The sequence below is a fragment of the Ranitomeya imitator genome, chromosome 2 (genome assembly GCF_032444005.1).
Source record: "Ranitomeya imitator isolate aRanImi1 chromosome 2, aRanImi1.pri, whole genome shotgun sequence".
In the NCBI taxonomy this organism is placed as follows: domain Eukaryota; kingdom Metazoa; phylum Chordata; class Amphibia; order Anura; family Dendrobatidae; genus Ranitomeya; species Ranitomeya imitator.
This window is the reverse complement of record NC_091283.1, coordinates 60,870,255-60,942,343: the sequence shown is the minus strand read 5'-3', so window position 1 is coordinate 60,942,343 and position 72,089 is coordinate 60,870,255. Positions and strand designations below refer to the sequence as shown.

Here is a 72,089-nt window from a genome sequence, read left to right as displayed (position 1 = left end):
TGCAGGCTTCTGGGTGATGGGGCTGATCGCAGAGGTCTGTGCCATCCAGGACTGACCATAGATGAGGCTCCATCCCGTGTAGTCTGCGGTCACATGGCCAGCGGTGATATGCAGGCTTCTGGGTGATGGGGCTGATCGCAGAGGTCTGTACCATCCAGGACTGACCATAGATGAGGCTCCATCCTGTGTAGTCTGCGGTCACATGGCCAGCGGTGATATGCAGGCTTCTGGGTGATGGGGCTGATCGCAGAGGTCTGTGCCATCCAGGACTGACCATAGATGATACTCCATCCTGTGTAGTCTGCGGTCACATGGCCAGCGGTGATATGCAGGCTTCTGGGTGATGGGGCAGAACACAGAGGTCTGTGCCATCCAGGACTGACCATAGATCAGGCTCCATCCTGTGTAGTCTGCGGTCACATGGCCAGCGGTGATATGCAGGCTTCTGGGTGATGGGGCTGATCGCAGAGGTCTGTGCCATCCAGGACTGACCATAGATCAGGCTCCATCCTGTGTAGTCTGCGGTCACATGGCCAGCGGTGATATGCAGGCTTCTGGGTGATGGGGCTGATCGCAGAGGTCTGTGCCATCCAGGACTGACCATAGATGAGGCTCCATCCTGTGTAGTCTGCGGTCACATGGCCAGCGGTGATATGCAGGCTTCTGGGTGATGGGGCTGATCGCAGAGGTCTGTGCCATCCAGGACTGACCATAGATGAGGCTCCATCCTGTGTAGTCTGTGGTCACATGGCCAGCGGTGATATGCAGGCTTCTGGGTGATGGGGCTGATCGCAGAGGTCTGTGCCATCCAGGACTGACCATAGATGAGGCTCCATCCCGTGTAGTCTGCGGTCACATGGCCAGCGGTGATATGCAGGCTTCTGGGTGATGGGGCTGATCGCAGAGGTCTGTGCCATCCAGGACTGACCATAGATGATACTCCATCCCGTGTAGTCTGCGGTCACATGGCCAGCGGTGATATGCAGGCTTCTGGGTGATGGGGCTGATCGCAGAGGTCTGAGCCATCCAGGACTGACCATAGATGATACTCCATCCTGTGTAGTCTGCGGTCACATGGCCAGCGGTGATATGCAGGCTTCTGGGTGATGGGGCTGATCGCAGAGGTCTGTGCCATCCAGGACTGACCATAGATGAGGCTCCATCCTGTGTAGTCTGTGGTCACATGGCCAGCGGTGATATGCAGGCTTCTGGGTGATGGGGCTGATCGCAGAGGTCTGTGCCATCCAGGACTGACCATAGATGAGGCTCCATCCCGTGTAGTCTGCGGTCACATGGCCAGCGGTGATATGCAGGCTTCTGGGTGATGGGGCTGATCGCAGAGGTCTGAGCCATCCAGGACTGACCATAGATGATACTCCATCCTGTGTAGTCTGCGGTCACATGGCCAGCGGTGATATGCAGGCTTCTGGGTGATGGGGCTGATCGCAGAGGTCTGAGCCATCCAGGACTGACCATAGATGATACTCCATCCTGTGTAGTCTGCGGTCACATGGCCAGCGGTGATATGCAGGCTTCTGGGTGATGGGGCTGATCGCAGAGGTCTGAGCCATCCAGGACTGACCATAGATGATACTCCATCCTGTGTAGTCTGCGGTCACATGGCCAGCAGTGATATGCAGGCTTCTGGGTGATGGGGCTGATCGCAGAGGTCTGTGCCATCCAGGACTGACCATAGATGAGGCTCCATCCCGTGTAGTCTGCGGTCACATGGCCAGCGGTGATATGCAGGCTTCTGGGTGATGGGGCTGATCGCAGAGGTCTGAGCCATCCAGGACTGACCATAGATGAGGCTCCATCCCGTGTAGTCTGCGGTCACATGGCCAGCGGTGATGGCTTCTGGGTGATGGGGCTGATCGCAGAGGTCTGTGCCATCCAGGACTGACCATAGATGAGGCTCCATCCCGTGTAGTCTGCGGTCACATGGCCAGCGGTGATATGCAGGCTTCTGGGTGATGGGGCTGATCGCAGAGGTCTGTGCCATCCAGGACTGACCATAGATGAGGCTCCATCCCGTGTAGTCTGCGGTCACATGGCCAGCGGTGATATGCAGGCTTCTGGGTGATGGGGCTGATCGCAGAGGTCTGTGCCATCCAGGACTGACCATAGATGAGGCTCCATCCCGTGTAGTGCTGGTTTTTATGGTCAGGGGCGTGTCTTTGGGCTGCTTTGCATTTTTACCGTGAGCCACGCCCCCTTGGGGGGGAAAAAAACCCATAAAAATTTAACACTGAAAACTGAAAAAAGCCATATAGCAGATTAAAAAGAAAAAGTGAATCCTCTGGGAAGCAGCAATATTAAAATAGGAGAAAGGTGGACAGTTTTGACCTAGTGATGGCTCCTCGATAGATAACCTGTCACTTGCCATAAAGGTCATATTTTTACCTATTTATTTATTTCTTCGTTCCCGAGATTTGCTCACTCTATCAAGTCTTTTCATCCAACTGGGCGTGGTCGTCATGAAATGAACACACCCACAGAAGTGTTTCACCACACCCAGCCGCTTTGTATATTTACCTCCTTGGAAAAAATCATAAAAAGGCCACAGCTCCGGAATGGTGTGGAAGATTGGAGAAAAAAAATAAAATCTGACCACCCCGGGAAGCAGTGGGAATAAAATCGGGGCAAACACTGCGCACCTGTCGGGTGGTGATAGCTCCTCATTATGGCTGCTTGATCCCCCTGAGGGGGAGATATATATATTTATTTTATTTTTTTTATTTAATTTTTTATTTATTTTTTTTCAGTGTAAGCTGGAGCTGGTGGTCGGGTCTCCCGCGTCATGTATGGACCTGCAGTTATTCAGCACCGATAATGCATTTATCCAGGACCTGGATCAGGATGATGCGCTGCTGGGCTCCTACCCCGTGGATAACGGCTGCAGGATACACGTCAGTAACCTTTCTACCCCCAGGGGGGTGTGATTGGGATGGATCTGTATTGTGAAGGGTCTGTGAGAATATTCCGATGAAACGTAACACAATAAATATCTACCCCCAGGTGATCGATAAGAGCGGTACCAGGGCCGGCGAGTACGAGGACTTGTCCAAAGTGGAAAAATATGAGCTCTCCCAGGAAGCCTATGAAAAAAGATCAGGTGTGTATTCACACTACGCTGAGCTCTGATCGTGGCTCTTGGTTCTTTAGATTCATCTGTCAACTTTTTTTTTTTTTTTTTTGCATTCAAATTAGTTATCTACCGTATATACTCGAGTATAAGCCGACCCAAGTATAAGCCGACACCCCTAATGTTGCCACAAAAAACTGGGAAAACTTATTGACTCGAGTATAAGCCTAGGGTGGGAAATGCAGCAGCTACCGGTAAATGCCAAAAGTAAAAATAGATACCAATAAAAGTAAAATTAATTGAGACATCAGTAGGTTAAGTGTTTTTGAATATCCATATTGAATCAGGAGCCCGATATAATGCTCCATAAAGTTTATGATGGCCCCATAAGATGCTCCATACAAAATATACCCCATATAATGCTGCACAAAGGTTAATAATGGCCCCATAAGATGCTCCATAGAAACATTTGCCCCATACAATGCTGCATAAAGGTTGATGGCCCCATGAGATGCTCCACACATTGTGGCCCCATGAGATGCTCCACACATTGTGGCCCCATGAGATGCTCCACACATTGTGGCCCCATGAGATGCTCCACACATTGTGGCCCCATGAGATGCTCCACACATTGTGGCCCCATGCCATGCTCCACACATTGTGGCCCCATGAGATGCTCCACACATTGTGGCCCCATGAGATGCTCCACACATTGTGGCCCCATGCCATGCTCCACACATTGTGGCCCCATGCCATGCTCCACACATTGTGGCCCCATGAGATGCTCCACACATTGTGGCCCCATGAGATGCACCACACATTGTGGCCCCATGAGATGCTCCACACATTGTGGCCCCATGAGATGCTCCACACATTGTGGCCCCATGAGATGCTCCACACATTGTGGCCCCATGAGATGCTCCACACATTGTGGCCCCATGAGATGCTCCACACATTGTGGCCCCATGAGATGCTCCACACATTGTGGCCCCATGAGATGCTCCACACATTGTGGCCCCATGCCATGCTCCACACATTGTGGCCCCATGCCATGCTCCACACATTGTGGCCCCATGCCATGCTCCACACATTGTGGCCCCATGCCATGCTCCACACATTGTGGCCCCATGCCATGCGCCACACATTGTGGCCCCATGCCATGCGCCACACATTGTGGCCCCATGCCATGCGCCACACATTGTGGCCCCATGCCATGCGCCACACATTGTGGCCCCATGCCATGCGCCACACATTGTGGCCCCATGCCATGCGCCACACATTGTGGCCCCATGCCATGCGCCACACATTGTGGCCCCATGCCATGCGCCACACATTGTGGCCCCATGCCATGCGCCACACATTGTGGCCCCATGCCATGCGCCACACATTGTGGCCCCATGCCATGCGCCACACATTGTGGCCCCATGCCATGCGCCACACATTGTGGCCCCATGCCATGCGCCACACATTGTGGCCCCATGCCATGCGCCACACATTGTGGCCCCATGCCATGCGCCACACATTGTGGCCCCATGCCATGCGCCACACATTGTGGCCCCATGCCATGCGCCACACATTGTGGCCCCATGCCATGCGCCACACATTGTGGCCCCATGCCCCATAAGATGCTCCTCATATATGCCCCATAAGATGCTCCATACATTTGCCCCATTTGCTATTGCTGCGATTAAAATAAAAAAAAATCACATACTCGCCTCTCTTCGCTCAGGCCCCCGGCATTTGCGATAGTCACCTGCCACGTTCCATTGCTGCGCGCTGCTCTGTCTTCCATCCTCGGCACTGACTGTTCAGGCAGAGGGCGGCGCGCACACTAATCGCGCCCTCTGACCTGAACAGTCACAGCCAGAGGATGGAAGACATAGCAGCGCACAGCGATGGAACGTGGAAGGTGACTATCTTGCAATGCTCCCCCTCCCCTGATACACTCACCTGCTCCCGGCGCGGTCCCTGGCAGCGTCTCACTGTCAGATGGTCTCCGGGAGCCGGCGGCATCTTCCTGTGTTCAGCGGTCACGTACCGCTCATTAAAGTAATGAATATGCATGCATATTCATTACTTTAATGAGCGGTACCACGTGACCGCTGAACACAGGAAGAGCTGCCTGGAGACCATGGGACATGCAGGGACAGCGTCAGGAGCAGGTAAGCATATCACAGCCGCCGCTCCCCCTCACCCGCCAACCCCACACCGACACTGACTCGAGTATAAGCCGAGAGGGTCACTTTCAGCCCAAAAAAGTGGGCTGAAAATCTCGGCTTATACTCAAGTATATACGGTATTTGGATGTGAGCTTGATCTTTAGCAAATGGGCGGAGCTCACAGGGTAATTAAGCAGAGATGTCTAGACACGCCCCCAAGGATCCTGTGAGCTACGCCTGTTTGTAAAGATAAAAACTATCACTTATTTTATTTTTTTTAAGAAAAAAAAACCCTGGTATTCAGTGTAGTAGCGGGAATAAAATAAGAGGAAGAACTGTTCGCTTTTGACCGGGTTGCGGCTCTTCTTTAATGCTTCATCCTCTTCCTGCAGACTCGGTGCGTTCCTTCCTGAAGAAGAATAAATTGGGGAAATTCAATGAAGAAGAAGCGGCTGAAAAGTCTGCAGAACAGCAACGCAAACTGGAGGAAGATAAGCTGGCAGCAGAGGCGGTCACCCCGGGGTCCCGATGTGAGGTGCGGGTGGTCGGACAGCCCACGAAACGAGGCACCGTTATGTATGTGGGTGAGTCACATTACAGACTTGTCGTTTTCACCACGCCATTGTCTTTCACTCGTATAGATGGCCGTTTGTCCCGGTGGTTTACTACTGTCCATTTTGGAATGCAGTGCCTTATTAATCCAGCTGACAGACGCCCACATACGGTTGGATCATAAAGGGGTGGTCCGGGTTTCAGAATCCATTCTCATATGACTTGATAGAAAATTCTAAGTTTTTATAGGAGGGGGGTCTCCTATTCAGCATGGGTGGGGGGTGGTCACAAAGAGCATCTCGCTTTGGAGAACTTGTCCTCTTCTGTGCTACTCGGACAACCTATTGATTTGATTAGTCTCCGTATGATGCTTAATATCCCATATGATGACACTGCTGGGAAAACGAGTCACAAGCTAGATTCTCTCCGACTTGGGTAGAAAGTACATCAGACACAACCGGTCCCACCCAAATCTGACTCTTCAGCCTATTGTGCGTAACTACAGTCATGGCCAAAAGTATTGACATCCCTGCAATTCCGTCAGATAATACTCATTTTCTTCCTGAAAATGATTGCAATCACAAATTATTTGGTATTATCTTCATTTAATTTGTTTAAATGAAAAAAACACAAAAAGAATTGTCCTAAAGCCAAATTGGATATAATTCCACACCAAACATAAAAAAGGGGGTGGACAAAAGTATTGGCACTGTTCGAAAAATCATGTGATGCTTCTCTAATTTGTGTAATTATCAGCACCTGTAACTTACCTGTGGCTCCTAACAGGTGTTGGCAATAACTAAATCACACTTGCAGCCAGTTGACATGGATTAAAGTTGACTCAACCTCTGTCCTGTGTCCTTGTGTGAACCACATTGAGCATGGAGAAAAGAAAGAAGACCAAAGAACTGTCTGAGGACTTGAGAAACCAAATTGTGAGGAAGCATGAGCAATCTCAAGGCTACAAGTCCATCTCCAGAGACCTGAATGTTCCTGTGTCTACCGTGCGCAGTGTCATCAAGAAGTTTAAAGCCCACGGCACTGTGGCTAACCTCCCTAGATGTGGACGGAAAAGAAAAATTGACAACAGATTTCAACGCAAGATTGTGCGGATGTTGGATAAAGAACCTCGACTAACATCCAAACAAGTTCAAGCTGCCCTGCAGACCGAGGGTACAACAGTGTCAACCCGTACTATCCGTCGCCGTCTGAATGAAAAGGGACTGTATGGTAGGAGACCCAGGAAGACCCCACTTCTTACCCCGAGACATAAAAAAGCCAGGCTGGAGTTTGCCAAAACTTACCTGAAAAAGCCTAAAACGTTTTGGAAGAATGTTCTCTGGTCAGATGAGACAAAAGTAGAGCTTTTTGGGCAAAGGCATCAACATAGAGTTTACAGGAGAAAAAAAGAGGCATTCAAAGAAAAGAACACGGTCCCTACAGTCAAACATGGCGGAGGTTCCGTGATGTTTTGGGGTTGCTTTGCTGCCTCTGGCACTGGACTGCTTGACCGTGTGCAAGGCATTATGAAGTCTGAAGACTACCAACAAATTTTGCAGCATAATGTAGGGCCCAGTGTGAGAAAGCTGGGTCTCCCTCAGAGGTCATGGGTCTTCCAGCAGGACAATGACCCAAAATTAACACTTCAAAAAGCACTAGAAAATGGTTTGAGAGAAAGCACTGGAGACTTCTAAGGTGGCCAGCAATGAGTCCAGACCTGAATCCCATAGAACACCTGTGGAGAGATCTAAAAATGGCAGTTTGGAGAAGGCACCCTTCAAATATCAGGGACCTGGAGCAGTTTGCCAATGAAGAATGGTCTAAAATTCCAGCAGAGCATTGTAAGAAACTCATTGATGGTTACCGGAAGCGGTTGGTCGCAGTTATTTTGGCTAAAGGTTGTGCAACCAAGTATTAGGGCTTGTTTTCACTTGCGAGGAACACGTCCGTGTCTCGCATGTGGAAACGAAGCTCTGGCGTCGACACTTGGGAGCGGAACGTGTGGCCGCATAGCAACACATGGAGCTGCACGCTCCGCTCTGGAGTGCCGGCACCAGAGCTTCGTTTCCACATGCGAGACACGGACATGTTCCTCGCAAGTGAAAACAAGCCCTTAGGCTGAGGGTGCCAATACTTTTGTCTGGCCCATTTTTGGAGTTTTGTGTGAAATGATCAATGTTTTGCTTTTTGCTTCATTCTCTTTTGTGTTTTTTCATTTAAGACAAATTAAATGAAGATAATAATACCAAAGAATTTGTGATTGCAATCATTTTCAGGAAGAAACTGAGTATTATCTGACAGAATTGCAGGGGTGTCAATACTTTTGGCCATGACTGTATGTTTGCTTCCAAGTTTCCCCATACGTGGCAGCTACATGCCGCAGATCCAAGTAAGACACTTTCCGATGAGTTTGTCATTGGGCCCAAATGGGGATTGTCAAAGATAAAGACCCATTTAAAGGATGGAAAATGGAACATATGGACAGGGGTTGTGGTGTTCTGTTTTTTTTTCTTATGAGATGACTCATTTAGGCAGTCGTTGTGATTGGAAAACTTTGTAGATCTTCTGCTTCCAACATTTATATTTGTCTTTTAGGTTTAACAGACTTTAAGCCCGGAGTGTGGGTTGGTGTAAAGTATGACGAGCCTCTAGGAAAACATGATGGAAGGTGAGTGACACCTATTCCTAACAACCAAGACCGGGCTGAATGGCCAGTGTTCTGTTATCCAGTGCTAATTATACCGGGATTTACTTAGAGCAGCTCGAGTGAAGTTTAGGATTTTATTTTTTGTTAAAGGGGGACCCAAGACCTGAAACCTTCCTTATTTTACTTAGGGGGCGAGTAATGGCCCAAGTTGATTGACTGCTTTTAAATGGACTTTTTATACGGGCAGATCTGAATTCTATCTACACAGAACGATTGTTAACACAATGTGCGCTTAGAACATCATAATTATCGACAGCACATACCCTTCCCCATTTACACTAGAAAATGTGCTGTCGAGAATGATTGACATCAGCAATAACTGATCCAATAATCTGAATAATGAGCTTTTACCCATCCTATAATCGGGAATAAGCGTTGCAACAAATTCTTGTTCCCGATTATCGGCTGCTCTAAATGGGCCTGAGGATAGTGACAGCCTGATCCAGGGCATACACCTGCTCTCCCTGGTTTCTTTTTTGTAAGATGCTCATACACCATAGATCGCTGTCGGCAATGAACTCGCTCTGAGTCTGTCCCATTCTTCATAATCTTGGCTTGGTCGAGCCTTCATTCTATTCTGGAGGGGACCTTTCTGCTGCCATCCACTAGGTGGCGTCCTATCTCCTGGGAAAACAACAGGTTTGGGGGCTGAAATTCAACACACACAATCCTTCCCCCCCCCCCCCCATCACCTGTGGGGGAGGAATCGGGGGGCCGCCATCCGCATAGACCAGCCGGTTATGTGTGTTTTTGCATTGCAATATCTTTTGTTCTAACTATCTCCAGATAAAGTCCTTTAATCTGAGCTTTTTGTGGCCGTAAAATATAAGTTTTCCTAACTTTTACCTATAATCATTGCCAGATTAAGAGGAATACACCTAGCAATCTGCTGTTTCTTGGTTCTATGGTAAATTTCCAAGGTTATGATGGAATCCCTACCACCTTTTTAAAGGGCTTGGCTACCTGTCTGGAGCTGTGTACGGTTCTTGCATCTAGCCGGAGATGACATGTCAGGCTCCATCTGTGTGATCTGTCAAAGAGCATTTAAATGGAATCTGCCACCAGCTTTTTCCATCATATCTGAGTGTTGCATATGTAGAGACGGAGACCCTGATTCCAGCAATGTGTCGCTTACCCTGCTTGCTGCAATTTTGATGAAATCAACATTTTCTCTGCTGCAGATCTCCCACTTCTCTGACTGTTGAGCTCTGTATAACCCCCTCCACTGACTGGCAGCTTTCTGTGTACACTGTGCATAGGCAGAAAGCTGCCAATCAGTGGTGAGGGTGTAGTTATTCAGAGCTCATGAATATGGAGGACTACATGGCATCAGGTTTACTAGTCCTCTAGTGATAACCTCCTGCTAATAAAACTGATTTTTAGAAAAACTAGAACAAGCAGCCCAGTAAGTGACATCACTGGAATCAGGGTCGCTGCCCCTATTACATTATGCTGCTCTCGGATTAGGTAGCAAAAACCTGGTGATAGATTCCCTTTTAATGACCTATAGATGTATGAAATGGAATATCGGATAATCTGACACCTCGGTATTTCTGCCAGAATATCAGATAAGTTCACTACATCTGACGTTTGTTGATATTGGCTTTTTTTTAAATATTTTATATTAATATATATTTTCATTACTATTTTGTCCAGTGTCGAGGGCAAGCGTTACTTCACCTGTTCTCCAAAGTACGGTGCGTTCGTCAAACCCCAATTTGTGGTCGTCGGTGACTTCCCAGAAGAAGATTACGGTCTGGATGACGAGATGTGACAGCCCAGCAGCACTATAACTTCTCGGTGCCTCCTCGACGTACAAACTCCAAGCTTCATCACCATTTAGTGTAATAACCTCGTGACTCTCATAGATTTTTTTTTTTTTTTTTTTTCTCCTTAGAATTTAGCCGATGCTTCAACTTTCTACTGTGTTTTTTTTTTTTTTTTTTTGTTCAAAAAGTTGGCGCTATGGTTCCGGACCCCCCTAACAATGCTGATGTATTGATCTACGTGGCAAGAAGGGGAATCAATATGTAAAAAAAAAAAACTGTTTAACATATAGGATGCCTGTACCTGGCATAGGAAGGGACATATCTCTGGGGGACCACCAGTCCTCGTAGACCCTCTGCCAAACAGGACGTTTTGTAGCATGAAATTCAAGATGCCATGGGCTTGTTGCTGCCTATCCTCCAGAGCCGGAGCTTTGCTGGAGAAGAATTTTTATGGAATCTCCGATCCTTAATATAAAGTAGCCCAGGAAATTGATGACTCCCGATCTGACCCCAAAAGCTCGGACACTTCCAGACTTCTCTGTATATAACGCTACTTCCACCTCCAATATTGTTCGGACCGTCGTGTCGTCTCCATGACCAAGTGTATAGAATGTGTTTTTCAATAATTTATTATGTTTTTTTTTTTTCTTTTGTCATTGCAAGATCCCGGGGATTTCTCACTTCTCCTCCTCTCCACCATCTTTTACTGATCGCTTTTCTTTCTAACCTCATTTTAAGCCTCATAAAATTTTTCTTTTCCCTTCTTTTTTTCCGCTTTCTTCTTTGATATTTGTACGTACCAGCAGTGTTTTGTTTTATCATTGCCCTTCATACAGTTTGTGTAAATCCCGAGGCCGTTAAATAAAGCAAGCTGATTTTTTTTTCTTTTTCGCATTGAAGGATGTGATGGGAAAAATATGGAGAAACCAGATGGTGATATATACTGAATATTACTAATGAGGGCTGGAGATCTTATTGTTTTTACAGCAATTTAGATGGGAGGTAAAAAGTTAAAGGGTTGTGCTCAAAATCCTCCGGGGTGGGGTTAAAATACTAATCACTGGCGGTCTCACTGCTGGGACCCCAGCAATCCTGAACTCAGTGTTCTGGAAACCCTAGAATAGGGCTAGCTATGCCACCCCATCTGGTGCACATGGCTGACCTGAGTATCATCGTTGTCTATGGCATTGTATCGGACATTGACAGTCTATTTGGCCTGTGGACACCCAGGATCCATAATTCAGACCAGAGGTCTGTGATTAATGCATCCCTCGCCAATCAAAAAAAAAAATTAAACCTGTGGGCAAACACTTGCTGTTTTTTTTATTTTTTGCTTGCAGTGGCCCTCTGTATAGGAAAAAATAGTCCACTGCCATATAGTTTAAGGGGTTTTCTGCTCACAAGCCATGCTGACCCCCAAAATGCATCAGCTGCTTTGTCGGCCTCCAATATCATTCCTGAGGCCACGGATTGGTACAAGGGCACATGGCTGGTGGTCAGGACGTCATGGCTTCTGGTGGGGTCCATCAAGGCGGCAGGAGTGAGTATGGCTTCCCATTGTGAGCTAGCTGCCTCGTAGGCTTTTTGGGGGGGCAAAGGATAGGAGACGCAGTCCTCAGGCCGGGGTTCGTGAACATCTAAACACAACCTGAGGCTCCTTCACGCGTCCATATAATACCGATGCCATCACTATTTTGGTAGAGCGCGCCATCCATTTTTCAGGTACGGATTAAGAAAAATCAATTCCAAAGCCTCTCGTGTATTGTATTGCTCATGGATGACACACGGATGTGTTCTGTAGATGTTTTACACAGACCTATAAACGGACTTGTATTGGCCACTGTCATCGGTTCTGTTGGGAAAAAAAAGGACACGTCTCCGTGTGGTTCAGATGGACCATAGGTTTTAATAAGGGAAAGGAAAGAAATCCAAAGTAGTAAAACGATCCCCAAAAGTTTTATTTAAAAAAAAAAACATTTATTCCTTTGTATAAAATCTCCATCGAGGTCCAGAAAGAAAGAAGGTGGACACGGGAGGAATCGCAGATTAAAAAAAATACCGACACGTTTTGGCAAAATGCTTTACTTATAGTCAGATTATTATTTTAATCTCAATTTAACAAACTCGTCTTATTGAAGACTATACACTATAACAACGTCACAGAACAAACATTGCTCATTAATGCTGTCTGGCAAAGTTCTTGACATACAGCGGGTCTGAGATCTTAACCAAACCCATGAGACCCCCATGTCAGGCACTGATTATCACATGCTTCATCATGAGAAAATGCTCCTCATCGTCTCGGGACTAATGTGAGTGAAGGGGGAACCATTAAGGTTTCCATACCTTGTCACATTTTTCCGGACAGTGTCTAGCTTTATATAGAAAGAAGCCGAGCGCACCGTAATGGACGACCTTAGGTGTTCGGAGCACAGGAAACGTCAAGGCGAGGTGCAACCAGAGGAGTCCAGCTCAACAAACTCGTGAACAAACTTTTTTTCTTTATTCACCAAAAGTTTATCTCATTTTTCTGATGTCAAATATTGACTGCGTACTGACCGTGTGAACGTGGCCTAAGTGGGTGAGTTTTTCTTATCTGCAAACAAAACCTGTGGAAAATCATGTTTTTGTTGCCCTAACCACCCACAATCAGCCTAAGCTGTATCTCGATGCATGGAATTTCTAATATGCGCAGGATCTACCTGTATTCTCATGGTGTGTAATTTGCCATGCACTCTGTTTCAGTGGACAGTTCCTTTTCATTAGCATTCTACCAGCACTATACAGGTCCTTCTCAAAAAATTAGCATATAGTGTTAAATTTCATTATTTACCATAATGTAATGATTACAATTAAACTTTCATATATTATAGATTCATTATCCACCAACTGAAATTTGTCAGGTCTTTTATTGTTTTAATACTGATGATTTTGGCATACAACTCCTGATAACCCAAAAAACCTGTCTCAATAAATTAGCATATCAAGAAAAGGTTCTCTAAACGACCTATTACCCTAATCTTCTGAATCAACTAATTAACTCTAAACACATGCAAAAGATACCTGAGGCTTTTATAAACTCCCTGCCTGGTTCATTACTCAAAACCCCCATCATGGGTAAGACTAGCGACCTGACAGATGTCAAGAAGGCCATCATTGACACCCTCAAGCAAGAGGGTAAGACCCAGAAAGAAATTTCTCAACAAATAGGCTGTTCCCAGAGTGCTGTATCAAGGCACCTCAATGGTAAGTCTGTTGGAAGGAAACAATGTGGCAGAAAACGCTGTACAACGAGAAGAGGAGACCGGACCCTGAGGAAGATTGTGGAGAAGGACCGATTCCAGACCTTGGGGAACCTGAGGAAGCAGTGGACTGAGTCTGGTGTGGAAACATCCAGAGCCACCGTGCACAGGCGTGTGCAGGAAATGGGCTACAGGTGCCGCATTCCCCAGGTAAAGCCACTTTTGAACCATAAACAGCGGCAGAGGCGCCTGACCTGGGCTACAGAGAAGCAGCACTGGACTGTTGCTAAGTGGTCCCAAGTACTTTTTTCTGATGAAAGCAAATTTTGCATGTCATTCGGAAATCAAGGTGCCAGAGTCTGGAGGAAGACTGGGGAGAAGGAAATGCCAAAATGCCTGAAGTCCAGTGTCAAGTACCCACAGTCAGTGATGGTGTGGGGTGCCATGTCAGCTGCTGGTGTTGGTCCACTGTGTTTCATCAAGGGCAGGGTCAATGCAGCTAGCTATCAGGAGATTTTGGAGCACTTCATGCTTCCATCGGCTGAAATGCTTTATGGAGATGAAGATTTCATTTTTCAGCACGACCTGGCACCTGCTCACAGTGCCAAAACCACTGGTAAATGGTTTACTGACCATGGTATTACTGTGCTCAATTGGCCTGCCAACTCTCCTGACCTGAACCCCATAGAGAATCTGTGGGATATTGTGAAGAGAAAGTTGAGAGACGCAAGACCCAACACTCTGGATGAGCTTAAGGCCGCTATTGAAGCATCCTGGGCCTCCATAACATCTCAGCAGTGTCACAGGCTGATTGCCTCCATGCCACGCCGCATTGAAGCAGTCATTTCTGCCAAAGGATTCCCGACCACGTATTGAGTGCATAACTGAACATTATTATTTGATGGTTTTTTTGTTTGTTATTAAAAAACACTTTTATTTGATTGGATGGGTGAAATATGCTAATTTATTGAGACAGGTTTTTTGGGTTATCAGGAGTTGTATGCCAAAATCATCAGTATTAAAACAATAAAAGACCTGACAAATTCCAGTTGGTGGATAATGAATCTATAATATATGAAAGTTTAATTGTAATCATTACATTATGGTAAATAATGAAATTTAACACTATATGCTAATTTTTTGAGAAGGACCTGTAGATACCGGAACTTCCTTTGTGTTATGTCTGTATAAAATTTGACAGATAGAAGGGTAGGAGCAGAGAGGCGAATACCGACCGCCACTTCCTGTAATCTATCCCTGAGTCTTTCTTCTAGAGATTGGATTTAATTTACAATAAGCTCTGGACTTACAGAAGGGATGCACCTACCGGCGGGAGCTTAGAATTGATTTTTTGGAAGTATGACAACATTATTTTTAAATACTAATCACACATTTCTTAAAGGGAACCTGTCACCCTGTTTTTTCAGTATGAGATAAAAATACTGTTAAATAGGGCCTGAGCTGTGCGTTACTATAGTGTATTTTGTGTACCCCGATTCCACACCTATGCTGCCGAAATAACTTACCAAAGTCGCCGTTTTCGCCTGTCAATCAGGCTGGTCTGGTCAGATGGGCGTGGTGACATCGCTGTTTCTTCCCCCAGATCTTGCATATCTTTCCGTTGGTGGCGTAGTGGTTTGCGCATGCCCAACTTCTGAATCCACTGCGCAGGCGAAGAAAAAAACGCGCGATCGGCGCTATTTTCCTGGTGATCGGTGGGGGCGGCCATCTTCCTGAGGCCGCGCGTGCGCATATGGAGTCCTCTGCTGCCCGGGGCTTCAGGAAAATGGCTGCGGGATGCCGCGCGTGCGCAGGCGAAGAAAAAACGCGGCGGCCATTTTCCTGAAGCCGAGTTCGCATCTCGGCTTCAGGAAAATGGCTGCCGCGATCTCCATCTGCGCACGCGCGGCATCCCGCAGCCATTTTCCTGAAGTCCCGGGCAACAGAGGACTCCATATGCGCACGCGCGGCCTCAGGAAGATGGCCGCCCCCACCGATCACCAGGGAAATAGAGCCGATCACGCGTTTTTTCTTCGCCTGCGCAGTGGATTCAGAAGTTGGGCATGCGCAAACCACTACGCCACCAACGGAAATATATGCAAGATCTGGGGGAAGAAACAGCGATGTCGCCACGCCCATCTGACCAGACCAGCCTGATTGACAGGTGAAAACGGTGACTTTGGTAAGTTATTTCGGCTGCATAGGTGGGGAATCGGGGTACACAAAATACACTATAGTAACGCACAGTTCAGGCCCTATTTAACAGTATTTTTATCTGGTACTGAAAAAACAGGGTGACAGGTTCCCTTTAACGTTTTAACCACCTATTGCTGATAAATCGCCCCCCCCCCCTCCCCCCCGAAAAGGGCGCAGTTCAGGGGACATGAGCGCACAATAGCATGCATAGCCTTCTTAACCTAAGATTTCTATAGGATCCATACCCCGCTCTGCGTGCCCTCCTGAGCGGTGCACCTATCGGTGGCATGTCTGAGCGTTAGGTGGGGGTCTCAAAACCTGGACCCCCACAGATCTATGTCTCTGCATGCGTAAATATTTGCTAAATCCATTGCAGGAGGAGATAAATTTAGTGTTTAGATCCAGGTGGAACACAACTGATAATTTCTTAGAAACTTCCCTCGAGATCACATTTACCAGGAGCAGTTACACCCATCATTCACAGGACTACTATTTTGGGGCAGCGTGTATGGACTCCGCACACAGAGCAGCGCATGTCCCCAGCTGCCGTGTTTGCGCTGGTCGAGTTACAGTTCGGTCATGTTGATTTGGGCAGAGCTTTATCAAAGTCATTCATTTTCCGCGTAGGACATAATGGTTGGAGCAGCCTCAGTTCGTGACTGTTTGCATTTACTACGCAGCGATGGCTGCTTCCAACGTGACCGCGCCGCTCCCCCCATAGTTAAACCCACCCCAGATAACAGATCAAGGCTCACAAATCACTAATGATTTTTCAGTGAGCACTTAAGGTGTAGCTGTCATTGTAGATAACTTTTCAGAATAAGTCGGAGTGTGTGTGTTCATGGCCATCTATGACTTGAATCCTGCATTTTTCACCAGTTTTCCCCTCTGCAGCCTCTCTCATTTTCAATTCTCTGAGCTGGAGACGATCTGCTATGATATTTCCCATGCACAGTACCCACAAAGATGGATTTCGCAGGTCTCCCTAGGCAGAAGCAGTAGCAGCAGAGAAAACATGGTACTGAGCTGTGTGGCTGTGAATCCAGCACTGAATACATTTGCTGAAATCTGCAGCGTAATTTACTGGCATCATCCTGATCTTTCACTGTGCTGAGTGCCCCTCACTCTTTTTCCCCCTTTTTTCCCCCTTTTCCTCTTGATTTGATCTTTGATCCTTGTTTAATTTTGGGGAATGGGACACTTTTGAGATTTTTAATTAATGTTAACAATTGTATCACTGCCATTATAATTTTAACTTTAAAAAAAAAAAAAAAAGTTAACCCTATAAAAATGCTCAACTTAACATCAGGATTACACAGCCATCTTGACATGGATTTTAAAAGTAAGTATGCCAGTCTCATCAGGTCTAATAGATCTATTTAATAACGTATGCTGTTTGCATTGTGAAATCTGATAGCAGATCCACTTTAAAAAAAAAAAATGTAAAGCATGCTGCAGGTTTTTAAAAGTTAAAAATGTGACAAATTCTTTGCTCCGGATGTCATTTCTTCATTCTATTGATTGCATTTTGTTGCCGGTGGAATAAAAAGCAGCTTTACGTTTCCACATGGGAATGTATATTGTAGTATTAGTCAGTTGCCCCTTTTATCATGTAATTTGTAAGTGTAAAGTCCAGGCCAGGCCCATGTTGACTTACTCCAGTGTAAGCCATATCTATTATTCCATAATACCATTCCAAACAGGCGTGGAATCAGCTTTTCATACTCAGAAACACCGGGAGACGCGTATATGAAGGCAGTGAGTCTGGTAAGTGCAGCGCTCTCTTCCTGAGAGATTGTCCTATATGTATACAGGTAGTCTGGAAAAAACAAAATCCAGCTCACCATACCGACATTCCCAAGAGCTCGGAAAGAGGAAAGAGAAGGAGATCCAGCTCAACGAAATAGTGAAAAATCTATAGTTTATTTCACTTAAAATATAGTGAAAGGACAAAACATCAGCATACAAAAAAATATTATAAAACCAAGGTCAACGCGTTTCCGGTGACTAAGCACCCTTAATCATGATACCTGGTACAAGACATGTCTATACTTTTATACTAGTATCCGGTTATCGCTCCGGTGCTGCAATTGGTGGAATTGTCTAATCAAGCAAAAATAGACACACATGATAATGGAAGCAAGACAAGCTTGATAGAAGCACAAAAACAAATGTTTAAGTTAAACAAAAAAGCAGAGAAAACAGAAATAGCATAAGATACAAAAACTATATACAAAATGAAAAATGAAATAACATTACCATAATCATTGAATAAATCCAAAAATATAATGGTAAAATAATATGTACAGTGTCATATGTTGTGAACCCACATAACAATATAAAGCTTGAGTTGCTAGATATTATTTGTAAACCCTCGGAATACTAATAAAATGCCCTAGTACCTTTATACATAGCGGGTTCACAAACAACTATGAAAACAGCCAAAATAGGTTGGAGCAAGTAGGTAAAAGCACAGCTGCAGACGCCGTGACAATGTAACAGCAGTCGGCAAACAGGGGGAAACAAAAGGGCAGATTGATAACTATTAGGCCGGCTTCACACTTGCGAGTTTTACGGACGTAAGAGCGCAGAAACTACGTCCGTAAAACTCGCAAAAAATACGGCACAATTATTCTCTATGCCTCTGCTCCTATCTGCCGTATTTTACTGATCAGTATTATACAGCTTTCTACGGCCGTACAAAATCGCAGCATGCTGCGTTTGTCACCGTACTGCGCAAGAAATACGCCAATGAAAGTCTATGGAAGCGTGAAAAATACGGATTACACACGGACAAGCAGTGTGACTTGCGAGAAATACGCAGCGCTGTTAGAGAGAAAAGCCGGCAATTCAGTGCGGTGTACAGAAATATCACACTGACAGCTTACAGTAGAATAGGTAGAATAAATGTGTACACATAGAATAGGTATATATATATATATATATATATGTCAGTGAGACACATATATGTATATATATTAATATTTTTTCCAGCGCTATACAGCTTGAAAGCCGGTAATTCAATTACCGGCTTTTTCTTTCTCCTTCCTAAAACCCGACATGATTTGAGACATGGTTTACATACAGTAAACCATGTCTTCTCTCCATTTTTTTTGCAGATTCCACACTACTAATGTCAGTAGAGTGTATCTGCAAAATTTGGCCGTTCTAGCTCTTAAAATAAAGGGTTAAATGGCGGAAAAAATTGGCGTGGGCTCCCGCGCAATTTTCTCCGCCAGAGTAGTAAAGCCAGTGACTGAGGGCAGATATTAATAGCCTGGAGAGGGTCCACGGTTATTGACCCCCCCCTGGCTAAAAATATCTGCCCCCAGCCACCCCAGAAAAGGCACATCTGGAAGATGCGCCTATTCTGGCACTTGGCCACTCTCTTCCCATTCCCGTGTAGCGGTGGGATATGGGGTAATGAAGGGTTAATGCCACCTTGCTATTGTAAGGTGACATTAAGCCTAATTAATAATGGAGAGGCGTCAATTTTGACACCTATCCATTATTAATCCAATTGTAGTAAAGGGTTAAATAAAAGACAAACACAATATTTAAAATTATTTTAATGAAATAAAAACAATGGTTGTTGGAGTATTTTATTCTACGCCCAATCCAGTCACTGAAGACCCTCGTTCTGTGAAAGAAAAAACATAACAAACCAACAATATACTTACCCTCCGCAGATCTGTAACGTCCAACGATGTAAATCCTTCTGAAGGGGTTAAAACAGTTTGCAGCAAGGAGCTTTGCTAATGCAATGCTACTCCTCGCTGCAAAACCCCGGGGAATGAGTCTAAATATAGATCAATGAGCTATATTTAGCTTCATTTGCGGTGAGGCGCCCTCTGCTGGCTGTTCATAGATCCCTGGCTTTCTAGGTAATTTCCCACGATCTATGAACATCCAGCAGAGGGCGCCTCACCGCAAATGAAGCTAAATATAGCTCATTGATCTATATTTAGACTCATTCCCCGGGGTTTTGCAGCGAGGAGCAGCCTGCATTAGCAAAGCTCCTTGCTGCAAACTGTTTTAACCCCTTCAGAAGGATTTACATCGTTGGACGTTACAGATCTGCGGAGGGTAAGTATATTGTTGGTTTATTATGTTTTTTCTTTCACAGAACGAGGGTCTTCAGTGACTGGATTGGGCGTAGAATAAAATACTCCAACAACCATTGTTTTTATTTCATTAAAATAATTTTAAATATTGTGTTTGTCTTTTATTTAACCCTTTACTACAATTGGATTAATAATGGATAGGTGTCAAAATTGACGCCTCTCCATTATTAATTAGGCTTAATGTCACCTTACAATAGCAAGGTGGCATTAACCCTTCATTACCCCATATCCCACCGCTACACGGGAATGGGAAGAGAGTGGCCAAGTGCCAGAATAGGCGCATCTTCCAGATGTGCCTTTTCTGGGGTGGCTGGGGGCAGATATTTTTAGCCAGGGGGGGGTCAATAACCATGGACCCTCTCCAGGCTATTAATATCTGCCCTCAGTCACTGGCTTTACTACTCTGGCGGAGAAAATTGCGCGGGAGCCCACGCCAATTTTTTCCGCCATTTAACCCTTTATTTTAAGAGCTAGAACGGCCAAATTTTGCAGATACACTCTACTGACATTAGTAGTGTGGAATCTGCAAAAAAAATGGAGAGAAGACATGGTTTACTGTATGTAAACCATGTCTCAAATCATGTCGGGTTTTAGGAAGGAGAAAGAAAAAGCCGGTAATTGAATTACCGGCTTTCAAGCTGTATAGCGCTGGAATAAATATTAATATATATACATATATGTGTCTACTGACATTATATATATATATATATATATATATATATATATACAGTATATATATATATATATATATATATATATATATATTTTTTTTTTTTTTTCTTTTTGGGACACATGGATCATTTCTATAGCGGTATGTCGGTTTTGCAAGCCTGCGAGAAAACCACGCAGTACGGATGCCATACGGAGGATGCCATGCGCAAAAAACGCTGACACACCCTGCCTACGGAGGAGCTACGGACCACTATTTTCGGGACATTTCAGCGTATTACGGCCGTAATATACGGACCGTATTTTCATACGCTGAGTGTGAAGCCGGCCTTAGCCTCACAAAAGAGTCGATAATTATGCGGGAAATATAAACTACAAATTTAGTAACTAGATGTCAAAAAAGCGACTTCATTGTTTGCAAACCCTCGGAATACTAATAAAATTCCCTGATACCTTTGAAAGTAGCAAGCTCACAGACAACCATGGATGGAAAAACAAAACAATCAATGGCAGAGATCTCCCAAACAGGGAGTTGAAACAGCTGAAATAGGTAGGAGCAAATAGGTAAAAACACAGCTGAAGACGCCGTAACAATGTAACAGCGGCCGGCAAACAAGTGCAAACATGTGAGGCGAATAGCTATCTATTTTCCCTTCCGTTCCCTCCTGTTTGCCGGCCGCTGTTACATTGTTACGGCGTCTTCAGCTGTGTTTTTACCTATTTGCTCCTACCTATTTCAGCTGTTTCAACTCCCTGTTTGGGAGATCTCTGCCATTGATTGTTTTGTTTTTCCATCCATGGTTGTCTGTGAGCTTGCTACTTTCAAAGGTATCAGGGAATTTTATTAGTATTCCGAGGGTTTGCAAACAATGAAGTCGCTTTTTTGACATCTAGCTACTAAATTTGTAGTTTATATTTCCCGCATAATTATCGACTCTTTTGTGAGGCTAATAGTTATCAATCTGCCCTTTTGTTTCCCCCTGTTTGCCGACTGCTGTTACATTGTCACGGCGTCTGCAGCTGTGCTTTTACCTACTTGCTCCAACCTATTTTGGCTGTTTTCATAGTTGTTTGTGAACCCGCTATGTATAAAGGTACTAGGGCATTTTATTAGTATTCCGAGGGTTTACAAATAATATCTAGCAACTCAAGCTTTATATTGTTATGTGGGTTCACAACATATGACACTGTACATATTATTTTACCATTATATTTTTGGATTTATTCAATGATTATGGTAATGTTATTTCATTTTTCATTTTGTATATAGTTTTTGTATCTTATGCTATTTCTGTTTTCTCTGCTTTTTTGTTTAACTTAAACATTTGTTTTTGTGCTTCTATCAAGCTTGTCTTGCTTCCATTATCATGTGTGTCTATTTTTGCTTGATTAGACAATTCCACCAATTGCAGCACCGGAGCGATAACCGGATACTAGTATAAAAGTATAGACATGTCTTGTACCAGGTATCATGATTAAGGGTGCTTAGTCACCGGAAACGCGTTGACCTTGGTTTTATAATATTTTTTTGTATGCTGATGTTTTGTCCTTTCACTATATTTTAAGTGAAATAAACTATGGATTTTTCACTATTTCGTTGAGCTGGATCTCCTTCTCTTTCCTATACAGGTAGTCTGCAGTGTGGGGGGCTCCTAGGGCACTGGCGGAGGGGTAGGACTCGGATATTAAAAATTATCCCTAAAAAGGTGAATTACGCAGGGATCATGCACTGAGTGCCAGGTATCAGCGACGCCGCCGCTGCTGGTGGGAGCCTACATGTACATTATTATCACCCGTTCCTTATACTCTACCAAGCATCATGTACACAAGAGCCATCGGTGGTGATCAGCTACGGATGAATTTATGACTTTTCAGTTGCATTACCGGAGAACATTTTCTGGACATGTGTGAATGCAGGACGGCATATAGAAATATCTGGCAGCAGCTTACTACCCTCTTCCATGCAGAATACATGCACATTCGGCCAAGTTGAGCGTGCATGTGTCGGCGCAAATTCCTTGAGAAATCTGCCTCAAAGAAGCCGCTCTTCTTTCACAACCTCGTCAGGAATAAAAAGAGCTCAATAACTCATCATAGGGATTTTTCTTTGATTTGAATTGGATGAGTATTCAAAGAATAATTATATCATTATTTTAGGAGGCGTTTGGAGGAAAAAATGCTGATCCTCCCCAAAAGCCTAGCCTTGGACCCGGATTCATTGTTGTCTTTGCGTCTTTTTTTTTTGCCGGAGTAAAAATACTTCACATAGTGCCTCTTTTTTAATTTACGCTTTATTATTTGTTTGAGCCTTTCTTCATTTAGCGTTATTTGGTTTCATCTGTATTTTTTTTTTTGACCTGCATTATGCATATGGTTTTCCTTATCCAAATATTTGAGCCTGATTCATCCTTTTCAAAAATTTTGAGCAACCGGGCGGAGTAGAAAACCTGTCTAATTTTACATTTTCACAGTTCAATACTAAAATGCAACTTCTTGTTTAAAAAGGCGCAAAAAAAGATAAAAGACCCCAAAAAAGAATTTTTTTATTTTGTGTAAAATTCCTTAACCCGAATTCTACGTGTTGAAAAGTTTCGTACACACACACAAAAAAAGCAGCAACGAATATAACACAGGAAAAAAAAAAACAACAAAAAAAAAACAGCAAATTATAATCAGGGCTAAAGTTTTCCTTTGTGATGGAGAAAAATGGAAATAGTTCCATGGATATAAACAAAGTTTTACTTAAGTAATTTTAATTTGACTGGTGACAATGACCGGACAATTGGACACTATAGGAATATCGAATTTTCAATTCATTAACCCCTTCCCGACCTGTGACACAGCGTATGCGTCATGAAAGTCGGTGCCAATCCGACCTGTGACGCATATGCTGTGTCACAGAAAGATCGCGTCCCTGCAGATCGGGTGAAAGGGTTAACTCCCATTTCACCCGATCTGCAGGGACAGGGGGAGTGGTAGTTTAGCCCAGGGGGGGTGGCTTCACCCCCTCGTGGCTACGATCGCTCTGATTGGCTGTTGAAAGTGAAACTGCCAATCAGAGCGATTTGTAATATTTCACCTAAAAAAATGGTGAAATATTACAATCCAGCCATGGCCGATGCTGCAATATCATCGGCCATGGCTGGAAATACTAATGTGCCCCCACCCCACCCCTCCGATCGCCCCCCCAGCCCCCCGATCTGTGGCCCGCTCCCCTCCGTCCTGTGCTCCGCTCCCCCGTCCTCCTGTCCGCTCCCCCCGTGCTCCAATCACACCCCCCGTGCTCCAATCAAACCCCCCCGCACTCCGATCCCCCCCGTGCTCCGATCCACCCCCCCTGCACACCGATCCACCCGCCCGCACACCGATCACTCTCCCCCATGCTCCGATCCCTCCCCCCCCGTGCTCCGACGCCCCCCCGTGCCCTGATCTCCCCCCCCTGTGCCCTGATCTCCCCCCCTTATACTTACCGATCCTGGCGGGGTCCGTCCGTCTTCTTCCCCGAGCGCCGCAATGTTCCAAAATGGCGGGCGCATGCGCAGTGCGCCCGCCGAATCTGCCGGCCGGCAGATTCGTTCCAATGTGAATTTTGATCACTGTGATATAATCTATCACAGTGGTCAAAATAAAAAAACAGTAAATGACCCCCCCCATTTGTCCCCCATAGATAGGGACAATAATAAAATAAAGAATTTTTTTTTTTTTCCACTAAGGTTGGAGTTAGAACTAGGGTTAGGGTTAGGGGTAGGGTTAGGGGTAGGGGTAGGGTTAGGGGTAGGGGTAGGGTTAGGGGTAGGGTTAGGGGTAGGGTTAGGGTTAGGGGTAGGGGTAGGGGTAGGGTTAGGGGTAGGGGTAGGGTTAGGGGTAGGGTTAGGGGTAGGGGTAGGGTTAGGGTTTCGATATGTGCACACGTATTCTGGTCCTCTGCGGATTTTTCCGCAGCGGATTTGATAAATCCGCAGTGCTAAACCGCTGCGGATTTATGGCAGATTTACCGCGGTTTTTCTGCGCATTTCACTGCGGTTTTACAACTGCGATTTTCTATTGGAGCAGTTGTAAAACCGCTGTGGAATCCGCAGAAAGAAGTGACATGCTGCGGAATGTAAACCGCTGCGTTTCCGTGCAGTTTTTCCGCAGCATGTGTACAGCGATTTTTGTTTCCCATAGGTTTACATTGAAATGTAAACTCATGGGAAACTGCTGCGGATCCGCAGCGTTTTCCGCAGCGTGTGCACATACCTTTAGAATTAGGCTATGTGCATACGGTGCGGATTTGGCTGCGGATCCGCAGCGGATTGGCCGCTGCGGATCCGCAGCAGTGTTCCATCAGGTTTACAGTACCATGTAAACCTATGGAAAACCAAATCCGCTGTGCCCATGGTGCGGAATATACCGCACGAAAACGCTGCGTTGTATTTTCCGCAGCATGTCAATTCTTTGTGCGGATTCCGCAGCGTTTTACACCTATTCCTCAATAGGAATCCGCAGGTGAAATCCGCAGTATATCCGCAGGTAAAACGCAGTGCCTTTTACCCGCGGATTTTTCAAAAATGGTGCGGAAAAATCTCACACGAATCCGCAACGTGGGTACATAGCCTTAGGGTTAGGGTTGGGTTGGAATTAGGGTTGTGGTTAGGGTTAGGGGTGTGTTGGGGTTAGGGTTGTGGTTAGGGTTACGGCTACAGTTGGGATAAGGGTTAGGGGTGTGTTGGCGTTAGAATTGAGGGGTTTCCACTGTTTAGGCACATCAGGGGGTCTCCAAACGCAACATGGCGCCACCATTGATTCCAGCCAATCTTTTATTCAAAAAGTCAAATGGTGCTCCTTCCCTTCCGAGCCCCGACGTGTGCCCAAACAGTGGTTTACCCCCACATATGGGGTATCAGTGTACTCAGGACAAACTGGGCAACAATTACTGGGGTCCAATTTCTCCTGTTACCCTTGAGAAAATAAAAAATTGCTTGCTAAAACATCATTTTTGAGGAAAGAAAAATGATTTTTTATTTTCACGGCTCTGCGTTGTAAACGTCTGTGAAGCACTTGGGGGTTCAAAGTGCTCACCACATATCTAGATAAGTTCCTTGGGGGGTCTAGTTTCCAAAATGGGGTCACTTGTGGGGGGTTTCTACTGTTTAGGCACACCAGGGGCTCTGCAAACGCAACGTGACGCCTGCAGACCATTCCATCAAAGTCTGCATTTCAAAACGTCACTACTTGACTTCCGAGCCCCGACATGTGCCCAAACAGTGGTTTACCCCCACATATGGGGTATCAGCGTACTCAGGACAAACTGGGCAACAATTACTGGGGTCCAATTTCTCCTGTTACCCTTGAGAAAATAAAAAATTGCTTGCTAAAACATCATTTTTGAGGAAAGAAAAATGATTTTTTATTTTCACGGCTCTGCGTTGTAAACGTCTGTGAAGCACTTGGGGGTTCAAAGTGCTCACCACATATCTAGATAAGTTCCTTGGGGGGGTCTAGTTTCCAAAATGGGGTCACTTGTGGGGGGTTTCTACTGTTTAGGCACACCAGGGGCTCTGCAAACGCAACGTGACGCCCGCAGACCATTCCATCAAAGTCTGCATTTCAAAAGTCACTACTTCCCTTCTGAGCCCCGACGTGTGCCCAAACAGTGGTTTACCCCCACATATGGGGTATCAGCGTACTCAGGAGAAACTGGACAACAACTTTTGGGGTCCAATTTCTCCTGTAACCCTTGGGAAAATAAAAAATTCTGGGCTAAAAAATTATTTTTGAGGAAAGAAAACGTATTTATTATTTTCACTGCTCTGTGTTATAAACTTCTGTGAAGCACTTGGGGGTTCAAAGTGCTCACCTCACATCTAGATAAGTTCCTTTCGGGGTCTAGTTTCCAAAATGGGGTCACTTGTGGGGGGTTTCTACTGTTTAGGCACACCAGGGGCTCTGCAAACGCAACGTGACGCCCGCAGACCATTCCATCAAAGTCTGCATTTCAAAAGTCACTACTTCCCTTCTGAGCCCCGACATGTGCCCAAACTGTGGTTTACCCCCACATATGGGGTATCAGCGTACTCAGGAGAAACTGTACAACAACTTTTGGGGTCAAATTTCTCCTGTTACCCTTGGGAAAATAATAAATTGCAGGCTAAAAAATCATTTTAGAGAAAATAAAATTTTTATTTTATTTTCATGGCTCTGCGTTATAAACTTCTGTGAAGCACTTGGAAGTTCAAAGTCCTCACCACACATCTAGATTAGTTCCTTTGGGGGTCTAGTTTCGAAAATGGGGTCATATGTGGGGGATCTCCAATGTTTAGGCACACAGGGGCTCTCCAAACGTGACATGGTGTCCGCTAATGATTGGAGCTAATTTTCCATTTAAAAAGCCAATTGGCGTGCCTTCCCTTCCGAGCCCTGCCGTGCGCCCAAACAGTGGTTTACCCCCACATATGGGGTATCAGCGTACTCAGGACAAACTGGACAACAACATTTGCGGTCCAATTTCTCCTATTACCCTTGGCAAAATAGGAAATTCCAGGCTAAAAATCATTTTTGAGGAAAGAAAAATTATTTTTTATTTTCATGGCTCTGCATTATAAACTTCTGTGAAGCACCTGGGGGTTTAAAGTGCTCAATATGCATCTAGATAAGTTCCTTGGGGGGTCTAGTTTCCAAAATGGGGTCACTTGTGGGGGAGCTCCAATGCATAGGCACACAGGGGCTCTCCAAACGCGACATGGTGTCCGCTAATGATTGGAGCTAATTTTCCATTCAAAAAGTCAAATGGCGCGCCTTCCCTTCCGAGCCCTGCCGTGTGCCCAAACAGTGGTTTACCCCCACATATGAGGTATCGGCGTACTCGGGAGAAATTGCCCAACAAATTTTAGGATTCATTTTATCCTATTGCCCATGTGAAAATGAAAAACTGAGGCGAAAATAATTTTTTTGTGAAAAAAAAAAGTACTTTTTCATTTTTACAGATCAATTTGTGAAGCACCTGAGGGTTTAAAGTGCTCAATATGCATCTAGATAAGTTCCTTGGGGGGTCTAGTTTCCAAAATGGGGTCATTTGTGGGGGAGCTCCAATGTTTAGGCACACGGGGGCTCTCCAAACACGACATGGTGTCCGCTAACGATGGAGATAATTTTTCATTCAAAAAGTCAAATGGCGCTCCTTCCCTTCCGAACCTTACCATGTGCCCAAACAGTGGTTTACCCCCACATGTGAGGTATCGGTGTACTCATGAGAAATTGCCCAACAAATTTTAGGATCCATTTTATCCTGTTGCCCATGTGAAAATGAAAAAAATTGAGGCTAAAAGAATTTTTTTGTGAAAAAAAAGTACTTTTTCATTTTTACGGATCAATTTGAGAAGCCCCCGGGGGTTCAAAGTTCTCACTATGCATCTAGATAAGTTCCTTGGGGCGTCTAGTTTCCAAAATGGGGTCACGTGTGGGGGAGCTCCAATTTTTAGGCACACGGGGGCTCTCCAAACGTGACATGGTGTCCGCTAAAGAGTGGAGCCAATTTTTCATTCAAAAAGTCAAATGGCGCTCCTTCCCTTCCAAGCCCTGCCGTGCGCCCAAACAGTGGTTTACCCCCACATATGAGGTATCAGCGTACTCAGGACAAATTGGACAACAACTTTCGTGGTTCAGTTTCTCCTTGTACCATTGGGAAAATAAAAAAAATGTTGCTAAAAGATAATTTTTGTGACTAAAAAGTTAAATGTTCATTTTTTCCTTCCATGTTGCTTCTGCTGCTGTGAAGCACCTGAAGGGTTAAAAAACTTCTTGAATGTGGTTTTGAGCACCTTGAGGGGTGCATTTTTTAGAATGGTGTCACTTTTGGGTATTTTCAGCCATATAGACCCCTCAAACTGACTTCAAATGTGAGGTGGTCCCTAAAAAAAATGGTTTTGTAAATTTCGTTGTAAAAATGAGAAATCGCTGGTCAAATTTTAACTCTTATAACTTCCTAGCAAAAAAAAATTTTGTTTCCAAAATTGTGCTGGTGTAAAGTAGACATGTGGGAAATGTTATTTATTAACTATTTTGTGTCACATAACTCTCTGGTTTAACAGAATAAAAATTCAAAATGTGAAAATTGCGAAATTTTCAAAATTTTCGCCAAATTTCCATTTTTATCACAAATAAACGCAGAATTTATTGACCTAAATTTACCACTAACATGAAGCCCAATATGTCACGAAAAAACAATCTCAGAACCTCTAGGATCCGTTGAAGCGTTCCTGAGTTATTACCTCATAAAGGGACACTGGTCAGAATTGCAAAAAACGGCCAGGTCATTAAGGTCAAAATAGGCTGGGTCATGAAGGGGTTAATTTCCATGAGGAATATCACTGGCATGGCCCAATGCAAAGGTTTTTTTTCCCTAAACGACACTCTAGAATTGTATACAAAAATTGACGAAAACAGACAGAATGGAGAAGCAGCGCCCATGCTCAATCGCCGCTCCATTCATTCCCTAAGTGCTGTAATTGGCTTTTTCCGTCAGTCCCATTGAGAATTAATGGAGCGAGGTCAGGTTAGCTCCGTCAGGGATAAAACGTCCCTGGTCTGATGATCGGGGCAGGTCCCAGCACTCGGACACCAATACCCACCGATCAGTAAGTTATCACCTATCTTGCGGTCCAGGGGTGCGGACAGTAATCTGTGGATGTCCGGCGCCAGCTCGGAGAACCTCCACTTACTTGTCAGCATACCCGGATTTTCTTCTGATTTGTCGACCAGGAGTAACGTCACATGTTTGTCACACTGCAACGATGGAACCGCGCAAAACCACTGACCAAAACAAGAGCTGGGGATGCCAACAGGTAAGAGGCGGTTCTCTTGTCTCCTGGCCGATAGCCACAGATCACCAACCCGGTTCCTTAAATCAATTTGCGCTAACTCTGGTGATAACTTGTTTTAATCGGACAACCCATTTAAGTTGCCTGTATGAATTAGATATGTGTTGTCCAGGCGGCCCGCATGCACCTGTAGGGTTGTAGGAGTGGGTGTTGGGCAGATTTCCTGAATGCTGATTGAAGATATAGTAAGTTTCCTGGAGAGTCCTTGGCACGCCAGTCCGGCACTGATAGTAATGTCATGTAAAAGGCATCTATATATATAATTGCCTTGTAATGTTTTCATTTCCTGTTCTGTCCAGATGTCACCGTATCCCAGAATTCCAAGCGGAGGAAGTTTACCGACCGCCATATTGGGACACCCAGGTGATGGGTGTCTCAATATGGAAACTGCTGCTGGTACCAACCTATTGCGCGGTACCAGCAGCGGAACACCATCGCACCACACACACACTCTATACGCCGTATGCACCACTCACACACACTCACATTCACACTCACATTCTCACACTCAAACTCACACACGCAGCCTCTTGCGTGGTACAACCAGTGGAACTCTGTCGCAAACACGTTGTTACGCTATCTGAGACGAAAGCGAGAGTGGACCCTCTGGACCGTGGCAAGGTACTACCTCCGGGCGAGCGGACCAGATGTTAACCAACCCCTATACAGGGATTGGCTGGGGCAGACCCGAAGAAGACCCTACCACGGTAGCAGATACCAGAAGGGACGGCTCAGGGAGAAACAATAAAGGAAGACACTGAACGGAACACAGGAGCGGGATACATGGAGGCAGGGAAGCTGGAGCACAATGGAAGACACGAAGACTGGCAGACAAGCTGAACTGGAGGGAAGCAGGAGACGAAGGCGAAACTGCAAAGAAAAAACGGAAGGGATGACGGGAAAACGTAAAGACACACAGGCGGAAGGAACACAAGAAGTACCGGAAGGCCAAAAGTTCACGGTCTCCGATGGTATAATTGCGTTCAGAGGCAGAAAATGTTTTAGAGAAGAATCCGCAAGGAACCAGTCGACCCGTAGAGGATTTTTGAGAGAGCACCGCTCCAGCTCATCCACCTCAAGAACGAATGGCTTGTTAACCTCAGGATGGTGCAATACTGGAGCAGACGAAAAAGACTGCTTCAGAAGAACAAAGGCATTCTCGGCCTCCGGGGTCCAAATCTTCAGGTTGGAACCCTTGTGGGTGAGAGCAGAAAGCGGCTGAATCACAGACGAGAAATGGGATATGAACTGCCTGTAGTAATTAGCGAATCCCAGGAACCGTTGGATAGCCTTTATTCCATAGGGACGTGGCCAATTGAGAATGGCATTCACTTTCTCAGGGTCCATCTTGAGACCGGAATCCGAGATTATGTAACCAAGAAAGGGCAGCGAGGTCTGTTCGAAGAGACACTTCTCATATTTAGCATAAAGACGATTCTCTCTCAATCGTTGCAGGACCAAACGAACACTTCTTCTGTGGGATGGCAGATCCACAGAAAAAACCAGGATGTCATCCAAATACACCACAACACAAGAGTAGAGAAGGTCACGGAAAATATCGTTAACGAACTCCTGGAAGACTGCTGGAGCGTTGCAGAGGCCGAACGGCATGACCAGGTATTCATAATGGCCGTCTCGGGTGTTAAAAGCGGTCTTCCATTCATCGCCGGCACGAATACGGACAAGGTTGTACGCTCCCCAGAGATCTAACTTAGTAAAAATTCGGGCCCCTCTAAGTCGATCAAAGAGCTCTGGAATGAGGGGTAGAGGGTACTTGTTCTTGACTGTAATGTTGTTCAAGCCTCTGTAGTCGATGCAGGGTCGAAGCGAACCATCCTTTTTTTTGACAAAGAAGAATCCTGCACCTGCAGGGGAAGAGGACTTACGAATGAAACCTTTAGTCAAGTTGTCTTGAATGTATTCAGACATCGCTCTGGTCTCAGTTGAAGAAAGTGGGTAAATTCTTCCTCTAGGTGGGATGGAACCGGGAAGAAGTTCGATCGGGCAATCATAGGAACGATGTGGCGGAAGAGTCTCAGCCTCTTTTTTATCAAAAACATCGGCAAAAGTCCAATAAGGAGAGGGCAATCCGGAGGGAATGGAAACTGTCTGAGGAGGAACTACAGGACTAACGGACAATAGGCATCGCTTTTGACAAGTAGATCCCCAACGGAGCACATCACCCGAATGCCAGTCCAGAGTGGGTTCATGAGTTCGAAGCCACGGCAACCCAAGTAACAAAGCATGGGCAAGGTGAGGCAAGACATAAAAGGTGATCTTCTCCCGATGTAGGGCCTCGATCTGTAGTTCGACCTCCTCCGTAATTAGGGTGATGGCGTCTTGCAAGGGTCTCCCATCCACGGAAGCAACCAGACGAGGGGAATCCAAAGAGATAACTGGTATGCGAAGTCTCCGAACTGCCTCAAGACTGATAAAGTTGCCCGCCGCACCCGAATCCACATACGCAACCTCGGAAAATCGTTTAAGATTAAGAATAAGTAAGACAGAGAAAAACAGGGGTAGAGAGGAATCAGAAACACCTAGGGAGGCCTCTCTTACCTGTCCTAGGCGGAGGAGTTTTCCGGACGGTCAGGGCAGGATCGCAACAAGTGAGCAGCGCTACCACAATAAAAGCAGAGCCCTTGGGAACGTCTCTCCTGACGACGCTGCTCTGCCAACTTGACACGATCTACTTGCATGGGCTCAGGTCCAGAGGCAGCAGAGGACGTCACAGGGCGCGGACTCCCCGGCCTATGGACTGGTGGTAGGGAGCGAACAGGTTTCCTCTCCTTGGCGGTTTCACGGGTTCGCTCTTGGAAGCGTAGATCGATGCGTGTAGCGAGGGCTATGAGGTCCTCCAAAGAGGTGGGAGTATCTCGTCCAGCCAATTCATCTTTTATCTGACTGGACAGACCACGCCAAAAAGCCCCGACTAAAGCCTCGTTGTTCCACCCCAGCTCAGAGGCTAAAGTGCGAAAGCGAATAGCATATTGGCCTACCGTTAGAGAGCCTTGCTGGAGACTAAAAAGAGACTCCGTAGTGGAAGCTAATCGCCCGGGCTCATCGAAAACTTTGCGAAAGGTTTCCAGAAAAAATGCTAACTGAGAGACTATGGGGTCGTCCCGCTCCCAGAGGGGATTAATCCAGGCTAAGGCCTCTCCCTCTAAATGGGAAAAAATAAAAGCCACTTTGGCCCGATCAGTCGGGTATTGCTGGGGAAGAAGATCAAAGTGGAGACGGCACTGGTTTAGGAACCCCCTACAGAGTTTGGGATCACCGCAATACTTGGGAGGTTTGCCGAGATGAGGCGGCGGGTGAGATAAGGAGGAAGAGTTTGGGTCCTGTGACACCACCTGAATAGGGGGCGTAGGGACAGACTGCAGGTTGAATAAATGGTCGTCAATGGAGGCCATATAAGTCAGCATGCGTGCCTGCGTATGACGCTGCTGGGAGAGCTCTTGCTGAAGGCTCGCTAGATGTGAAGCACTAACTGGGTCGGCGGCCTGTAATGAGGTCAAACGGGACTCCATTTTTTTCAAAAACGACATGATGCGCTGTTGATTGTCGCGCAAATGTCCCAGTTCCTTTTGGGCAGAAAACGCGGCACCTGCGGAGTCCATGGCCTGAGTGTTCTGTTACGCTATCTGAGACGAAAGCGAGAGTGGACCCTCTGGACCGTGGCAAGGTACTACCTCCGGGCGAGCGGACCAGATGTTAACCAACCCCTATACAGGGATTGGCTGGGGCAGGCCCGAAGAAGACTCTACCACGGTAGCAGATACCAGAAGGGACGGCTCAGGGAGAAACAATAAAGGAAGACACTGAACGGAACACAGGAGCGGGATACACGGAGGCAGGGAAGCTGGAGCACAATGGAAGACACGAAGACTGGCAGACAAGCTGAATTGGAGGGAAGCAGGAGACGAAGGCGAAACTGCAAAGAAAAAACGGAAGGGATGATGGGAAAACGTAAAGACACACAGGCGGAAGGAACACAAGAAGTACCGGAAGGTACGAGCACTAGAGCAGAAGAGGCCAGAGACAAAGCAAAAAGCAATTGACACTCAGGCACCTCCTAGCAGGGGAGGTGGCCTGAAATAGTGAGGGTCTCACCGGGATTGGTTGGAGTGCCGGATCCCGGAAGTAGGAGAAACCAGACAGGAGCGCAGGCGCCCTCCAGAGAACCCCGCGCGCCGGCGCAGACACCGAACATCCCCATCAAGACGAGGAGGAGGCGGGACCAGGAGACGACGAGCGCGCCGTCCCCCGGAAGTAACGCGGCGGGGACGAGCAGCGGCTGAAGGAGCCGGCGCCGCAGAAGAAGCAGGAGGAATGACGTGCTGGGACCCGAACGAAGTGCAGCCAGCGCAAGCAGGGGCAGCGCGCCGGCGGCCAGAAGCGGCGCGACGCGGATGAGCAGCGGCGGCCGTAACACACGTCGCCACCAGGATCAGCCGAATGATTCACTGACTGACGCCATCTTTGTACAGGAGGAGCTCATGTGCAGTTTTAATGTGACTGCTGCTATCTGTCTGCACAAAGATGGCGGCGGTCTGATTTACTGCGCCTGCACAAAATACGCGCAGGTGCAGTGAATCATTCGGCTGATCCTGGCGGCAGATGCGTGACGTGTCTACAGGCAGAGGAAGCCGGTCACATTAAAGGGATTTTCCCATGAAGGAAAGTTCATTTTAAAAATTGAGTGTGTCTGACCGTGTAGGGAGCATACCACATCTCCTGGGCAGGGGAGGAAGCAAAAGACAATACTGACATTACAGCAGGAGATCACAGAGGATACATTTTGTGAGGTAAAATGTTTCACTGACTGTTTTTAAAAAATATTTTACCTCACAAAATGTATCCTCTGAGATCTCCTGCTGTAATGTCAGTATTGTCTTTTGCTTCCTCCCCTGCCCAGGAGCTGTGAGCACATAGGGGGGGAGATTCTCAACGCTGCCAAGCCTGCCCCCATCGTGACATTACCGCCCTCCCAATGCCATAGCTTCAGGCCTCCATCTAGTTTAGTATAAACCCCCAACTCACACTTAACAATGGACCGCACGCTGATAACACCTGGATGGCAATGTGAGCTGTCTGTGACTTTCAAAGACTCAAAAACTTGTGTGGCTGATTTTGATCTTTGACGCTGATAAAAAAAAAAAAAAAGACATCTTTGTGATTTTTGCTCAGACACACGGTCCACAAAAAAAAACAAGGACAAGCGAATAGCTCTATAGACTATATGGATACATGTTCTATCTGTGAAAATCATGGCTACAGCACGTACGTGAAAAATGGATGTCTGAATGAGGCCTTACTGAGTAGCTACCTCCAAACACTGGCACTGGCATAAGTTTCCTTTCTTCCTGAGTCCTAACTTACATACTTTATCGAAACCTGGAAGACAACAGCTCCAACATCAAACACTCCCAGTGTATCCTGAGCGCTAAGACACTTGTAGGGGATCCAGAAAGAGCAGAAATGGTTGGATGTTGTGCGGCAGCCCGTGCTGATGCCAAAGACTAGGTAATGGGAGTAATACAAAAAACTGTGACTTCAGGTCAGTACTGGAAATAGTGTCAGCGCTGAAGGTTCAGTATGTGTACCTTATGGGTATGTGCACACACTGCGGATCCGCAGCTGCGGGTCCGCAGCGGTTTCCCATGCGTTTACAGTATAATGTAAACCTATGGGAAACGAAATCCGCAGTAGACATGCTGCGGAAAAAAACGTGCGGAAATGCAGCGGTTTACATTCCGCAGCATGTCAATTCTTTGTGCGGATTCCGCTGCGGGTTTACACCTGCTCCAATAGAAAACTGCAGGTGTAAACCCGCAGCAGAATACGCAATAGAAACCGCAATAAATCCGCAGGAAAAATCTGCAGCCCTCACAGATACGGGTGCACATACCCTATAGCTGTACAAACACCCTGAAACTATATGTATGGTTATACAGTCACATGGAAAAATGTTTTTTTTTATACAGTTCCTTTTAAAAAATATTTTCTTTTGGAAATGATTTGCATTATTAATTCTACCATAACGCACCAAAACGTGTCTGAAGGTTATACTCAAGGCTATACTGATCCCTGTTTACTGGATGACCACCACATCAAAACCCTGTCATGGGCAGCCCAATCTCCAGACCTGAACCCTATTGAAAACCTCTGGAATGTAATCAAGAGGATGATGGATAGTCACAAGCCATCAAACAAAGAAGAACTGCTTACATTTGTGCACCAGAAGCAGTGTGAAGACTGGTGGAAAGCATGCCAAGACGCATGAAAGCTGTGATTAAATATCATGGTTATTCCACAAAATATTGATTTCTGAACTCTTCCGGAGTTAAAACATTAGTATTGCTGTTTCTAAATGATTATGAACTTGTTTTCTTTGCATTATTTGGAGGTCTGAAAGCACTGGGATTTTTTTTCAGAAAAAAATGCAAAATGTATTGCTTGGAAATTCGGAGACATGTGGTAAGAAGTTTATAGAATAAAATAACAATTTATATTTTACTCAAAAATATACCTAGAAAGAAAAAAATCAGACAAACTGAACATTTTGCAGTGGTCTCTTAATTTTTGCTGTATATGTATATATATATATATATATATATATATATATATATATATATATATATATATATATCTGTTATCTACAAGTGCTTCTCACAAAATTAGAATATCATCAAAAAGTTAATTTATTTCAGTTCTTCAATACAAAAAGTGAAACTCATATTATATAGAGTCATTCCAGAGTGATCTATTTCAAGTGTTTGTTTCTGTTAATGTTGATTATTATGGCTTACAGCCAATGAAAACCCAGAAGTCATTGTCTCAGTAAATTAGAATACTTTATAAGGCTGTGTTCACACGTTGCGGTTTTTTCGCGGTTTTTCCCGATAAAAACGCTATAAAACCACCAAAAAAACGCATACAATAAGCATCCCATCATTTAGAATGAATTCCGCATGTTTTGTGCACATGATGCGGTTTTTTCCACGAAAAACGGCAAAAAACGCAGCATGTTCATTAATTTTCCGTTTTTTTTGTGGATTCCCCACTCCAAAATGCATTGGGAAGTGTCCGGAAAAAAACGTGGCAAAAACGCGTCAAAACCGCGGCAAAAACGCATGCGGTTTTCTTGCGGATTTCTTGCAGAAAATGTCCGGAATTCTCAGGAATTTTCTGCAAGAAATCCTGAACGTGTGCACATAGACTTACACCAGCTTCAAAAATTATTTTAAAATCTGAAATGTCGGCCTACTGAAATGTATGTTCAGTAAATGCACTCAGTCCTTGGTTGGGGCTCCTTTTGTATCAATTGCTGCATAAATGCGGTGTGGCATGGAGGCGATCAATCTGTGGCACTGCTGAGGGGTTATGGAAGCCCAGGTTGCTTTGATAGCAGCCTTCAGCTCGTCTGCATTGTTGGGTCTGGTGTCTCTCATCTTCCTCTTGACAATACTCCATAGATTGGTCTCTATGGGGTTAAGGTCAGGCGCGTTTGCTGCCAATCAAGCACAGTGATACTGTTGTTTGTAAACCAGGTATTGGTACTTTTGGCAGTGTGGACAGGAGCCAAGTCCTGCTGGAGAATGACATTTCCATCTCCAAAAAGCTTGTCGCCAGATGGAAGCATGAAGTGCTCTAAAATCTCCTGGTAGACGACTGCGCTGACTTTGGTCTTGATAGAACACAGTGGACCTACACCAGCAGATGCTCCTTGTGAATCTCCCCAAATTTTTAAATGGCCTTTTCTTAACAGCGTTTGCTGTAAAGAAGATATGATAAATCCTTTCTTTTTTTTTGTTTCTCATGTTTAAAATAAAGGTCCATGTCCCCACCCCCTCTGCGCCCGCCGGCTGTTCTTAAAATACTCACCCGGCTCCCTCGCAGCGTCCTGTCCTCGCTGCACCTTCTACTGTATGAGCGGTCACGTGGTGCCGCTTATTACAGTGATGAATATGGGGCTCCACCCCTATGGGAGGTGGAGCCACATATTCATTACTGTAAATGAGCGGCACCACGTGACCGCTCATACAGTAGAAGGTGCGGCCAGGACAGGAAGCAGCGCCAGCCAGCGAGGGAGCCGGGTGAGTATTTTAATAACAGCAGGCGGGCGCACGGGGGGTGGGAGGGGGGTGGGGACATGGACCTTTATTTTAAACACGAGAAACAAAAAAAAAAAAGGATTTATCATATCTTCTTTACAGCAAACGCTGCTGCAGAGAAGATATGAATCGCGGCTTCAGCACCAGATGCAGGGGACAGTGCTAAACTTTAGCGCTGTCTCCTGCACGGTGCGTGTGGTACCCAGTGGGCACACGGGCGGCACACGTGTGCCACACTGATGTGCCACAGAAACGCACGGGAACACGGACACGTTTAACTCCAGTACCGATTTTTCCGGTACCGGAATTATCTGGACGTGTGGGACTGCCCTAAGGCTGAATTCACACGATGCGGATTTAGTGCGCATCCGCAGCGGATTTTTCAGCGCAGAAACGCTGCAGTTCAGCACAGTGATTTACAGTACAATGTAAATCAATAGCAAAAAAAAAAAAGCTGTGCTAACGGTGCGGAAAAATCCGCCTAAAAACCGATGCGGAACAAAAGAAGTACCATGCTACTTCTTTTGTGCGGAACTGCAGCATTTCTGAGCCCTTCCATGATAGAAAATCAGCACAAAATCCACATCAAAACCGCGCAAAATCCGCAGCAAATCTGCACCTGCGGTTTCTTCCAGGAGATGCGGATTTTGTGCAGAAAATTCTGCACCCCAATCTGCAAGGTGTGCACATAGCCTAAAGGATAGGTGTTTTGGATGGGCTGAGTGACATGGGGGAAAAATGTGAACATTTATTGATTGTGACTAATAGATTACATCCAATGTGACGTTAATGCGAATGTTCAGTATCTTGTCATGTTTGAGTTAGTAAGAAATACTTTGTTCCTTTGCTAATCTTACTGGAAATGTGTAACTAATGACAACTGGATATTCCCTTATCTATACACAGGGATCATTAACACCAGTGAGTTTTCTTGTACGAGAAAATCAGTCCAAGTTTCAGCAGTCATTTTATATCAGAGTTTGGACAGTGTCAGTATTTACCATCAGACTTTGGTCCGAGTTTCATCCGTTTTTTTTTGGAAAAAAACAAAGAAAAGTTTCTCTATACTTTTCTTTGGACCGGTATATTTGCATTGCTGATTTTGATTCGATACTTGGATTAATATCGGACATGTGCAATTTTGCGCCGTCCCAGCCACCCCATCCCCCCCGTCCACAATAAAATCACAGACAAGTGAACGACCCCATCCGCTATAACAGGTAAGAGTAGTAAACATGAAAAACACCGCTAGAAAAACTGACATCTGAATGTGCCCTTACATTGTGAGCCCCGATTACACAGTGTAGACCACCTAATGGAAATGCTAATTCCTAGCGGTCTATTTCTTTATACGTTTCCAGGAGAACTAATAAAGAAACAGAAGTCTAATAAAAGATTCTAAAAATGGTCCAAAAATCTTTTATTTATTTTATATGGCGTACACAAATATTTACTTAAACCGACCTAACATTATATCTATATATTACACATATATGTATCTAAGATAATAAATAAGTAAGAATGATACAAGGGAGGGGCAGGGGATTACATGTCCGGATGCCGAGGACTTTGGTCCTAATGAGAGTTCACGTTCAGAAGTGTTTCTTCTATTTTCCGCAGGTGTAAGGATCTCCTGAGAAGTCGCCCATTATAAAGTGATGACATGGTGTGTCCTGGTAAGGAGACGTTTCACCCTTTTTATACTCATTTTCTTCTTATCATTATTCCAATACCCCCCATTGCCCAATACTCGCCCTCGCCATCCTCACTAATTCCTACACCACAGTGTTAATATTCTGCAGCCATTAAATCCGCGTTATCTTATCGGCCCTATATTACCCCTCCGCTTATCGTCACTTCTTTAATCATTACATATATAGTAAGCAGAAAGAGCGCACCCAGTCTTCCATATGAATCCATGGATTATGCCTTTGGATTTTCTAACATTCTTTAACCCCTTCCTAATGGGAACTTTTTTCCTCTTTTGACACTTTCAGAATTTCCTTCCCTTCTTCTTCTTCTTCTTCCAAAAGCCATAACTTTTTTTATTTTTTCAGCAGATGTAGCAGTACGAGGGTTTATTTTTTTTAAAGGACAATTTTTACTTATGAATAACATCATTCACTTCACTATGTCAAAAAAAAAAACAGAAAAATAATTCCAAGTGATGTGAAATGGTGAAAAAAAAAACCCACAATTCTCCATTGTTTTTTGTTTTTTTACAGCAGTCATTATAATTCTACAGGTCAATAAAAAAAAAAATAGTGTCGTTATTTTTCCAAATTTAGTAAATTTTTAATTTTCCTGTTGATTAACCAGTATGAGGGTTTATTTGTGGTGTGGCAAGATGATGTATGTATTGATACCACGCACCCATTCAATAGGATGTTTTGATCACTTTGCATGTTCTTATTTTAACGAGGATGTGTCCATGTACTGCCAGCACTGATTTGGTAGTGTTAGGGCTCGCACAACCGTATTAATCGGTCTAAGCGTGATCCGACAAAATGGAGGCAAATGTTAGTCTATGGAGCTATGCTCGTGTCCGATTTTATCCTCAGACCGAGCTGTTACAAGGATGAAATCGTAGTATGTCTGAGTTTGGATTGCACTTGGCCATGCCAGTCATTGAGTGTGTGAAAAATATAGGACTGCACTTGGGTGGCATCTGAGTGCAGTCATATTTCGGCACACTGAGAGAATGGAGAAAATGGAGAATATTTTCTCTCCATCTTCTCCTCACAGTGTGCTCAGACTCTCGGATCACACGATGCTGACACTCTAAGACTGTTATTAGCATAATTGACATGATGGTCTCAGATGAGAAAATCTATGGTTGTGTGACCCTGGCCTTAGTGTATATAGGGAGACAACCCAAACTGGTAACACCCAGTTGTCAATTTATTCTTATTTATTCTAGAAGAAAAAGACAGAGAAATGGCACAACGAGATCGGAGGGAGTGTATCAGGAGAGGTCTCCAGTCTCTTACTTCCAGTCTCCATGATTTCGCTGTTTTGAGGACCCATTCGCTTCATATGACTGTGATGCCATTGGTCCTTTACCTGATCTAGCCACAAAAGCGGCAGGCATTCTACAGGGCCAGCTACATTTTCACAAATGTGGCGCCCCCTGCTGTCAGGAGAGTGTTGGTCCACCTCTCCATGTGGATGATGCATCCACCTTCATGGAACCTCCTCAATGAGCCATTGTGGGTAGCCGTTAAAGGGAATCTGTCACCAGATTTTTGCCACCTAACCTGAGAGAAGTATAATATAGGGGAAGAGACCCTGATCCCAGCGATGTGTCACTGACTGGGATGCTTCCTGTAGTTTAAATAGGATGATGGTTTTATCAGCAGAAGATTATTACTAGAGGACCAGTAAACCTGCTGCCAGATAGTCCACCCACACCCTCCACCACTGATTGGCAGCTTTCTGCCTGTGCACAGTGTATACAGAAAGCAGCCAATCAGTGGTGTGGGCGGGGTTATACAGAGCTCAGCTTTCAGAGAACTGCTAGATCTGCAGCAGAGAAAACTGTGATTTTATCAAAACTGCAGCAAGCAGCCCAATAAGCGAAACATTGCTGGAATCAGGGTCTCTGGCCCTACTCTCCAAAAGGGTAGCAAAAACCTGGTGACAGATTCCCTTTATATCGTGTCCATATATTACGCATTCAGGCATGTATTACTACAGATCACTAGAACGGCCGTCATCAGAGAAGGATTGTTTCATGGATATTTCCTGTAGAAACAACGTCGGTATCCTGAGACCTGCACTCCTGGCAACTAACACTAAGGCCTCATGCCCACGGCCGTATCATGGGCTTGTATTGTCTGGGTGGGCTCTTTTACGTGCCACCAAGTGATAGAATCTCTCTTTGCTTTCATCCTTAAGGTTTTGAGACAAAAGATGACGTCTACTGCTACTCGCTGGCGAAAGCTTTGTATTACGTCGTATCCCCTGTGACGGTCGGGTTTTATGCTCCGTGGGGAAGACGCAAAGATTTCCTTCTCAACAAGGTCGAATGTGAGTAAATGGCTATAAAATCCGGTTCCTATCAATTTGCCATAAAGTTGTCATCTCAGGACACAACAATGGAAGAAGTCATTTCAACGTACAACCATGGCGCTATATTCTGACAATAAGACAGATTCTGGACCACCGTAACGCTGCAGACCCCCGGTAGATGTCAAATTCACCCCTTCTATAATATATCATTATAATTTGTATGATAGGGAATGTCTGGTGTCTCCATCCCATCAGGTGTGGAGAGCTTCTGCTATATGTGGGCGGGGCAATTTCCACGGCAGCCATCTGGTTTCCTGGGCAACTGTCCCGCCCTTATACTGCAGCAGCTCTCCACACCTGATGTAAGAACAGAGGCGCCAGCGAACCCTTGCAATCTAAATGCTTGATGAAGGTCAGACCCTTCTGCAATTGTCACATTTCTAAAATAAACTAATTTTATTAACAAATAAATAATAATAAGAAAGAAAAAAAAAGTCTCTAAAAGGAAGGCCCCTTCATGGCCCAAATGGTCTTCAGATTCATCTCTGGATATCAGCCCCTCTGAAATACTACAAGGTAAAACATAATTTATTCTTCATTGATAAAGAGAGTAATAAAGAAATTAAAAGTAAAAAAAAGCATATTTAAAACTCTGTAATTAATGTTAATTTTTCAAAATAAAAAAAAGTAATTAACCCAAATAGTAAACGCAATTATGAGAAGAAAAAAAAGCGCCAGAATTTATTTTTTTCTGTAATTTTTTTTTTTTATTAAAAATGATTAAAATGTCATATTCACCCCCCAAAATTTAATAATATAAATGTAAAAAGTTATGAGTCTAAAAAATGGTGACACAAACCAATATTTTTTTTTTATCACAAACAAAAAAAAACTATACATGTTTGATTTCACCGAGACCTGGGAAATAATGTACTACTAGTCAGATCATATTTTACACTAGATTTTACAACTAAAAGAGGTTACGGGTTAATAAAACAATTCCTATAAATGTAGACATGAATTCTCCACTGTGATTGCAGCATACCTCTGTCTCGAAGCATGGAAGAAAGAGAAAGAAGAAGTGGAGAGGACTGGGCAACGAACGAGAAATTGCAAAGGAAAAGATCTCATCAAACTCATCTTTCTGATGATATTTTACCATCCGGTGATCACAGAAAAACACAAGCATCGAGAGAATATACGTTACTGCTTTATCCGCTTTAGCGCATGGGAATTTGCTGGCAGTGACCAGCTCTGGGCAGGGCTGATCACCACCCTCTGTGATGGTATTGAAAACTGCTTCGGCCTGGCACCTATTAGTATCTACCGAGCGGTAGGCAGAAAAACCAAAATCCTAGAAGGTCCGTTCAAGCAGGAATGGGTTAGTAAGAAGTTCCTCTGTATCCCGCTTTGGGTTGCCACTTTGCTGGTGATCTTCATTGGAATCACCGTGGGGGCCCTGATCCTGGTATTTGGCTTTCCATTTGGTGATCCCGCCGGAGATATGTTGGCTGCCGCGGAAGGTGTTGGAGCGACCGTGGTTGGCCTTTCGGCGGCCGGAGCGATCAGAGTAGCGATTGTGGTGATCCGAAATGCCGTTGTGACTCAGAAAGGTAAAGTGGAACAAAAAATGAATCGAACCGATATGAGCTCCCAGTTGGGTTTCATGAGCGACGTGAAAAGAGAGGTTAAGATCATCACCCGTTACCTTCAACTCATGGAAATCTTCCAAAGACAAAAAATCAAAGTTGTACTCGAGATCACGAACTTGGACAGATGCATGCCAGACAAGGTGATCGGGGTCCTAAACGCCATGAATATCCTTCTGTCTGATCCAAATGCCCCATTCATTTCCATTTTGGCCGTGGATCCTCACATCATCATAGATTGCGTCGAAAGCTCTCAGTTCATGAAAGGGATGGCCAACAACGGCTATCAGATCTTAAACCGAATAATCACGTTACCGTTTTGTATCCCGAGAATGGACTGTGACACTAAATTATCCATACTGAAAAATATTGTTGACGGCAAAGGCGAGCTGGTCAGAGATACTGAAGAAGGTAACACGTTGGAGAACGAGGCTTCGAATGAGAAAGACTTCCTGTTATACCAACAAACTGTCCCCAACACCGACCATGACACCAGTGGCGACCCATTGACCGTGAGAGCCTTAAATGAGGAGCACAACAGCTGTTTCCAAGAAAAAGGGCCAACGACCAAAAATCTAATAGATGAAGCCTTCGATTATCTTTTTGACGAGAGCATGAGGGACTATATCACTGACAACGTTGTGCATATCAGAAGGATTGTAAATACTATCACCATAACCATCAGACTGATGATCAGGGAGGTTCCAAAAAGCCAAATACAACCACGAAAAGTGACCGAATGGGTGCTCCTGGCTACCCAATGGCCGTGTCGTCTCAGCTGGATATTGCAGTGCATTGAGGACGAGCAACAAAGGAGATGCCTGGATGAACAAGAACCCAACGGTGAATATGCTTCATACTCCAAAACTTTCCTTTGGGATGTTTTTGAGAAGTCTTTAGAAGAGTTGGATGCAATGAAAGCTAGTCTAAATCGACTACTGGAGTTGGATGGAGATCCTGAGATCTTCCACAACCTCTTGTATGAGAGCTTTACTGTGAAAGATGCCAATTTTTTTGTGCCGTTCACTGTGAATTTAGATGTTTCCATTAAAAGACAAATGGAGCTTCTACGAGGCAGCAACAATATGTGGGAACTAAAGAAAAGCAACCGGTTGACTATGCTGTCATTGCTGAACATGAGCGTGGAAGAGGTGTGCAAAGAGGTAAGTGTGGAGTTTTGGGTCTGGTACCTATCATTTGATATCAATGGGGTTGTACGGGATTAGAAAATAAAATAGGACTGTTTTTCAAGTGAAATCTTGAATATATTTCATAGGAACTCCTCCTCCCATTCAAAGCTCAAAAAAAAGTTTAGTGACGTGGTCAGGCATTCCATGTTCTAGTGAGAGGTGCTGACTTGTTTGTCTGCCCCCTGCAAAGAGTTTTCCCGGACTTTACTATTGCTATCATATCCATAGGCTAGGACATAAATGTCATATCGGTGGGGATCCAGCTCCTAGCGCCCCCTCCCACAAGTTGATTGAAAAAGCCGCTGTGCACCCAGAGAAGTACTGTTCCGTAAATTGCATAGTGGCCAAGAGTGGTATCGCAAGCTTTTGCCCATTCAATCATTTCATTTTGAGGGTGGCAGGAATTAGAATCCCACTGATCTGACATTGATGACTCATACTAGTTAATGTTCATCATTAGTAAAGTCCCAGAAAACCCCTTTAATGGATTATTGCAAAATTGATAATGTGGTCTCAGTTTTCTGTATAGATAGAATTAATCCTGTGTGCCAATACAACCTTTTTTAAAAATGAGCACTGATTTGCAACTATCAACTGATGACCCTTCAGCCTTCTCATTAGCCATCCTCAAGTAGTCGGTGGAGAAAGCTCAGATGCACCTACTGACCCTTTCTAAAAACAAAATATCTCACAGCCACAGTTCAGCTAAGCTATGCTGAAGATCAAACCGATGCCAGCTGCATATGCACTTTGTGACACTAATTAAAAAAAAACAGATGCAGCAATGACCCTGTCTGATAAAACATTCTCCAGATCCTCTTTTGGCATCCTCATTGCCCTGACAGCCGTATTGTAGCACAGCTCAGCTATTCTATCCCCAGCTCTGCTATACAGTTGAGAACATTACTATGCTCTGACCCATCAATGAAATGTGGAGCTTATAAATAGTAATGAATATCAGTCAAATAGTGGATCACAGTCACTACATTGAAAACTATTAATGATCGCCTGATGCATATAAGAACTGCCAATGTTAAGATTTATCTCTATCAGGAAGCACAGATGAGAGCAGAGGAAGGGGCCTGCAGCACTGAGGAAAAGCAGGGTGTTGATGAGAAATGTAGATTTGGCAGGTAACCAGTCATTCAGCTCTACAAAGCTAGATGCACAGGGGAGCAGAAGGAGATAAAAAAAAGGTACAAGAAAGAAACTTTATAGTGGGCTTGTACTGTATGTTAAAGGGGTTGTCCGGCCTTTTGGTACGAGTCTGCAGTCATTCTATGTGACTGCAGACTTGTGAATCCTCCACGATATGCAAAAACAAAAAGCAAAAAAAGAGCACTCACTATCCAAATGAATTTTTAGTCTTTATTGTGGCATTAAAATAACAGCAGGGTCCCACAGGGAGATCAGTAGTGTCAGGAGACGACGGATTTTCAGCAGCAAAAACGCAGCAAATAACGATACCTGCGTTTTTGCTGCGTTTTTTACAACACCCATTCAAGTCAGTGGGTGAAAAAACGCAGCAAAAACGCTGAAAGAAGTGACATGCTCTATGTAAAAAAAAAAACGCAGCAAAGCACAAAATACTGATCAAACAAAAAACCAACGTGTGTGCATGAGATTTCTGAAATCTCATAGGCTTTGCTGGTAGTGTAAAAAGCAGCTGAAAATTAGCATTAAAAAAAACCACAGCAAAAAAGTCCTGTGTGAACTTATCCTAAGGACGAAAATAATGCCCAATGGACTAGACTGTTTCACCCTACAACTCTGCAGTCCTATAGTGGAGATAGTCTTCTCTTTTACTGCAATTCATAGTAATATATTAACGTTATGCCCCGCCCCCGAGGAGCATGTCGACTCAACACTTATCTTTTCTTCTCTTTAGATGAACAAACTAGGATTTCGAGAGGAGAACCTTCAACATTATCAGCAGAAGATTAAGGACCACAACCTACATGGCAGAGCGCTTGTATACAGTGATAATAATGAGATAAAAGATGTGTTATCTATGGGTCTTGGAGACTGGACACTTTTCAGCGTGTACTTCCTCGGGGTGCTTCCTCCACCTCCTGCAGTCCCTGCATCTGCCCCAGTGATTGGCAAACAAGAAGCTACAAAACTTGGGGCTGGATCCCAAGAGAATATATTAAAAAAGAGCAAGATGTCTCTGTATGTATCAGATGATGATATTTTCTCTTAAGTTCTCTTCCAAACATTTCACATTTTCTTTGAACGCCTAATAGAAATCAGCAGTCTGATAAAGAGACATTCCATTAACCCTAAAGTGTATTTCCACCCAAAATTTTAAACATGACCATCTATTATAAAATCAGATGTTTTTGTGGCAGCCACAGTTAATATTAGTTTCTTATTGATTCCGAGATAATGACATTTTTATGTTTTGTTGTGGAAGACATTATCCTGAACAGTAAGTGCAACTATATTGGCTACACAGTATTTTTCCATCAGGTCCTTGGATAATAACTAAGGCTACAACATGTAAGATCGTTGTTCTTGGTGCAGAATTTCAGCAGAATCATCAACATTCAGACAACGTGCGATAATAAAACACCTCTATATACAGTAGATAACACAGTATTCACCATTCACAATAGATGTCACAGCTCACCTCCCCCTCCTGTACAATGACTGATAATACCTCTGTATACAGTAGATAACACAGTATTCACCATTCACAATAGGTGATGTCACAGCTCACCTCCTCCTGTACAATGACTGATAACATCTCTATATACAGTAGATAACACAGTATTCACCATTCACAATAGGTGATGTCACAGCTCACCTCCTCCTGTACAATGACTGATAATACCTCTGTATACAGTAGATAACACAGTATTCACCATTCACAATAGATGTCACAGCTCGCCTCCTCCTCCTGTACAATGACTGATAATACCTCTGTATACAGTAGATAACACAGGATCCACCATTCACAATAGGTGATGTCACAGCTCACCTCCTCCTGTACAATGACTGATAACATCTCTATATACAGTAGATAACACAGTATTCACCATTCACAATAGATGTCACAGCTCGCCTCCTCCTCCTGTACAATGACTGATAACACCTTGATATACAGTAGATAACACAGGATCCACCATACACAATAGGTGATGTCACAGCTCACCTCCTCCTCCTGTACAATGACTGATAACACCTTTATATACAGTAGATAACACAGGATCCACCATTCACAATAGGTGTCACAACTCCCCTCCTCCTGTACAATGACTGATAACACCTTTATATACAGTAGATAACACAGGATCCACCATTCACAATAGGTGATGTCACAGCTCACCTCCTCCTCCTGTACAATGACTGATAACACCTTTATATACAGTAGATAACACAGAATCCACCATTCACAATAGGTGATGTCACAGCTCACCTCCTCCTCCTGTACGACTGATAACACCTCTATATAGAGTAGATAACACAGGATCCACCATTCACAATAGCTGATGTCACAGCTCACCTCCTCCTCCTGTACAATGACTGATAACACCTCTATATACAGTAGATAACACAGGATCCACCATACACAATAGGTGATGTCACAGCTCACCTCCTCCCCCTCCTGTACATTGACTGATAACACCTCTATATACAGTAGATAACACAGGATCCACCATTCACAATAGGTGATGTCACAGCTCACCTCCTCCTCCTGTACAATGACTGATAACACCTCTATATACAGTAGATAACACAGGATCCACCATTCACAATAGGTGATGTCACAGCTCACCTCCTCCTCCTGTGCATTGAGTAATAACACATCCATATAGACCTTTGCCCAGTGTAAAAAGTAACTGCCTTTTATTTTTCCCACAAATCAATAGTACACGCAAAAATAAGAAACATTATAATATAAATAGATTTTTTCCCATTACTGAGATAGGAGATGACGGTTGGTGCTCAGAAAGTTCTATGGAGAAGTGTAACTGTTGTTTCAGCAGAACCTGCAGCAGGATGTCAGTGTCGGCCTACAGCTCCTCCCTCCTCCATAGAATCTCGGAAGCACCAACTGTCATCTCCTATCTCAGTAATGGGAATATCAGTCTTCACTGAAGATTTTACTCACGAATTGATAAAGATGGAAAAAGAATCAGATTCCTCTGATGAGATCTATTCCAGAGTTGGATGTTTCCATGAGCACCATTGATGTATGAAATTAAAATGAAAACCCTGGGGCATGCTCAGATAACGCCTCTATACAGACAAATAGGGTTGGAGCCAGTTTATTGCTGCTAATGTTCATGTTAAGGACAGAAAGTGGGAATCTAATATTTTTTTTATTTTTATAGATTGATTATAGACAGAAATATGAATACTTTTTTTTTTAACACTTTGAATGCCTGCTCAGTGACATTGTCATCCCAAATATGTGATGTTCTGTGAACTTTTCTGAATATTAGTAATATCAGGTTTTTTTTTTAATGAAAGGCGCACTATATGTTTTTAATAAAATGATGACTGGAACGTCTAAATATTCTGTTCTGCTTCTTTCTATCTCATTTATTTCATGCTGCTTATGTAACAGATACGACATAGCTGCAGTATATTTCGCAGGGCTTTGCAGACACTGAACAAAATTGGGATCACAAAGTAATTGGTCTCCAAAGTATGGTTTTGGGGTGTAGAAGAAAAGTGGATGAATGAAGAAGAACCCACACAAATATAAGGAGAAACTGCAAAGAAAATCCAGGTAGCGGTCTCGGTCAGCTTCATATCCTGGACCCAAGCGCTGCAATAATACGGAGCCGACCCCTGGGGTCCGGGGATCATTTCCAGCTACATTCAGAGACAAAAACATAAATGAACATGGTAGAAAACCCCAAGGGTCCCATTACCCTACATGTGTACATTTCTGGCTATAACTTGAGCAAATCTACTTACACACGTCGATTGGCGTTTATTTAAAGATAATCTGTCACCAGGTTTTTGCCGCCAAATCTTAGGGCAGCATAATGTAGAGGAAGAGACCCTGATTCCAGCGATATGTCACTTACTGGGCTGCTTCCTGCAGTTTTGATAAAATCAGTTTTTTATCTGCTGCAGATCTAGCAGTTCTGACTAGAGTTTTGCGACTTTTGCTTTTTTAGGATCGAGTCGGGTTTCGCGAAACCCGACTTTGTCAAAAGTCGGGTCGGGTGAAATCGGCCGATTATTGCGAAAAGTCGGGGATCGACCAAAACACGAAACCCAATGCAAATCAATGGGGAATCAAAGTCGGCAGTGAGTGGAGGCCAGGAAAACACCTACAGTGCCCATTTTAATGCCAAAAACATCAATTATTATTACTTAAGCTTGTCAATCTTAATTTACTTTATAATAATAGTTAGGCATTGAAAACTGGAGGTCATTTGGCTAAAGTTGTGGGGGGGGGGGGGGGGGGGGCTGGCTCAAGATTTTCATGGGCACAGGAAACGCGGAATACGTCACGGCGTTGGAGCAGGGAGAGGTAAGTATTTCAACTTTGCAAGTGCTGTGATCCTAAGCAAGTGGGGGGGGCCCACTAGTTGGCACTGGCACTGGCGCGCGCCGCGGCAAATTTTAGGCCACGCCTCTGACCACACCCATTTCACAACTAGTCACACCCATATCTACGTGCCAACCACACCCATTTAGCACTGCTGATCACACTGTTTAATAAAGAATAATTATAAACAAAAAAATATGGCCACACAGTGCTCCATACTGTATAATGACTGCACATGATGCTCCATACTGTATAATGGCCACACATGATGCTCCATACTGTATAATGGCCACACATGATGCTCCATACTGTATAATGACGGCACATGATGCTCCATACTGTATAATGACTGCACATGATGCTCCATACTGTATAATGGCCACACATGATGCTCCATACTGTATAATGACGGCACATGATGCTCCATACTGTATAATGGCCGCACATGATGCTCCATACTGTATAATGGCCGCACATGATGCTCCATACTGTATAATGGCCGCACATGATGCTCCATACTGTATAATGACTGCACATGATGCTCCATACTGTATAATGGCCACACATGATGCTCCATACTGTATAATGGCCACACATGATGCTCCATACTGTATAATGGCCACACATGATGCTCCATACTGTATAATGGCCACACATGATGCTCCATACTGTATAATGGCCACACATGATGCTCCATACTGTATAATGGCCACACACGACGCTCCATACTGTATAATGGCCACACATGATGCTCCATACTTTAAAATGGCCACACAGTGCTCCATATTGTATAATGACTGCACATAGTGCTCCATACTGTATAATGGCCACACATGATGCTCCATACTGTATAATGGCCACACATGATGCTCCATACTTTAAAATGGTCACACAGTGCTCCATATTGTATAATGTGCCCACATAGTGCTCCATACTGTATAATGGCCACACATGATGCTCCATACTGTATAATGGCTGCACATGATGCTCCATACTGTATAATGACCACACATGATGCTCCATACTGTATAATGACTCCACATGATGCTCTATACTGTACAATGGCCCCACATGATGCTCCATACTGTATAATGGCCACACATGATGCTCCATACTGTACAATGGCCCCACATGATGCTCCATCAGGGTCGGACTGGGGTGCCTAGGGCCCACCAGGGGAATTAACTCTAGGGCCCACTCTACAGCTTCCATAAACTTTTTTTTATATAATATACGGACAGGGATGTTAATCATATTTGCAATATACCTCATTAGGAAAATAAGTTTCTGTCAGCAGTGAATGATGAGTCCGGATGTTCCTGAGCTCCTGGATTTCTCTACACTCGACCTCTGATTTACAGGATTTTTTTTTTTTTTAAACTGAATTATCAGCGGAGGGCAGAGAAAGTCAGGAATTCCTGAATATTCAGGACTCATCATTTTGTGCTGGAGCTCCCAATACAAGATTGTGGTACAACTGAGTGACCCGGTATTCTGCTATGGGGATCTGTCACTAGTTTGTTTCCCTTAGTTAGGACACCATGAAATCAGCGACAGATTCCCTGTAACAGAATCCCTGGATAACACCTATGGTAAGTTCACACTAGCGAGTCCACTGCGGGATGCCCACTGCTTGTATCCCACAGTGGACCCGCTCTGGAGGAGGATCGTGCTGACATTATACGGATATATTCTCAGATATAATGCTGGGTGCATTATATACAATGTTTTGAGTCAGAGTGAAATCCTTCAGGTGTATCGGACCCCTCTATAAAGCCTCTCTGTCACCACAGAATGACTATTGATACCAAGGGGGTGGAGAATGATAGAATACAAACAGGTCGGAAGGCGAATGTACAAGATTGGCCCCGCCGTGAAGCACCGAGTGGTAGGACTTTTAGTTTGAACAGTCATTCTGCACTGACAGAGTCCATTTAAGGGTAACTTGTCATCTTCAGAAACATTATTTATCTGCAGATATAGGGTTAATCTGCAGGTAAATGGGGTTTAAAGCCTGGATCGCCGGCATAATTGGAAAGCGTTGGCTGCAGGGAGAAATTTACGCTTTATTCTCCCTTCCGCCAGTCGCTTCCTGTGATAGGGTCGGTGCAAGGAGGAAGAAATTACAGTCACCGCTAACTACAAAGTGAGCGTGCTGGAATAACGTCCCGACACTGATTGTGACATCGTCCAGGGAGCCAAACCTCAGGCTGGGCATTACTGAACGACTAACATGGCAGCAGCACGTGACACCCATCAGCAACCTGCAGCTGCGTCACAGGAGGCTGATGGGTGCAGGAACCGGCCTGTTATGTGTGCTTATGAAAGGTGTTATGAAGGCAATCCAGGGACACAATGTGCCTAGCAATCAGAGCACACACAGTGATCTGACAAATACCCAAAAACAAAAGAACAAGCTCTGAGACGTGGAAACTCTGTAGACTGCACACCTGATCCTATCCTAAACACAACTGAAGGCGGCTGTGGATTGCGCCTAACAACTACCTATGCAACTCGGCACAGCCTAAGAAACTAGCTAGCCTGAAGATAGAAAAATAGGCCTGACTTGCCCCCAGAGAAATACCCCAAAGGAAAAGGCAGCCCCCCACATATAATGACTGTGAGTAAGATGAAAAGACAAAACGTAGGGATGAAATAGATTCAGCAAAGTGGGGCCCGATATTCTAGACAGAGCGAGGACAGTAAAGCGAACTTTGCAGTCTACAAAAAACCCTAAAGCAAAAACCACGCAAAGGGGGCAAAAAGACCCACCGTGCCGAACTAACGGCACGGCGGTACACCCTTTGCGTCTCAGAGCTTCCAGCAAAACCAAAAGACAAGCTGGACAGAAAAAAGCAACAAAATAGCGAAAAAGCACTTAGCTATACAGAGCAGCAGGTCACAGGAACGATCAGGAGAAGCTCAGATCCAAGACTGGAACATTGACCAGGAGCAAGGAAGACAGAATCAGGCGGAGTTAAATAACAAAGCAGCCAACGAGCTCACCAGAACACCTGAGGGAGGAAGCTCAGAAGCTGCAGTACCACTTGTGACCACAGGAGTGAATTCAGCCACAGAATTCACAACACCGGCCATCTAAATGCCGCTGTCCGTGATTGACAAGGGCATTTAAATATCTAAAACAGTAGCAATCAAGGTGAGCTCTGATCACTGCTGTTACAGGCAGATGCCGGCTGTGTATTACATCCGACATTTGCCTGATATGGAGCAGGCTCAGCTCCTGAACACGCTCCATACAATCATATCCCTAAGGTGACAGTTATGACAAGGTTAGAAAATTTCACATGTATGTTCCTAAACATGGACAGACAAATGGAATTCCCCAACACGTGAAAGAGCCCTTATAGATTTCGTAAATGTGCCCAAACATACAAATATTTTTACACTCCAGAATACACGTCTTACAAAAACACATATAATTCCAAATACATAGGCACAAACACGCAGACAGGCACAAACACGCTAGTACATGAATACATCACCTTAACCACCATCAGTACATGGTACATCAATTGTAGTGTCAGGTCAGTCCCATATACCTTTGTATCACATGAACCTACAACTCCCAGTATGTCCTTAACAATCGAGATACTGGGAGTTGTTGTCATAAGTCTGCGGACCATACATGAACCACAGCACTGATGAGATGCAGGCTGGATCACAAATAAACATTTACATACAGGTATCTTACCTGTGACATCTTCTCTGCTTGGAGTCTTTCTCTTTCTTTTCGTCTCCAACTTGTCCAGAATCCATAATGACTCTTCTCATGCACAGCTGTTCTCCATCGACCTCCAACAACCTAAAAATAGCAGTTATTACAATGCTCCTGAATAAAAATATCTGCCTGACACTGAGCCCCTGTATAGACTAATAACACTCACAATGCTCCCTGCACTAAATATGACCCACGCACTCTACACTACTCTATGCAGGCATTCGCGCACATCTCCTACTTCCAGGTTCTTTAAGGTATGCACCCAGGCGCCCTTTGCCCACCTGTTAGCAATCCTACTTAATTTACCCACTGCTACTTAAGACCTTCCACTCTATCCCTTAGCACCCCCCCTGACGAAGCTGTGTTCAGCAGCGATACGCGTGGGGCTTTCCCCACACCTTCTGGATCCTGGGATCATCTCCCCTTACTGTTGACCCCTGACGGCCGATGATTCACGCCACTGACTGGATGACTTAATCGGGTGATTTATCTTTTACCCTTTTCCCTTATTAACCATTGTGCCATAGGTTTCTCATTCTTTTTAGCACCTTTCTGTCGCTTTGGGGGTGCCATTCTCCCACCAGGCGACTTTTTTCCTTCATATCTCTCCTTTTGGGAATATTATACCCATAGAGCATTGTTTTCCAATTAGCCTATTGGGGCCCCACTTATGACATTAGTCTCTCTACCTTTATAAGGGCATCTCATTTATTATATGGTTGTCTGGGGACGCCTGGACTTGATGTGCTTATTTATTTATATCCATCTATATATTGTCATATTTTGGTTATTTAAGCATTTGAGCTATATTGTACTTCTATATGTGTAGGATCTATGGTGCTCTATTCCCCACATTATAGGTCATCCCCACATATATTAACTAGAAATATGTATACATTATTATTTGTTTTTCTGTTTCAGTAATATATTGGTGGCGTGTTTTTGCCTCTGTTATTCATCATTATTTATATTTGGGCCGTCTGTGGACGAGTATTTACTATGGAACCAGTGGTGTGGCAGATGTATTTTAATATGTTTTTATCCATGTGCACTTGTCTCTTGTTTCAATAAATGATTTTTGTATTTTTTGCTATTTAATTGATATTCTTTTGGGTGTGCGCCCTATTTTGCAAGAAATGCACACATAGACTAGACACGTACAAGCACACGCAGGAAGACAGACACACACACACACATGCAGACACTCAATGACACACACACACACACAAATGCATATGCAGACACACATACGTAGACATACGTGCACACACACATATATACAGGCACACACATAGAAGTATATATACACACATATACCATGCATACAGACATATACAGGCATGCATATACAAGCATATACACACATATACAGACATACACATAAAAGCATATTTACACACATATGCCATGCATACATACACATACAGGCATATACACACACATATACCATGTACACATACAGGCATATATACACACACATGTATACCATGCATATATACACATACAGACATACAAGCACATATACACACACACACATATACCATACATACATACACAAATAGGCATACACATACAAGCATATGTACACAGATATACCATGCAAACATACACACATATACCATGTACACATACAGGCGTATGCATACAATCCATATATAACCGCACACACACATTCAGGGTGTTAGCACCCTACCTTGGCTTGTCTCCAGCCCAGGCATTATTGAAGCACTGCACTCCTATACCGGAAGCAGCAGTGCAGGGCACGGAGTGATGATGTCACTTTAGGCTGTGGCCGAGTCTGCTGGCTGTCACTCTGCTGCTGTACTGCTCCCTGGCCCCGCTCTTCTGTCTCCACTGTATGTGCGTCGCTGCCGTTCAGCCACGCCCACATTTAAAGGGTAAACATTTTTTTTTTCCCCCTTCCTCCCCTCTCCTGCTTTTCTCCAGGGGCCCACTGGGGAATCCCCCGGCACCCCGCCAGTGTAGCCGCTGGTAGTATTGCACTGTATACGGAGGGTAAAGGGGCATGGCTTAATACAAGGGGGCGTGTCGGCTGGTTCTCCTGCTCTCTGCGGGAAGCAGAGCGTCCCGTGCGGGAGTGCGGGGCAAAGGCTCAAACTCGGGACAGTCCCGCAGAATGAGGGACAGTTGGGAGCTATGGATATAGGCCCAAATAATAAAGTAGGCTAAATGCAGTTCAAAATTGGTAACAGGACTAAACATGCGGCATTGCTTTGTTTAGTGGAGGACAACTGTAATGAGTGGCAGACACAGTTGGTAGGCCCAAATAATAAAGTGGGCTAAATGTCTGCCAAAAAATAGTTAATCAATAAACAGGCGGCATAGCTAGGTACAGGGGTGGGCTCCTCTGCTGAGTAGCAGACAGTGGTAGTTGGCGCAAAGTATGAACTGGTCTAAATGGAGGCCAGGGCCCCTGTATATTTTTACTATCATCTATTATTTCAATAAATTTGTATTGGCAGTGCCATTGAAGGATTTAACAGCACAAACTACACAGTGGTGGAGCAGTGAGAGGTAAGTTTTGCAAGTGGTAGAGCACTGTTCGAGCTGGGGGGAACACTCTCTCTTGGGTGGCGGTACTGGCATAGGGCCCCTCATATTACGACGGTGTGTCTGACGTTGGTTGTGCACCACCACCGTCAGAGACACTTCATTGTACTATGAGGGACTCTGTGCCAGTGCCGTGGCCCAAGAGTGGGCACACACATCGGTCCAGGCAAACTGCACTCGCACGGGTGCTTGCGCCAAGTGGTGACCACGGCCCTGTGTGGGGACTCAGCCCATTTAGGGAGGTATAAAAATGGCCTATAGTGGAAATTCAGCAGCTGCAAATGGAGGAATTGGAGAAGTCAGTAAGAGGAGTCCAAAAGCAAGACATTTTTAAGGCAAGCTACATGTCAGCAGGGGAAGGTGGGGCAAAATAATTTGAAATTCATGATTGGTTCATTTTAATGAAAGTTAGATCGGGTAGCCAGACGTGTCCTTTTTTCAGTCAGTATTGAACCAGCAGCACTGAATACTCTTTCTGATAGCACACTAGAAGCAGGGCAAGCGAGCTCCTGTAATGCATATTCTGCCAATTCAGGCCAGGTGTCTATTTTAGATGCCCAGTAACCAAAGGGGAATGACCTGTGAGGGAGAACATCGATAAGGAAGGAAAAGTAGTTCGTAACCATACTGAATTGATGCTGCAGTACCTGTCGTGTCAGCGGTCATTGCGAAATCACTCCACAACCTGGTCATAAATCCCCTCTTTCCAACGCCACTTCGGATTTGTGCACCTCTAACACCTCTGCCATGTTGCCCCCTACAGCTCGTGTGAGAACCATCACCGCCTCTGTGTGCTCGGAATGCCTGAACCAAACGGTCTACAAGAGTTGCTTGTTTAGTAGCCAATATTTGCTCAAGGTTCTCATGTGGCATGATATTTTGTAATTTTCCTTTATATCGTGGATCCAGGAGGCAGGCCAACCAGTAATCGTCATCGGTCATCATTTTGATAATGCGTGGGTCCCCTTTAGGATACGCAAGGCATAATCAGCCATGTGGGCCAATGTTCCAGGTGTCAATTCACTGCTCGTGCTGAGTTGAGGAGCACTTTCTTGCAAATCAACATCACTTGTCTCCCTCAAAAACCCTGTACCTGACCTTGCAATGCCACCAGTTTGTATTGCCCAGAGAAGCTTCCTCCTCCCATATGCATCCTCATCATCCTCCTGCTCTTCGTCCGCCACCTCATCCAGGAGAATTCCCTGAGCAGACAATGGCTGACTGTCATCAAGGCTTCCCTCCTCCTCGGCCGCAGACGCCTGCTCCTTAATGTGCGTCAAACTTTGCATCAGCAGACGCATTAGGGGGATGCTCATGCTTATGATGGCGTCGTCTGCACTTACCAGCCGTGTGCATTCCTCAAAACACTGAAGGACTTGACAGAGGTCTTGTAGCTTCGACCACTGCACACCCAACAACTGCATGTCTGCCATCCAACTGCCTGCCCGTGTATGTGTATCCTCCCACAAATTAATTACAGCCCGCCTCTGTTCGCACAGCCTCTGAAGCATGTGCAGTGTGGAGTTCCACCTTGTTGCAACGTCGATCATTAGGCGGTGCTGGGGAAGATTCAACGATCACTGATGGTTCAGCATACGGCTGGAGTGTACGGGCGACTGGCGGATGTGCGAGCAAAGTCTTTGCACCTTCAAGAGCTGGGCTGGTAACTCCAGATAATGTTTGAGGAAGCACTCCACCACCATGTTCAAGATGTGAGCCAGGCAAGGTATGTGTTTAAGTTCTGAAAGGGCTATGGCAGCCATAAAATTCCTTCCGTTATCACTGACTACCTTGCCTGCCTCAAGATGTACACTGCCCAGCCATCACTGAGTTTCTTGCTGCAAGAACTCGGACAGAACTTCCGCGGTGTGTCTGTTGTCGCCCAAACACTTCATTTCTAACACAGCCTGCTGACGCTTACCACTAGCTGTTCCATAATGGGACACCTTGTGTGCAACACTGGCAGCAGCGGATGGAGTGATCGTGCGACTGCGCTCTGTGGACGAGCTTTCGCTTCTGGAGGAGGAGGAGGAGGAGGGGTGGCGAACGTCTACAGCCAACTGTTTCCTAGACCGTGGGCTAGGCAGAACTGTGCCACTATGGCTGTCCCCTGTGGACCCTGCATCCACCACATTAACCCAGTGCGCCGTGATGGACACGTAACGTCCCTGGCCATGCCTACTGGTGCATGCATCTGTTGTGAGGTGCACCTTTCTACTGACTGATTGCCTGAGTGCATGGACAATGCGGTCTTTGACATGCTGGTGGAGGGCTGGGATGGCTTTTCTCGCAAAGAAGTATCGACTGGTTAGGTCATAGCGTGGTACTGCGTAGGCCATCAGGGCTTTGAAAGCTTCGCTTTCAACCAATCGGTAGGGAATCATCTCTAACGAGATTAGTCTGGCAATGTGGGCATTCAAACCCTGTGTACGCGGATGAGTACTTTCTTTTCCTAACGAGAGTCTCTTGCAGGGTGAGCTGGACTGGAGAACTACATAAGGTGGAACTAGCGGTGGTGGTGGTGGACATGGCGGATTGAGAGAGGGTTGGTGATGGTATTCTTGATGTTGGCCTACATACAGTGTTTCCTACCAATAACATTGTGATTTCCTGACTGCTTTGGCCTTGCGACGATACCTCCACATTTCCTGCTGGTGGTGTCCTAACCGGTGGGCTTACAGTGAGGGAAGCAATGTAGCGTTGCTGACTACCTTCATTCTGAGCAGGTGCACCAACGGTACGGGACGTTTGGTAGTTAGTCCAGGCTTGCAAGTGCATGCTGCTTAGATGTCTAAGCATGCACGTTGTATTTAAATTTTGAAGATTCTTCCCTCTGCTAAAGGTCTGTGAGCATTTCTTACATTTCACTTTTGACTGATTCGGATCTTGGTTAAAAAATTCCCACACTGCACTCTTCCTACTATGGATTACCTTTTCAGGCATTGCACGCTGTGCTACTTTCACCGGATGGCCACTGTTATGATCAGGTGACCTTGGAGCAGCATGAAAACGTTCACTGGAGTAGGTGGTAACTATACTGACTGCAAACCCTGATCTTAACACCGCAACTAGAAGTAGCCGTGGGGTGTGCTGTTGTGAATTCTGTGGCTGAGTTCACTTCTGTGGTCACGGGTGGTATTGCAGTCTCTGGGCTTCCTCCCTCAGGTGTTTTGGTGAGCTCGTTGGCTGCCTTGCTATTTAGCTCCACCTGAGTCTGTCTTCCTTGCTCCTTGTCAATGTTCCAGTGTTGGATCTGAGCTACTGCATCTTTCCTTGGGCCTGTTGCTCTGCTAGATAAGTGCTTCTAGTTTGTTTTCTGTTTTTTCTGTCCAGCTTGCTATTATCTTTTGCTGGAAGCTCTGAGAAGCAAAGGGGTGCACCGCCGTGCTGTTAGTTCGGCACGGTGGGTCTTTTTGCCCCTTTGCGTGGTTTTCGTTTTAGGGTTTTTTGTAGACTGCATAGTTCTCTTTGCTGTCCTCGCTCTGTCTAGAATATCGGGCCTCACTTTGCTGAATCTATTTCATTCCTACGTTTGTCTTTTCATCTTGCTAACAGTCATTATATGTGGGGGGCTGCCTATTCCTTTGGGGTATTTCTCTGAGGTAAGTCAGGCTTGTATTTCTATCTTCAGGCTAGTCAGCTCCTCAGGCAGTGCCGAGTTGCATAGGTAGTGATAGGCGCAATCCACTGCTGCTTATAGTTGTGTGAGGATAGTTCAGGTACTGCAGTCTACAGAGATTCCACGTCTCAGAGCTCGTCCTATTGTTTTTGGTTATTGCCAGATCTCTGTATGTGCGCTGATTACTGCACGCTGTGTTGCCTGATTGCCAGCCATAACAGTGTGCCTAACAAAACCTAGACACAGCCGGAGGACTAAATACCCCTATAGATGGAAATAGGAATATCTACCTTGCCTCAGAGCAGAACCACAAAGGATAGGCAGCCCCCCACAAATATTGACTGTGAGTAGTAGAGGAAAAGACACGCGCAGGCAGGAAACAGGATTTAGCAAATGAGGCCACACTAGCTAAACAGGAAAGGATAGGACAGGATACTAAGCGGTCAGTATTAAAAATCCTTCCAAAAATATCCACAGCAGAAAATACAAAAACTCCACCATCTAACTAAAGATGTGGAGCGTATATCTGCAACTGCAGAGAATCCAAAAAGACTGAGAAAACACTGACACAGTCTAAGATGGACAAGAGAAAAACAAATGAATAGCACAGAATATAAGCACACAGCTTGTGTGCCACAGAAAAAGAAACAGACACTTATCTTTGCTGAATTGGCAGCTAAGCAGGAGAAGCCAGAAAGTGATCCAAAACTTCAGAAGAAACATTGACAACTGGAAAGGACTAAAGAATTCTGCACACCTAAATATCCCAGTCAGAACTGAAATCAGCAGATACACCTGGCCAGGACTGCGACTCAGAGACAACTGCATTCCCACCTACAACCACTGGAGGGAACCCAAAAGCAGAATTCACAACAGGCCACGCTGTCCTACAACTGTTTTTGTTTTTGACAAACGTTTTTGGCCTGATACGGGCCTGCCAGATGACAGCTGTTGCGATGTAGATGGCTGCTGCAGATCATCTTCCTCCACTTCTGAGCTACTGGCAGCGACACCCTCTTCCCCCAATGGCTGCCAATCTGGGTCAACAACTGGGTCATCTATCAACTCCTCTTTAATTTCATGTGCACCTTCCTCTGTGTCACCGTGTAAGGTGCTATAGCGTTCGGGACGGGGCACCATAGTCTCATCAGGGTCAGATTCTGGCTCAGTACACTGCGAGGGCAATGTGGTGATCTGAGTCAATGGAACAGCATAATAATCTAGCTGTGGCTGTGCATCTGTGCACTCCATGTCCTATTCATCTTGTAATGGGCAGTAAACAATTTCCCGTTATAACCCAGGCACGGTATGTGTAAAGAGCTCCATGGAGTAACCTGTAGTGTCGCCTGACGCATCCTTCACTTTTGGTTTGGGTGAAGGAAACAAGGAAACGTCTTGTTCCTGACCGGGAACATCCACTGACGACTCGCTGCTTTTATATTTGGAACTTTCTGAAGAGGAGGCGAAAGAGCTAGAGGCTGAGTCAGCAAGGAAAGCCAAAACTTTTTACTGCTGCTCCGGCTTTAAAACCTGTTTTCCTACTCCCAGATAAGGGAGCCTTCAAGGCCTTCTGTAGCCAGACGATGACGCTGGCTCAACACCTCCAGACTTTGGTGCTATTGTGCTTTTGCCACTACCACCAGATGCACCACCATCAGTACCAGCTGGCAACACCCGCCTACGGCCCCTTCCACCAGACTTCCTCATTTTTTGGAAAATCTAACCAAAACAACAACCGTTATATGGTACTGTAAAACAAGGTAGAAGGTGTATATAAACTAGTTGAGAATTTAAATCTCCCTTTTTTGGGGGGGAGACTGACCCAAAACTCAGGCCCAGTGTATAAAACAACACAATGTAAGTGGTAAAAAGCGGCTGGAAGATATATGAAAAAATACAAGGACTGTAGTACAATTTCAATCTCCTTACAATGATCTCAGGAAAAGTATGGCAGCAATAAAAAGGACTGCTGCACACAAGTGTGGACAAATAAACAAGATAACTGTGCAGAAAGGAGCAACAGGATTTTTGCTTTTAAAAAGCAGTTGGTTTGCACAGCGGCGTACAAACAGCAATGCAGCTATCAGTGAGCCTTATAAGGCAGCCTAATAAGCTACAGAGCTGATACACAAAAATATAAACTCCACTGTCCCTGCAAACAAATGTGTAAGGTTCTCGGTCTCTTTGTTATATCTGCTGTGATTTTCTGTTATTGTAACCTAGTTTTTCCGTCGGCCATTTTGCTTTGTCCTGCTGCAGCTACTTTGCCCTGAGTCAGTATGGAGTTTCTAGCTTCTGTGTTTCCGCCCTGTTCTCAGCCTCTTGCCTTTTTAAGCAGCCTCAGCTGTTCAATCAGTGCTTCTGAATCATGTCTGCAGTCAGCCTGTTACCTGCTCCTGGAAGCCTTGGACTCTCCATCTACTACTGAGGATCTCTGGACACTGGAACTCTGCTGCACGCTGATCTACATTTGCAAGGGAAGTAACAGAGAGAGACTTGGAACCAGTTTGTGCTTAATGTTGGACTTAATGTTTACTCCATTTCAAAAACCTGACCTGCACATCCAAACATAGACTAAGTGTGAACAGGTGCTGAACCTAGAGTCGCCAACTCGTATATAGTTAAGTAAATAAGGCAGCACACTGCATGTATTCTTTAGCCTTCTGATCGTGCACTCCGCCTCCTAGCTTCAGGTGTTTTAATTACAGCAGGTCCAATACCCCTCCACAGAGAGAGAGAATTTTAGTCTAGTAAGAGGTTTTCACATGTGCCCATTCAGATGGAGACGTTTATTCTCAGCGAGGTAAGGCAAGTGTAGGACCTGGTATAAGAGAGATGCCGTAAAGGGGCTACCAGGTACACATAAAATTGGCCATTTTTATGCGCTAAAAGCTCTCATTTTTCAAGTGCAGTAATGCAGTTCAAATTTCGTGTTTTCAAGTTTGCATGTTTTAGCGCTGCAGTGTGCTGCCTTATTTACTTAACTATATACGAGTTGGCGACTCTAGGTTCAGCACCTGTTCACACTGAGTCTATGTTTGGATGTGCCGGTCAGATTTTTGAAATGTATTCTTTAGCCTTCTGATCGTGCACTCCGCCTCCTAGCTTCAGGCGTTTTAATTACAGCAGGTCCAATACCCCTCCATAGAGAGAATTTTAGTCTAAGAAGAGGTTTCACATGTACCCATTCAGATGGAGACGTTTATTCTCAGCGAGGTAAGGCAAGTGTAGGACCTGGTATAAGAGAGATGCCGTAAAGGGGCTACCAGGTACACATAAAATTGGCCATTTTTATGCGCTAAACGCTCTCATTTTTCATGTTTCTAGTGCAGTAATGCAGTTCAAATTTCGTTAATCTTCCCTCCCTAACTATATCCCTGCTTCTGACGAAGCTGCAGCAACCTCTCCCTATGCTACGATCGGCAGAAGATGGCGGCCGGCATGCACGTCCCTTTATAGCCCCTGTGACGCCGCAGAAAGCAAGCCAATCACTGTCATGCCCTTCTCTAAGGTGGTGGGGACCGAGACCTATGTCATCACGCTGCCCACACTCTGTGTCCTCCTTCATTGGCTGAAAAATGGGGCTGAAAGCGTCATACGAAACGCGACTTTTGCTCGAAGATTGCCGACCTCATGGCCGATCCCACACTAGGATCGGTTCTGGTTTCATGAAAACCGACTTTGCCGAAAGTCGGCGATTTTTGAATTTGTCCGATCTGTTTCGCTCAACCCTTGTTCTGACTGCTGAGCTATATATAACCCCACCCACACCACTGATTGGCTGCTTTTTGTGTGCACTGTGCATAGGCAGAAAGATGCCAATAAGCAGTGGGGGCGGGGTTATACAGAGCTCATGAACATGGAAGACTACCTGGCAGGTTACTAGCCCCTTTCTGCCATCTGACGTACTATCCCGTCCATATGCCCTGGGCCCGTCTGACCATGGACAGGATAGTACGTCATCGGCGATCGGCCACGCACACACGGGTGGTGTGCGGCCAAGTGTCAGCTGATTCTCACAGCTGACAGCCAGCACTAAGTGCCAGGAGTGGTCAATGACCACTCCCGGCACATTAACCCCCGGAACACTGCAATCAAACAAGATCGCAGCATTCTGGAAGAGGCATAGAGAAGCATCGTGCAGGGAGGGGGCTCCCTGCGTGCTTCCCACAGAACGTGATGTGATCGCGTTGTCCTGAGGTTCTCCTTTCAGACCCCCAGTTCCAAGATGGCCACGGGGTCCTTCCAAGTCCTGCAGGGAGGTGGCTTGTCAGCGCCTGCTGAGAGCACGACCTGAGAAAAACCCTTTACTGCCTTCGCTGAACTGATACAGAGCAAGTGCAAAGTATCAGATCAGCGATCTGACTTTATATAGTGATGTCCAATAGTGATGGACAATGTAAAAAAAAGTTAAAAAAATATTAACGTGGAAAAAAAATTTTTTTTACATTTCTAAAAAAAAAATATATATATATATATATATATATTTCCAATAAATACATTTATGTAAATAAAAACAAAACAATAAAAGTACAGATGTTTAGTATCGCCGAGTCCATAACGACCTGACCTATAAAACTGTCCCGCTAGTTAACCCCTTTAATGAACCCCTTAAAAAAGTAAAAAAACGCTTTATCATCACACCGCCGAACAAAAAGTGGAATAACACGCAATCAAAAAGACGGATATAAATAACCATGGTATCGCTGAAAACGTCATCTTGTCCTGCAAAAAATGAGCCGCCATACAGCGTTAAAAGTGAAAAAATAAAAAGTTATAGCTCTCAGAGTAAAGCGATGCAAAAATAATAATTTTTTATATAAAAGTTTTTATTGCATGAAAGCGCCAAAACCTAAAAAAAATGATATAAATGAGATATCGCTGTAATCGTACTGACCCGAAGAATAAAACTGCTTTATCAATTTTACCAAACGCGGAACGGTATAAACGCCTCCTCCAAGAGAAATTCACGAATAGCTGGTTTTTGTTCATTCTACCTGCCAAAAATCGTAATAAAAAGCGATCAAAAAATGTCATGTGCCCGAAAATGGTACCAATAAAAATGTCAACTCGTTCTTCAAAAAACAAGACCTCACATGACTCTGTGGACCAAAATATGGATAAATTATAGCTCTCAGAATGTGATGCAAAAACTATTTTTTGCAATAAAAAGCGTCTTTTAGTGTGTGTGACGGCTGCCAATCATAAAAATCTGCTATAAATAGTAGGGTTAGTGTTGGGATTAGGGTTAGGGGTGTACTGGAGTTATAATTGGGGGGGTTTCCACTGTTTAGGGACATCAGGGGCTCTCCAAACGCAACATGGTGTCCGCTCTCAATTCCAGCCAATTTTGCATTGAAAAGTCAAACGACGCTCCTTCCTTTCCGAGCTCTGCCATGCGCCCAAACAGTGGTTTACCCCCACATATGGGGTACCAGCGTACTCAGGACAAATTGTACAACTTTTGGGGTCCAATTTCTCCTGTTACCCTTGGTAAAATTTTAAATAAAATGGATCTCAAATACATTTTTTGTGAAAAAAAAGTTAAATGTTCATTTTTTTTTTTAAACATTCCAAAAATTCCTGTGAAACGCTTGAAGGGTTAATAAACTTCTTGAATATGGTTTTGAGCACCTTGAGGGGTGCAGTTTTTAGAATGGTGTCACACTTGGGTATTTTCTATCATATAAACCCCTCAAAGTGACTTCAAATGAGATGTGGTCCCTAAAAAAAAAAAAAATGGTGTTGTAAAAATTAGAAATCGCTGTTTAAATTTTAACCCTTATAACTCCCTAATAAAAATAAATTTTGGTTCCAAAATTGTGCTCATGTAAAGTAGACATGTGGAAATGTTACTTATTAAGTATTTTGTGTGACATATCTCTGTGATTTAAGGGCATGAAAATTCATAGTTGGAAAATTGCGAAATTTTCAAAATTTTCGCCAAATTTGTTTTTCACAAATAAACGCAGGTAATATCAAAGAAATTTTACCACTACCATGAAGCCCAATATGTCACGAGAAAACAATGTCAGAATCACCAGGATCCGTTGAAGCGTTCCAGAGTTATAACCTCATAAAGGGACAGTGGTCAGAATTGTAAAAATTGGCCCGGTCATTAACGAGCAAACCACCCTTGGTGGTAAAGGGGCTAGTCATCTGATGATGATGTGTGCGAAATCTGTAGAGCGCTGCTGAATATGTTGGCGCTATATAAATAGATTACTATTATCATCTAGTGATAAAACTGTGAATTTGATGAAAACTACAGCAAGCAGACCAGTAAGAGACATCACTGGAATCAGTATCTCTGACCCTACATTATGCTGCTCTCAGTTTAGGTAGTAAAAACCTGGCGACAGATTCCCTTTAAACACGTTCATATGGACTGATCTAAACTGTAAAGGGACTGATGGCTTGGTCCCCGGACAGTTTGCACACTGTGATGTGATACCGACAAAGAGGATTGATATGAGGGCGCCATATCAACCAGAATGAAGTGCACGGACTGGCCGGCGGCTCTTCTGACCCAGGAGTGGCAGCTTCATGTATTTCTATGCAGGTGTCATGGTCTTATTGGAAGAGCCGCTGGCATCTGTGCACTTCATTCTGATTTATACGGCCGTCTGACTGCACCCGAATTCATTAATTGTCGTGTGCTTCTTAGTAAACACAGCCCCTTCCTTATCACAGGCGTGCACAATACCAGGCTTAATAAAACCGCCCAACATTCTCACAGGCTATTTTTATTGTGTTTTCATCATGTACTTATTAAGTACTTAAAGAATAATTCATATTTTGCCCCTTTATTTTATTTTTATTAAAGGGCCCTTAAATTCTGTCTTTCAGTGGAGGTCTGGGTCCTGAAATCACCTTCCTCCCCCACACCACACACACCAATCCCTCTAAAGACCATGAAGAGCGCAGCTCCGGAGGCAGACGCACCCAGCGAAGAGTACGGATTCGGTAGAAGGTCATTGGCTTCCAATTGTATCTGTTACTCTTTTCTGTTCCTCCCGAACTGCGCACTTCTCAGGAGGACTTTAGAGCAATTTGAGAGGGTCTCAGGAGCTGATGAAACATAAAAAAAAATCAATTTAGACCTATATAAAAAAGCAAGAATTAAAGCTTTATTAGCAAGGTTGTAATTTACAGACAGGATGGCGTTTATTAGAGCTTTATAAAGAAGCCAAATTGTAGTGAGGATGTGATACCTTGGAAGAAAAACGGAACTAACTCCAGAGTCATTTTAGGGAAAGTCGATCCAGACATGACACTGACCCTGGAACACATCAACTCCTCCGCCATTTTTTTATGTTCATGGACAACCTCTTATTCCACGAAATATTTTCAGAACAAAAGTCCTGAAAAACTGCTAAAAGGAACCCGTCATGTCGGATAATGCTATTACCCTGCAGATATAGGGTTAATTCACAGGTTAAGGGCTCCTTCTCACTTGCGAGAAATATGTCCGAGTCTTGCAGGTTAAAACCCTGCTGTGGCGCCGGCACTCCAGAGCGGAGCGTGTGGCCGCGCAGCAATACATGGAGCTGCAGGCGCTAGAGCAGGGTTTTAACCTGCGAGACTCAGCCGTATTTCTCGCATGTGTGATCCCGGTCTAAGAGCATTATGCTCGTTCATGGGTGGAGTACTGAAATTCTGGCACTTGGGAGAAAATGAGCTTTATTTCTCCCGGGAGCCGCCGGCTTTCAGTCATGCAGGCGTGCCTGCGATGCTACATTCATCGCTCACAATAGGTAGGCACTTCCCCGGCACTTTGACAGATGTCTCTGTAGCGCATCAGTAGAGTCGACTGTCAGTCTGTGCCGGGGAAGTGCTTAAAGTCGCCATTCTCAGTGCTGTAAGAGATGACTATAAATTGGTATGGGCATGCCCGCATGACTGAAAGCTGACGGCTCCTGGGAAAAATAAAAGCTACCGTAATTTTCTTAGTGCCTCACTTTCAGCACAGCGACCGGACACCTAAGGCCGGGATCAAACATGCGAGAAATACGTCCGAGTCTCGCACGGTAATACCCGGCATTGCCGCTGTCACTCAGGAGCGGAGCGTGCGGCCGCATAGCAATACATGCAGCCGCACGCTCCGCTCCAGCGAGACGGCGGCAATGCCGGGTATTACCATGCGAGACTCGGACGTATTTCTCACATGTTTGATCCCGGCCTTAGCCCAATATCTGCAGGTTCACAGTATTGTCTGACATGACAGGTTCCCTTTAATAGCTATAGTAAAGTCATTTGAATAAAAATCTGTTTTGCTTCCATGTGTTCACCATGGTGCTGCCAGAGCAGTCTCCTCCTCCTTCTGGCAGCTTACCATTTAGTCCTTTCTTACCTCTCCTGCAGGAGTTTTCACCACTATCCTGCCATGCTGCGCAGAGTCTCTGCTCCTTACCTGACAAGCAGACCTGAAAGCTGCTGTTACTGGCTGCCCCCAGGAAACAGAGGTGCACTGTGCAGAGGTAAGTGACTGAGCATGTGTGTCCAACCTACACCCGATGCTGCAGGACTAGGAGTAAATATCAGAACTCATCCCTCGAGGTTTATTAGTATGTGCATGGCACAGAGTTAACATTTGTGATCTATACAAAGAATCTAATATTTAAAGGGGATGTTCCATGATTCTATCTGCCCTAGGGTAGGGAATGGTATATATTGATGATGAATATTACTACTCTGTGACTCAACCTCTGCTCTGTAGAAATGCAAAGAGGAGACTCATAATTCTTCTCAGTGGCTTCTAAATCCTTTTAGGACAACCAATGAGCAGAAGTCCTATTTAGGCATCATGACGTCACATAGTTCTCATTTTCGTGCTCCAGGTTTCTGCCCTGAGCCCCTCTATGATCCGAGGCTTGTGTAAAGATCTCCGTGATTGAGAAGCTTCCTCCTGAGATAAAAGCCGATTCTTAGGATAATTTATTCTAACACAAGATTGTCAACTTTGGAAAAAAATTTCCATTATAACCTGATGTGTAAAATGCTTCTCATACTAAAACTTCCAAAAAAATGAGATCTCCATACAGCAGCTTCGTTCATCTAGTCAACCCTGATGATAATCCCGAGGGCTGCACTCTGAGAGCCCATGAAGAGGCGGCCACCAAGATGACCATCGTACACACAGGACCTACGTGTAAAGACAAAAGCACGAGGGTGGACAGCTAGATATTGAACGCAGAGGGCGGTGTATTCAGATCCTAATCTCAGGAAGTAAGTTACAGCTGGTTATTATGTCAATCTTCTCCGACACCCCTTTCAAATCATCAAGAGCGAGTCTGATATTGTGGGATGCATTAATGATTCCATTCTGGGAGTTGCTCAGTTGAGCAGTCAGGGTCCGGATCTCATTAGTGGTCGTATGGTAGACCTGACGGATGGTGGTGTTGACATCGTGGTAAAGACGAGCATTGCTTTCCAACAGTTTCTGCTGCAGTAACGTGCTGTAGCGTCCTGCCTGCTGTATATTGACCGTAGGCTTTTCTTCAAAACTAAATGGAGAACTTTCTCCTTCATTCCTGATGACCACTAATGGAGGAAGGTCCTTCTCTAAACACACGGAAGGAGTCTTATTTTTCTTAACGCCTCCATCACCCTCTTCATCAGTCTCAGAGGCTTCTCCTTGGATTTTTACACCACAGGTACCAGAGACTGACCTGGTTGGGACAGAAGTCACATACATCTCCTCTTCGTCATCAGTTTCAGAAGCTTCCCCCTTTATGATGGTTTGGAAATCTTGAGAAGACATTATTGACCGGCTGAGAACAGAAAAGATGAGGAGAATTCACTCAGATACGCGAATCATCATTTTGGTAAGTTATCTCCCCCATATAACTGGAGGCTTGGCTCAGAGGCGCTCACGGGAGAACCGCTGCTAGACTCCTCAGATGGAGGCTTATCGTCCAAAGAACAAAAGGATCACTCATTGGGAATCCAACATGCTTGATCCTTCTCTCTCAGACATCCTCCCGTGCCCGCGCCGTTTCCGCTGTGTCGGCTCTCGTGCGGTTGTGACACCGGCGCCCAATCAGGGCTGGCGTCACTGTCTCATCTTACAGACAAATCGAACATGAAGAGGAAGTCCGGGCTTCGGGAGTTGTCTGAAGACGGGGAAAGACGCCAGCAATGATTGGGCACCGGCGTCACAACATCCCACGAGAGCCCCGAGGAGAGCGAGTGCCGACACCGCAGGAATGGCGGCGGCCTGGGTAGTAAAAGCTTTTATTAATTTATGTGGGCCAAACATTTTGATCAATAAGGGGGTGTCCTAGTAGTTGACAACCCCTTTAAGGTTAATTTGGTTCTAATGAAATTTGCCTAAGACGTCATTCAGACGGTTCTAATCCAGACTCTTTCGTGCATCCACATCTCGGCTGCAAGTCCGGTCCAGCTGGGGGTCCGATAACCCTATAGGTTCCTATGAGGCGGATAAAATGGGGTCACTGTGACGCCCACACACATATCAGGACATGCACAATTATAGTCTATGGACTGTCCACACGCCTGGGTTTTACTTTGAGGGAGGTGGACAGATACAAGGACCAAAAATGTATGAAAACTGGACCCGGCAAACGATGAAAAACCTGACATGTGAACGAGGCTCGAGGTAGCGAACAACTGAGTGCCGGTGATGGCAACAACCATCTGTCCTGTACCCCCGGCCGCCACGGTCAGCGGAGCATGCAGGTCATTCCAATGGAAAGCAAGATGCTGCCAGACACATTTATTAGAAATAGGGGGCGCCACTGAGCTGAGGACCTGCATCATGGAAAGAGAAGGGGCAGCACAGTGTACATGGGGGACAGAGGAAGAACTGCACAGAGAGCATGAGCAGCGCCTCCATCACTGCGGGACATCCTCACCTCACTGCTCCTCACCACTGGTAACAGCAAAGGATCCACCACCAAGCAGCAGCGCAGTCAGTCACGTTACCGGAAGTGGGGCAACCGTCTCTCCTCACAGCTGCCCACACGCTACATATGCCCATTAACTATCAGCTTCACTATCGCAGACGTGCTGCTTAGACGGACGCTATTACTCGTCTGCCAACTAGTGACCGCAATGTAAATTCATAAACTTTATAAACAATTTTGCTTGGAAACATTGCGATCTCCGCCGGAAGTGGGGCATCAGGTGACTACTGTACCGGAAGTGGAGCATCATGTGACTCCTGTACAGGAAGTGGGGTATCAGAGGACAAATGCGCCGGAAGTAAGTCGTCTCATGACACCGGAAGTGGGGCAGCAGGTGACGATGACGTTATTGTTACAGAGCCGGAAGTGTGGTTAGAGTAACCCGGAAGAGGGGAATTAGTGTGAATAAGCTCTCTTGTTGTAAACATCTCTGTGGTTGCAGCCTGCTCCGAGGTCCCGGATGTATAACAGTTATTAGTTAGTTTTTTTTTTCTTTTTTAAAGAAGCAAAGAGTGACGACTCTGTCACACTAATGATAATGTGGTCACCGGGGCACTGAGGGCTGAGATAAGACGCTGGTTTATAGGAGGAAGCTTCTAATGAGGCAGTGACCGGATCCCACGCTGCCGATGGCGGACGAGACGTTATTTGCGCTGTTACATATGGAGATGATCTGTCATGCACATAAGAGCGCGGGGCAGGACGAGGAGGTAAGGCCACGAGGGTCCGCTCAGGACTGACAGTGCTGGGGCATTCTTCATCATCATCACCACCTCAGCGACGTGACTGCGGCTCCAGCGAGCGCCGTGCACAGCGCCCCACACATTGTTGTGGCAGTGCCAGGTATTGCATTCTGGTCTTTCTTAGTTGTAAGGAAGCTGCAGTACCAGTAGCATCCACTAGAAAGTATGGCGCTGTGACCGAAAAATAATAAAGGGGGCGCTGAGATCCCCGGAGAACAGCAGTCACATGACATCTGTGGACGGTATAGAGAAGGATCAGCTGAGCTGGATGACACATAGGTTTGTTGGAAAAGATTCAGTAAAACCTGTATTTTATCCATTGAAATTTATGGGGTTTGTATACATAGGAGTCCAATGGGTGGTCCGACTGGTGATTGACCGCTGTGTAGGCATGTATAATTTATACAGGGAAGATTGTCAGTCACTAGTAGGGCCGCCCACTGGACCCCTACAGCTTTCAGTCACTAGTAGGACCGCCCACTGGACCCCTACAGCTGTCAGTCACTAGTATGACCGCCCACTGGACCCCTACAGCTGTCAGTCACTAGTAAGACCGCCCACTGGACCCCTACAGCTGTCAGTCACTAGTAAGACCGCCCACTGGACCCCTACAGCTTTCAGTCACTAGTAGGACCGCCCACTGGAC

The 72,089-nt window shown here is 45.0% G+C and overlaps 4 protein-coding genes across 4 annotated transcripts in view; 3 read left to right on the top strand and 1 right to left on the bottom strand.

The window, feature by feature from the left end:
• The window catches only part of TBCB (tubulin folding cofactor B), an 11,858-nt gene extending 703 nt beyond the window's left edge, over window positions 1-11,155 (top strand). The window contains exons 2-6 of the mRNA XM_069746836.1: window positions 2,766-2,909; window positions 3,019-3,115; window positions 5,637-5,828; window positions 8,392-8,464; window positions 10,160-11,155. Of these exons, the coding sequence (XP_069602937.1) occupies window positions 2,766-2,909; window positions 3,019-3,115; window positions 5,637-5,828; window positions 8,392-8,464; window positions 10,160-10,277 (624 nt within the window). The 3' untranslated portion in view covers window positions 10,278-11,155. The remainder of the gene's footprint in view (window positions 1-2,765; window positions 2,910-3,018; window positions 3,116-5,636; window positions 5,829-8,391; window positions 8,465-10,159) is intronic.
• A 6,249-nt stretch (window positions 11,156-17,404) lies between these two features.
• Window positions 17,405-48,828, top strand: LOC138661884 (NTPase KAP family P-loop domain-containing protein 1-like). Its single transcript, XM_069746835.1, has 5 exons — window positions 17,405-17,477; window positions 39,099-39,154; window positions 41,376-41,507; window positions 42,530-44,301; window positions 46,217-48,828. The coding sequence occupies exons 2-5, from the start codon at window positions 39,142-39,144 to the stop codon at window positions 46,529-46,531; spliced, it is 2,232 nt and encodes a 743-aa protein (XP_069602936.1). The 5' UTR covers window positions 17,405-17,477; window positions 39,099-39,141; the 3' UTR covers window positions 46,532-48,828.
• Window positions 48,829-68,312: 19,484 nt separating this feature from the next.
• On the bottom strand, window positions 68,313-70,901 carry BLOC1S3 (biogenesis of lysosomal organelles complex 1 subunit 3). Its single transcript, XM_069746833.1, has 2 exons — window positions 70,650-70,901; window positions 68,313-69,545 (listed from the first exon to the last, which is right to left on the bottom strand). The coding sequence occupies exon 2, from the start codon at window positions 69,533-69,535 to the stop codon at window positions 68,981-68,983; it is 555 nt and encodes a 184-aa protein (XP_069602934.1). The 5' UTR covers window positions 69,536-69,545; window positions 70,650-70,901; the 3' UTR covers window positions 68,313-68,980.
• Window positions 70,902-71,063: 162 nt separating this feature from the next.
• The window catches only part of TRAPPC6A (trafficking protein particle complex subunit 6A), a 16,295-nt gene continuing 15,269 nt past the window's right edge, over window positions 71,064-72,089 (top strand). Inside the window, exon 1 of the mRNA XM_069746834.1 lies at window positions 71,064-71,410. Coding sequence (XP_069602935.1) covers window positions 71,330-71,410 — 81 coding nt within the window. The 5' untranslated portion in view covers window positions 71,064-71,329. The remainder of the gene's footprint in view (window positions 71,411-72,089) is intronic.

What these genes read in the sequence shown, in the direction of transcription:
- LOC138661884 (XM_069746835.1), top strand. An exon ending in CCTTCTCAACAAGGTCGAAT is followed by an intron (nt 41,508 to 42,529) that starts GTGAGTAAATGG and finishes CTGTGATTGCAG; the next exon opens with CATACCTCTGTCTCGAAGCA. An exon ending in TGGAAGAGGTGTGCAAAGAG is followed by an intron (nt 44,302 to 46,216) that starts GTAAGTGTGGAG and finishes TCTTCTCTTTAG; the next exon opens with ATGAACAAACTAGGATTTCG.
- BLOC1S3 (XM_069746833.1), bottom strand. Translation starts at nt 69,535, where the DNA reads ATGTCTTCTCAAGATTTCCAAACCATCATAAAGGGGGAAGCTTCTGAA.